The sequence below is a fragment of the Coregonus lavaretus genome (assembly GCF_964263955.1).
Source record: "Coregonus lavaretus genome assembly, chromosome: 34".
Taxonomy (NCBI): Eukaryota; Metazoa; Chordata; class Actinopteri; order Salmoniformes; family Salmonidae; genus Coregonus; species Coregonus lavaretus.
Window position 1 is genome coordinate 22937396 of NC_140021.1, and position 72089 is coordinate 23009484.

At 42.7% G+C, this 72089-nt stretch overlaps 1 protein-coding gene across 1 annotated transcript; it reads right to left on the reverse strand.

The window, feature by feature from the left end:
• Positions 1 to 370: 370 nt before the first annotated feature.
• Positions 371 to 48523, reverse strand: LOC311108904 (serine/threonine-protein kinase H1-like; the record flags this gene model as incomplete). The annotated part of the gene is made up of 5 exons (XM_084151695.1): positions 371 to 408; positions 1772 to 2237; positions 46994 to 47686; positions 47891 to 47990; positions 48240 to 48523. The coding sequence occupies 5 exons, from the start codon at positions 48521 to 48523 to the stop codon at positions 371 to 373; spliced, it is 1581 nt and encodes a 526-aa protein (XP_084007821.1).
• Positions 48524 to 72089: the final 23566 nt, after the last annotated feature.

A 72089-nucleotide genomic window follows, 5' to 3' on the forward strand; every position in this document is an offset into this window, starting at 1 on the left:
ATTCCCTATAGCGTGCACTACTTTTGACCAGGCCCCCTAGCACTATATAGAGAATAGAATGCCATTTGGGACGTAGCCCTATTCCCAGTGTCTGGCTTGCCCTGAGGTGGCTGTAGACACCATGGAGGGTTGGAAGCTACAGTACAGACATATCAGGGCAAGTGTTTCACCAGACTCACACGAATATACAGTACATTAGCTGTATTGTCTCTTCACTGTCTGTGAATTAGGATTGTGGTGGGAGAAATCATTGGGGATCATATGTACTGATAGTGTTCCTCTGTTCCATTACAGTGTGTGAACCAATCTACAAGAGTGCCATCACATCTATTGTCAACCCAATGATAGATGTGTTTAAACCAACTCAAGTCTACTCACTCTCAGACCCTTGAGCCTGTGATGGGAAAGCTAATTCAACACCAAGGGACAATAGAAGGATACACATTAGTTCCTCTCATAATTTCTATTAAGGATGCATTCATTCACCCAGGGTGCTCACCTTGTGGACAAATAATACAGAACATTATATATCATCAAAACATGGTGATGAAAAATGTTCATTTGATTAAACACTTTTGTTGCATTAACTTGTTGGATTAACATACAGTGTATTTCACCTTAGGTCAGAATTGGAGGAAGGGGAGAGGGAGGAGGTGGGGGGCGAGAAAGGATGTAGAAACTACGAAAACAAACATTCAGGTGTCAGGCAGATTAGTTTTAATATTTCCAACCATTCACTGGTGTAAAGTGGTGATGTAGTGAGGCCTTTCCACACAAATAGGCTATATGTTCCATCTGACTCCATCATTGGACCCGCATCAGTGATAAGGACCCATTGTCCTCTATAGGTTTTACTATCACCTCTCCTCTCCAAAGTGGAAACTAGCCAAGTAAGTTGAGTCCCTAATGGCACCCTATTCCCTTTATAGTGCACTGCTTTTGACCAGGGCCTATAAGGGTCTGGTCAAAAGTAGTGCACAATTTAGGGAATAGAGTGCCATTTTGCACGCAGTCAAGTCATCTTCAACTGAGAACATGAATCACCAAGATTAATACAAAACACAAAAAATCATTCATATAATTTGTGATGATGCCAGATGAAATGGAGCAATTATTCTTCCCATCCTATTTGCATTTTAATGCACTTTCAAACTTTGATTAGATTTTTGTTTTCCTCTCCGCATAGGCTACTCCTAGAACGTTTTTGATTTGAAATAAAGTTTTCAGGTACTCAATGTAAATATTGATGATGGTTTATTACACTGTTACAGGGCAGGGTGTTTCAAGAGATAGTGTACCACTGCCTGTCAAGCCTCATCCCCCAGAGTTTCACTCATACTTATTTACTTAACCCTTTTCGTTCCTGAAAGAAAATAGGGCCTGTACTAGAGTTTCACTTATACTACACCTTAAAAACGATCTGATGTTTTGCCTATTCTTTAAGGCAAAGACTGATCATCTCTGTTGGGGTTGGAGATGGTAGACTCTGACCCTCATATCAGTCTGTGTGGTGTGTTTGTGAGTAACCAAGTGTTGAGGGAGCCTGAGAGGGATCAGAGCGTTATAGCTGAGCATGGGTCTGTAACTAAGACATAGTGGCGTGGCAGCAACAGAACAGGTTAAAGTCTCAGCCTGACCCACAGTCACCACTGGTCAAAAGTAGTGCACTAAATAGGGAATAGGGTGTCATTTGGGAGACGCTCTGATGTCTGCAGCCGTAAGACAGCAGGCTTAGCCTGAACAGCTGTTGTGCTGCTGATGTTAGCCTGACTGTGACTGGGTTTTTGGCAGGGCGACCCTGGCTGGGTGGTGGTGGTGGAGCCCGCTGGCTGAACCTGCTCAGGGGGCTTCTGGGGCTTGGTGGGCCTCAGAGACTGGGTCGTGTCCTGGTTCCCTGGCTGTCGTCTCTGGTTCTGGGTGGAGGGTCTCTGGGTCTGCTTCCTCTCCAGCAGCTCTTTCTCCCACTGGTGCGTAGATCGACTGTGGCTGGCCCCGGAGCCTGTGCTGCTGGGGCATCGGGAGGATGACGAGGAGGAGGGTACGGAGGCCCGAGACACCCGTCGCCGGAGGTTCTGGGAGATGGAGCGGTGCAGGTTGGTCATGGAGGAGGAGCTTGCCGACATAGTGACCACCCAGGGGTGGTGGAGGGCCTGGATGGCGGTGAGGCGAGATGAAGGGTCCACCCCTAGGAGGCGCTCGATGAAGTCCTTAGCCAGGTTGGACACAGAGGGCCAGGGCTTTGATGGGAAGAGGAGAGAGAGGTAATCATTCACACTATGTATACAGTAATATGACTTACAGTACAGGCTTAGACCTGTTATACAGGCTAGACGAATAGTTAGCTATCATAATAGTTAGCTATCTGTCTGAATGCTCTTGTAACTGTAAGTAGGACTTACCTCAACTAATTTACTATAAACTCCACTGCTCACATAAATTGATGTAGTTCTGTCCTTGAGCTGTTCTTGTCAATTAATGTTCTATATTATGTAATGCTTCCTGTTTTGTGTGGACCTGAGGAAGAGTAGCTGCTGCTTTCGCAACAGCTAATGGGAATCCCCTTTAAAATACCAGATGGTATATTGTACTGCATTTCTAAAATAGCAGAGTCCATTCTCACTATCCCCTAGATTCCCTTAAAGTCTAACAGCCCCTTGAATCGGTGAATCTAGTATCTAAATACTAGATTGGAAGACGACAGAATATATTCAAAGTCCTGTTCAATCAAAATTGACCCCAACTTCCAGGTATATATCCTAAACTACCCTTATTCCCTTTATAGTGCACTACATATGGGACACACAGACCATTATTTAATTAAATAGGCCTCTAAGACTGTGTTCCCTGACCTCTGCTGCCCAATACCCAGGAAGAAATAGAAAGCACAGCTAAATGTCACTGGCTAAATGGACCGGTCTTCGCTGAATGACTTTGAAACCTGAATATGACAGAACTGGATTTAGGTCTATGTGGGAATGGGTCCTAGGACATTTTTTTAATGTACATTAGCTTCACAAAACAACCCTGCTTCACACCACATCTATGGGGTCTTTCAGTTCATTGTTAATTCAAATATCGAATTATTCCCCTTTGTATTGAATAAAATGACACTCATGAATAGACTGTCATCAACATGCAGTGTCTTTCAATAAATAATGTATAATCCCTTTAATAAATCATAATCCTTTTATTATTCTGTCATAAAGACAATGATCCTCGTAATCAAGTTGTTCTTAACAGTAACCCAAATTGTGCTAAAAAAGCTTGATGTGTACTGTGACTTTGTGACCTTTGTGTCACTTCTCCACATTCACAGGTGCAGCTGGCACTAATGCAATTGTTTTGGTATTAGACCATATAGTATGCTTAGCATCGGCTTGACAACAGTGACAGGTTAAATCAATATTAATAATACATACAGTGAGGGAAAAAAGTATTTGATCCCCTGCTGATTTTGTACATTTGCCCACTTACAAAGAAATGATCAGTGTATAATGTTAATGGTAGGTTTATTTGAACAGTGAGAGACAGAATAACAACAACAAGATCCAGAAAAACGCATGTAACATTTTTTATAAATTGATTTGCATTTTAATGAGGGAAATAAGTATTTGACCCCCTCTCAATCAGAAAGATTTCTGGCTCCCAGGTGTCTTTTATTCAGGTAACGAGCTGAGATTAGGAGCACACTCTTAAAGGGAGTGGTCCTAATCTCAGCTTGTTACCTGTATAAAAGACACCTGTCCACAGAAGCAATCAATCAATCAGATTCCAAACTCTCCACCATGGCCAAGACCAAAGAGCTCTCCAAGGATGTCAGGGCCAAGAGTGTAGACCTACACAAGGCTGGAATGGGCTACAAGACCATCGCCAAGCAGCTTGGTGAGAAGTTGACAACAGTTGGTGCGATTATTTGCAAATGGAAGAAACACAAAATAACTGTCAATCTCCTTCAGCCTGGGGCTCCATGCAAGATCTCACCTCGTGGAGTTGCAATGATCATGAGAACGGTGAGGAATCAGCCCAGAACTACACGGGAGGATCTTGTCAATGATCTCAAGGCAGCTGGGACCATAGTCACCAAGAAAACAATTGGTAACACACTACGCCGTGAAGGACTGAAATCCTGCAGTGCCCGCAAGGTCCCCCTGCTCAAGAAAACACATATACATGCCCGTCTGAAGTTTGCCAATGAACATCTGAATGATTCAGAGGAGAACTGGGTGAAAGTGTTGTGGTCAGATGAGACCAAAATGTAGCTCTTTGGCATCAACTCAACTCGCCGTGTTTGGAGGAGGAGGAATGCTGCCTATGACCCCAAGAACACCATCCCCACCGTCAAACATGGAGGTGGAAACATTATGCTTTGGGGGTGTTTTTCTGCTAAGGGGACAGGACAACTTCACCGCATCAAAGGGACGATGGACGGGGCCATGTACCGTCAAATCTTGGGTGAGAATCTCCTTCCCTCAGCCAGGGCATTGAAAATGGGTCGTGGATGGGTATTCCAGCATGACAACGACCCAAAACACACGGCCAAGGCAACAAAGGAGTGGCTCAAGAAGAAGCACATTAAGGTCCTGGAGTGGCCTAGCCAGTCTCCAGACCTTAATCCCATAGAAAATCTGTGGAGGGAGCTGAAGGTTCGAGTTGCCAAACGTCAGCCTCGAAACCTTAATGACTTGGAGAAGATCTGCAAAGAGGAGTGGGACAAAATCCCTCCTGAGATGTATGCAAACCTGGTGGCCAACTACAAGAAACGTCTGACCTCTGTGATTGCCAACAAGGGTTTTGCCACCAAGTACTAAGTCATGTTTTGCAGAGGGGTCAAATACTTATTTCCCTCATTAAAATGCAAATCAATGTATAACATTTTTGACATGCGTTTTTCTGGATTTTTTTGTTGTTATTCTGTCTCTCACTGTTCAAATAAAATTATACACTGATCATTTCATCAAACGTACAAAATCAGCAGGGGATCAAATACTTTTTTCCCTCAAGTACAAGATCTACCTGTTGCCTTAACAAGCAAGACAGACAAACTCATATCAATGTCATTCAACAAAGAAAATAATGTCATAAACCAAAAAATAAGAACTAATTTACTTCTGATAGATGAATTTGTATTTTTAAGGTAATGACTAAAGGATTTCACCCCAATACTGTATAAATGTGTAAACTGTGTTAGAGTTATAAGAAAATAGAACCACTAACAGGGAAGATGTTAGAAACTGTTGGAGATGAGCATTCCATAGTAAGACTATCCTACCGGTCCTTGACTTCGGCGATGTCATTTACAAAATAGCCTCCAACACTCTACTCAACAAATTGGATGTAGTCTATCACAGTGCCATCCGTTTTGTCTCCAAAGCCCCATACACTACCCACCACTGTGACCTGTACGCTCTTGTTGGCTGGTCCTCATTACATGTTCGTTGTCAAACCCACTGGCTCCAGGCCATCTATAAATCACTGCTAGGCAAATCCCAGTCTTATCTTAGCTCACCGGTCACCATAGCAACACCCACCCGTAGTCTGCGCTCCAGCAGGTATATCTCACTGGTCATCCCCAAAGCCAACACCTCCTTTGGCCGCCATTCCTTCCAGTTCTCTGCTGCCAATGACTGGAACAAACTGCAAAAATCTCTGAAGCTGGAGACTCTTATCTCCATCACTAACTTTAAGCGTCAGTTGTCAGAGCAGCTTACCGATCACTGCACCTGTACACAGCCTTTCTGAAATTAGCCCACCCAACTACCTCATCCCCATATTGTTATTTATTTTGCTAATTTGCACCCCAGTATCTCTATTTGCACATCATTTTTTGCACATCTATCATTCCAGTATTATACAAAATTGTAACTATTTTGCACTATGGCCTATTTATTACCTTACCTCCATAACTTACTACATTCGCACACACTGTATATATATTTTCTGTTGTATTTTTGACTTTATGTTTTGTTTACCCCATATGTAACTCTGTGTTGTTGTTTTTATCGCACTGCTTTGCTTTATCTTGGCCAGGTCGCAGTTGTAAATGAGAACTTGTTCTCAACTGGCTTACCTGGTTAAATAAAGGTGAAATATTTTTTAAAAAAATTAAAAGGGGACCTAGGAACTGCTGAACTAAAACATTCCATACTGTGGAAAGTCACAGGCCGCCTAAAGGTGGGCGGAATAAAGTTCCTTTGTGTGAAGGCATATAAAAAGGATGTGTGTGTTTTTAGCGCCAGAGCGCTCTCTGAATAAAATTGCTGATCCATTGCAGACTGGAGAATTAGTTTAATTCCTAATTAACTAGAGTCTTACAACCTCTGGGAATTATTCAAAGCTTGAGTATTAGAGATAGAAATTCTCGTGACAATTGGTCCTTCGAGCCGGATCTCAATACCCGTTTTCTGTCGTTCCGGGGGACACCGAAAACCATGCACGGACGGATGATACATCCGTATAGACAAAGACCTGGCCTCTGATATTGGGGGTTCTTTACAGGCCGGTGGCAAAACTGTTAGATGACAGAAATGGTGACGAGATCACAAAAATGGATATCCCATCTGCAAGGATAAGGTCAGTAATTTTTATTAAACAGGAAGGGAGATAATTATCATCGTGTGAGATACATTAAACAAGTCAAGGATTATTTGCCGTAACTCTATCCGTTTCATGAAACTGGAGCCTTACAAACTCCGGGTTACCGATAGTGTTAACTAATAATCATTAGGTTGTATACGTGTGTCAAATTTAGCCGCCATAATGGACAAAAGAAGTAGGCGGAGCGATAAAGAAGCAAGGGGCAGTCTCTAAAGAAGGGATATGGCATAAGAATAATTTACCAATATTACCTAAGTGATTGTTTAGAGATGTGGCAATATTGACACATGGGCAGAGCCATGTGTCAACAGGGGGGATGATGGTAGATGGTAGGATTAAAGATAACTAGACGGAGGAGAGGACTAAATATTTAAATAAATAAAAATGTATTTGGATACAGTCTAGAAAGAAAATGCTAATATGAACGGTATGATTTTAATTTTTTTTAATCTTTATTTTAACAGGGAAAAACAGACTGAGACCTGGATCTCTTTTACGGCTGTGCCCTGTGTAAACATGTTGACATGTACAGTTTTAGACATACAGACAAGAACATTTCAAACATACAAAACAAAAACACAATTCAACAGAAACAATCACAGACAACATCATAATGATCCTCAATAACATTTTTTAAATGGGCAAGGGACACCAGAGTGTCTAACTTAAGTTGGATCTGCAGTTTGTTCCATAAATAAGGTGCAAAGGAATTGAAGGCAGTCCTACCCAACTCTGTGGAGACCACAGAAGTCTCTAATGTAATCCACATCTGTGATCTGGTTTTAAAATTAGTATATCTAGTGGGAATTAATGATGATATATATGGAGGTAGTTTTAAAATAAGTGCTTTATAAATAAACAAGAGAGCATGTTGCTCTCGCCTCACAGATAGAGAGGCCCAACCCACATGTTGATATAGGATCCAGTGATGAGTTTTGTAACTATCACCCGTGATAAACCTGAGTGCACAATGGTAAATAGCATCCAGTGGTTTTAATGTGTTTGCCGATGCATGCATATAGATAATATCACCATAATCTAAAACGGACATAAAAGTAGCCTGCACAATTTGTTCTCTATTTACAGAGGACAGACAAGCCCTGTTTCTGTAAAGGAACCCTATCTTGAATTTGAGCTTTTTTACCAATTCAGTAACATGTTTTTTAAAAGAAAGCCTATCATCTAACCATACCCCTAAGTATTTTTATGCAGATACTTGTTTAATTTGAGTACCATCCAAGCTAGTGATTACAAAAGTGTTTCTAATTGAGAGTTTAGACCTAGAAAAAAACATGACATTTGTTTTCTTAGCGTTTAAAACAAGTTTAAGCTGTAAAAGAGACCCCTGTAGTATCCTAAAATCAGACTCCAACTGCATTAAAGCTTGGTCCGCTGTTGGAGCAATAGAGTACATCACTCTGTCATCTGCATATAAATGGAATTTACAATATCTGACATCATCACCAATGTTGTTTATATAAAGTGATAACAATAGTGGGCCAATTACTGAACCCTGAGGGACCCCTTTAGGTAACTGTAAGGGGTCAGACTTGACCCCGTCGACCATGACGGCCTGAGTTCTATCTTTAAGATAGTCATAAAACCATCGACAGGCATCAGTGCCCAGTCCTATAGATGACAGCTTACTCAAAAGGATAGCATGGTCTACAGTGTCAAAAGCTTTTGACAAATCTACAAACAACGCAGCACAGTGCTTTCTATCATCTAAGGCATTTGCAATATCATTTACAACAAGCATAGTGGCCGATGTGGTACTGTGTTTAGATCTAAAACCAGATTGATTGGGGCTAAAAATACTGTTAACAGTAAGAAAAGATTGTAACTGTTTGTTGACTATAGATTCTAGGATCTTTGCCAGACAAGGGAGCCTAGAGATGGGTCGATAGTTATCCAAATCACTACCGTCACCTCCCTTATGTAATGGCAGAACAAAAGCTGCTTTCCACACCTTAGGGATATTTCCTGTGCTTAATGTTAGATTAAAAATGTGTGTCACTGAACCAGCAATGATAGGTGCAGCACACTTAAGTAAGTACGGGTCTAAATTGTCAGCGCCTAAGGATTTCTTAGTATCAATGGCACACAGGGCAGCTAGAACCTCTGCTTCAGTTATTTTCTGGAAACTAAAAACAGAGTTACCATTTTTCAGAGTAACGGTTGAAAAGCAAGACGAAAAATCTACTAACTGGCCAGTACCACAATGGCCACTTTTCTTTTCAAATAAAAAACCAGCAGAGATGAAATGCTTATTAAAAGCATCACAAATATCATTTTTTTCACTTAGAATACAGGAGTCTGAGATAATTTACTTAGGAAGAGAAACAGCAGAATTCCCCCGTTTCAGTGAATTAACGGTTTTCCAGAATTTTGCAGGATCTCCTGCAGAATCTGTCATAGCATTAAGGAAGTAATTTGATTTTGCCTTTTTGACAGCTGCAGTACATTTATTTCTCAATTGCCTAAAAAACAGCCAATCAGCTGGAGAACCTGTTTTCCTCGCCATGGCCCAATTAGAGAGGGGTTAAGGAAAAAATTGGGTACAATGTCTACCGATAGTATTAATGACGATCAGGATAACTCCAGATAAAGAAGGGTTATTGCCATTTGAGAAAGTATTTGGTAGACCATACAGAATGCCCGAGTTAGGAGGACCAGAGCAGGCGGAGATAGAAACTGAGAACATCCTAGTCGAACACATGAGAAGGTTGTTTATTAACCACACCCGTATGTCAAAGGTTTTGTGCCCCACAGGTGAACTAAAGGAGAAGGTGACCCACTCTATCCAACTAGGTGACTGGTGTGGATCCAGTCCCTAAAGAAGAAAGACTGGAAGCAGCCCTGTTGGGAAGGGCCCTATCAGGTTACAGTGGGGGAAAAAAGTATTTAGTCAGCCACCAATTGTGCAAGTTCTCCCACTTAAAAAGATGAGAGAGGCCTGTAATTTTCATCATAGGTACACGTCAACTATGACAGACAAAATGAGAAAAAAAATCCAGAAAATCACATTGTAGGATTTTTAATGAATTTATTTTCAAATTATGGTGGAAAATAAGTATTTGGTCACCTACAAACAAGCAAGATTTCTGGCTCTCACAGACCTGTAACTTCTTCTTTAAGAGGCTCCTCTGTCCTCCACTCGTTACCTGTATGAATGGCACCTGTTTGAACTTGTTATCAGTATAAAAGACACCTGTCCACAACCTCAAACAGTCACACTCCAAACTCCACTATGGCCAAGACCAAAGAGCTGTCAAAGGACACCTGAAACACAATTGTAGACCTGCACCAGGCTGGGAAGACTGAATCTGCAATAGGTAAGCAGCTTGGTTTGAAGAAATCAACTGTGGGAGCAATTATTAGGAAATGGAAGACATACAAGACATCTGGGGCTCCACGCAAGATCTCACCCCGTGGGGTCAAAATGATCACAAGAACGGTGAGCAAAAATCCAAGAACCACACAGGGGGACCTAGTGAATGACCTGCAGAGAGCTGGGACCAAAGTAACAAAGCCTACCATCAGTAACACACTACGCCGCCAGGGACTCAAATCCTGCAGTGCCAGACGTGTTCCCCTGCTTAAGCCAGTACATGTCCAGGCCCGTCTGAAGTTTGCTAGAGTGCATTTGGATGATCCAGAAGAGGATTGGGAGAATGTCATATGGTCAGATGAAACCAAAATATCACTTTTTGGTAAAAACTCAACTCGTCGTGTTTGGAGGACAAAGAATGCTGAGTTGCATCCAAAGAACACCATACCTACTGTGAAGCATGGGGGTGGAAACATCATGCTTTGGGGCTGTTTTTCTGCAAAGGGACCAGGACGACTGATCCGTGTAAAGGAAAGAATGAATGGGGCCATGTATCGTGAGATTTTGAGTGAAAACCTCCTTTCATCAGCAAGGGCATTGAAGATGAAACGTGGCTGGGTCTTTCAGCATGACAATGATCCCAAACACACTGCCTGGGCAACGGAGTGGCTTTGTAAGAAGCATTTCAAGGTCCTGGAGTGGCCTAGCCAGTCTCCAGATCTCAACCCCATAGAAAATCTTTGGAGGGAGTTGAAAGTCTGTGTTGCCCAGCGACAGCCCCAAAACATCACTGCTCTAGAGGAGATCTGCATGGAGGAATGGGCCAAAATACCAGCAACAGTGTGTGAAAACCTTGTGAAGACTTACAGAAAACGTTTGACCTGTGTCATTGCCAACAAAGGGTATATAACAAAGTATTGAGAAACTTTTGTTATTGACCAAATACTTATTTTCCACCATAATTTGCAAATAAATTCATTAAAAATCCTACAATGTGATTTTCTGGAAAAAAAAATCAAATTTTGTCTGTCATAGTTGACGTGTACCTATGATGAAAATTACAGGCCTCTCTCATCTTTTTAAGTGGGAGAACTTGCACAGTTGGTGGCTGACTAAATACTTTTTTCCCCCACTGTATATTGGTCACCGCCTTTGCCATTAGAATAGCAGAAAGAGCAACCTGGGTCCACGTTACCCACTGCAAAAAGGTAAGAACACATACAAGCACCACTGAACAGATGCAGAGTTAGAGAGAAGAACTGGACCAATAGGGTCCGGGGATCACCTCTGATAACGAAGATCTCCTACCCCGACCTATCATCACTTTAGTGTGTTCTTAGGGGTGTGAGTATGGGGTGATACCAAGCAGAAAGACTAAGGGCAGGAGAGGGGTGGTGGTTCTTGGGAAATATGGGGGACCCTGAGCTGCATCATAGTCCTAACAATCTTCCTGATACATCAAGATCCACCAACTCCCGGTACCAATTATACTATGCCCCCACCATTGTTAAGAAGGAAGAGAGAAACGACCCGACATACCAACAGTCAAGGACGAGTGACCTACAAAATAAGAGTCAGAGAAGGGCAGACTGTAGGCATTTTTGCACATTTATCCCTAACAACACCGCACCGGATGGGACGGTCACCAGAGCTCTTGCAGGATTGACTGCAAGATCTTACAGGTTTGATGAAATGTTTGGTAAATGGAAAACCATAGCAGCCACCATCTTGGGGCCTGCCATCACGTGTATAGGTATGCTTGTATTATGTGGTGGTTGTCTTATTCCCTGTGTCCGAGGGTTGGTGAGTAAGGCGGTGGAGAATGCAGTGTCTCAATAGATGGTGCGATATGGAAGGACTCCGGACTCTGACCAGTGGAATGTGAAAAACGATCCTCCAGGCTTGGTGGATAATGAGGAATTTGACCCTGATAACCTGCAATTAGATAAAACTTTGTGTGAAAGTCATAGGGAAAATCTCAAAAAGAAGACCTATGATTGGAAAGTAGTTAATAGAACTAATCTCTGAGGTTAATCATGCTTGTAAATACATTTATCCTGAGGGTGAAAAAATGTAGTCAAAGGGTGGCTTGATAGATGAATTTGTATTTTTAAGGTAATGACTAAAGGATTTCACCCCAATACTGTATAAATGTGTAAACTTTGTTAGAGTTATAAGAAAATAGAACCACTTGTAGACGAGCATTCCATAGTAAGGGGACCTAGGAACTGCTGAACTAAAACATTCCATACTGTGGAAAGTCACAGGCCGCCTAAAGGTGGGCAGAGCAAAGTTCCTTTGTGTGAAGGCATATAAAAAGGCTTTGTGTGTTTTTAGCGCCAGAGCGCTCTCTGAATAAAATTGCTGATCCATTGCAGACTGGAGAATTTGTTTAATTCCTAATTAACTAGAGTCTTACAACCTCTGGGAATTATTCAAAGCTTGAGTACTAAGCTCTCTCTATATATACACTTTTGAGGCTTTGATTATTTGTAATAGTGTAATTATTAGTTCGTTCAGGCTAAGTGCCATTTACCTGTTTTATTACTGTCAATGTATGCAATGCATGATAAGCTTCTCTCACTTTACTGCTAAGTAGAGAATGATACCTTTAATCAAAATATATCAACCATCTCACTTTAAAATGTTCCTCTGTACAATAAGGGCTACAACAACAACCCAAGGAAAACAGTGGATGAATGAATGTTTCTCTCTTATTCTTAATTCAACCTCGCAAAAGCAGCTAAACCTCACTCTTCGGGGAAGGTCTCGCTCCTCTCCATTTTAATCCAGAAATGCATTTCTCCTTTTTTGTCTCTCATCCAGTAATGACAATTAATCAACCATGAAATTGACAATTGCAAAACTGTTGCCAGGGAGATGAATTTAAAGAGAAGCTGGTCTCACTCACAGACACAGTGTACTACCCTAGAGAGAGCTGAAAGAGATGAAGAGAGAGGGAGAAGTCAACTGTCTGTCTGTAGCTGAGCAGAGAGTATTGCACACAAAGCACCATAAACATGCTCCTCACAGACTCCCTTCATTGTGTTATTTCACACCTGAGAAACAGAGCAAAGGAGTCAGTCATACTCACTTTCTCTGGAGGGAGAAGCAGTATTTGATTGAGCTCCACAACTACATACCAGTGTTTGTCTGTCCTTCCCATTCATAATGTTCTGACTGATTATTGCTTACAGTGCCTTCAGAAAGTATTCATACCCCTTGACTTATTACACATTTTGTTGTGTTACAGCCTGAATTCTAAATAGCTTAAATTGCTTTTTTTCTCTCTCACCCATTTACACACAAGTTTTTGCACATTTATTGAAAATGAAACACAGAATTATCTCATTTACATAAGTATTCACACCCCTGAGTCAATCCTTGTAGAAGCACCTTTGGCTGCGATTACAGCTGTGAGTCTTTCTGAGTAAGTCTCTAAGAGCTTTGCACACCTGGATTGTACAACATTTGCCCATTTATTATTTTCAAAATACTTCAAGCTCTGTCATATTAGTTGTTGATCATTGCTAGACAACCATTTTCAGGTAGATTTAAGTCAAAACTTTAACTCTGCCACTCATTCACTGTCTTCTTGGTAAGCAACTCCAGTGTTTATTTGGCCTTGTGTATTAGGTTATTGTCCTGCTGAAAGGTGAATTCATCTCCCAGTGTCTGATGGAAAGCAGACTGAACTAGGTTTTTCTCTAAGATTTTGCCTGTGTTTAACTCCATTCTGTTTATTTTTTATACTGAAAAACTCCCCAGTCCTTAACGATTACAAGCATACCCATAACATGATGCAGCCACCACTATGCTTGAAAATATGGAGAGTGGTACTCAGTAATGTGTTTTATTGGATTTGCCCCAAACATAACACTTTGTATTCAGATCAAAGAGTTAACTGCTTTGCCACATTTTTTGCAGTATAACTTTAGTGCCTTGTTGCAAAAAGGATCCATGTTTTGGAATATTTGTTATTCTGTACAAGCTTCCTTATTTTCATTCTGTCAATTAGGTTAGTATTGTAGAGTAACTACAATGTTGTTGATCCATCCTCAGTTTTCTCCTATCACAGCCATTAAACTCTGTAACTGTTTTAAAGTCACCATTGGCCTCATGGTGAAATCCCTGAGCTGTTTCCTTCCACTCCGGCAACTGATTTAGGAAGGATGCCTGCATCTTTGTAGTGACTGGGTGTATTGATACACCATCCAAAGCGTAATTAATAACTTTGCCATGCTCAAAGGGATATTCAATATCTGCTTATTTTTCTAACCATCTACCAATAGTTGACCTTCTTTCCGAGGCATTGGAAAACCTCCCTGGTCTTATTGTTGAATCTGTGTTTGACATTCATTGCTCTACTGAGGGACCTTACAGATAATTGTATGTGTGGGGTACAGAGATGAGGTAGTCATTCAAAAATCATGTTAAGCACTATTATTGCACACAGAGTGAGTCCATGCAAATTATTATGTTACTTGTTAAGCAAATGTTTACTCTTGAACTTATTTAGGCTTGGCATAACATAGGGGTTGAATACATCTTCACTCAAGACATTTCAGCTTTCCATTTTTTATTAATTTGTAACAATGTCTAAAAACATAATTCCACTTTGACATTATGGGTTATTGTGTGTAGGCCAGTGACATAAAAAAAGCAATTTTAAATTCAGGCTGTAACACAACAAAATGTGGAAAAAGTCAAGGGGTGTGAATACTTCCTGATGGCACTGTATGTATTTTAAATAAATCGAATATATCTTGGTCAAGACTTACCTAGGAGTTATAACCTAAAATGGAGGTGTTATAGCTACATTTATCAGCGCCTACAACCTTAGTAACTCACGCATGGGTTTAAAGCTAAAACAACATGAACCAACTGAATATGAGAGAGCGTCTATACAGTGAGGGAAAAAAGTATTTGATCCCCTGCTGATTTTGTATGTTTGCCCACTGACAAAGACATGATCAGTCTATCATTTTAATGGTAGGTTTATTTAAACAGTGAGAGACAGAATAACAACAAAAAAATCCAGAAAAACGCATGTCAAAAATGTTATAAATTGATTTGCATTTTAATCAGGGAAATAAGTATTTGACCCCTCTGCAAAACATGGCTTAATACTTGGTGGCAAAACCCTTGTTGGCAATCACAGAGGTCAGACGTTTCTTGTAGTTGGCCACCAGGTTTGCACACATCTCAGGAGGGATTTTGTTCCACTCCTCTTTGCAGATCTTCTCCAAGTCATTAAGGTTTCGAGGCTGACATTTGACAACTCGAGCCTTCAGCTCCCTCCACAGATTTTCTATGGGATTAAGGTCTGGAGACTGGCTAGGCCACTCCAGGACCTTAATGTGCTTCTTCTTGAGCCACACCTTTGTTGCCTTGGCCGTGTGTTTTGGGTCATTGTCATGCTGGAATGCCCATCCACGACCCATTTTCAATGCCCTGGCTGAGGGAAGGAGGTTCTCACCCAAGATTTGACGGTACATGGCCCCGTCCATCGTCCCTTTGATGCGGTGAAGTTGTCCTGTCCCCTTAGGAGAAAAACACCCCAAAGCATAATGTTTCCACCTCCATGTTTGACGGAGGGGATGGTGTTCTTGGGGTCATAGGCAGCATTCCTCCTCCTCCAAACACGGCGAGTTGAGTTGATGCCAAAGAGCTCGATTTTGGTCTAATCTGAATCATTCAGATGTTCATTGGCAAACTTCAGACGGCCCTGTATATGTGCTTTCTTGAGCAGGAGGACCTTGCGGGCGCTGCAGGATTTCAGTCCTTCACGTCGTAGTGTGTTACCAATTGTTTTCTTGGTGACTATGGTCCCAGCTGCCTTGAGATCATTGACAAGATCCTCCCGTGTAGTTCTGGGCTGATTCCTCACCGTTCTCATGATCAATGCAACTCCACGAGGTGAGATCTTGCATGGAGCCCCAGGCCGAGGAAGATTGACAGTTATTTTGTGTTTCTTCCATTTGCAAATAATCACAGCAACTGTTGTCACCTTCTCACCAAGCTGCTTGGCGATGGTCTTGGAGCCCATTCCAGCCTTGTGTAGGTCTACAATCTTGTCCCTGACATCCTTGGAGAACTCTTTGGTCTTGGCCATGGTGGAGAGTTTGGAATCTGATTGATTGATTGCTTCTGTGGACAGGTGTCTTTTATACACGTAACAAGCTGAGATTAGGAGCACTCCCTTTAAGAGTGTGCTCCTAATCTCAGCTCGTTACCTGTATAAAAGACACCTGGGAGCCAGAAATCTTTCTGATTGAGAGGGGGTCAAATACTTATTTCCCTCATTAAAATGCAAATCAATTTATAACATTTTTGACATGCGTTTTTCTGGATTTTTTTGTTGTTATTCTGTCTCTCACTGTTCAAATAAACCTACCTTTAAAATTATAGACTGATCATTTCTTTGTCAGTGGGCAAACGTACAAAATCAGCAGGGGATCAAATACTTTTTTCCCTCACTGTATCAGTGGAGGCTGCTGAGAGGAGGACGGCTAATAATAATTGTTGGAATGGAGTGTAATGACTGGAATGGAGAGAATGGAATGGTATCAAACACATGAAAACAAAAAAAATGTGTTTGATACCATTCCATTCAACCTATTCCGGCCATTATTATGAACCGTCCTCCCCCCAGCAGCCTCCACTGGTCTATATACAATAATATGATGGATCTTTATACTTTCCCCAAGTATTCTCCTTCTATATCAATACACTGGAGAAGAGAGAAGAGTTGTGGCAACTCTGTTGTCTTTGGTAGTTCACCGCCACCTGAAGTACAAGTATATTTTCTTGTTTTATTTTGTACATTTTTCACGTCAAAACAACTGTGGCTTTATTAGGTTTGGTGGAAAGGGACAAGAGCCTGAACCATATATCATTGCTGAGGAGAAAGTCAGATTAGGAGAGAAAGGGAAAGGTATTGGGCAGAGGAAGATGGAGAATAACACTACGTCCCAAATGGCACCCTATTCCCTACCTACATAGTGCACTACTTATAGGGCCCTGGTCAGAAGTAGTGCACTATATAGGGAATAGAGTGCCATTTGGGATGCAACCTTAGAAGAGAAAACACTACAGGGCCTGGTTTATTGAGCAACATCTTGTTAGCTGTTAGAGAGCGAGGAAGATGTGAGGCGTCAGTGGCTCACTTCGCTCCGGCTCTGTTAGCGCCAGGATCCATCCTCACCTGACAAACATATAATTACAACAAATAAAGGAAACGCTAGAGGCTAGGATTACAGCTCTAATGTGATCGTGTGGATAATGCACTCTGAATAATGTAAAACTGCACGCAAGCCTCTCAGACAGTCACTGCTAAAGATTTATTAGCTCCTGTTATGGGAAGTGGAACCCAAGCAAGGATTTTCTATAGCAACAAAGACAACCTTATATAACACTAGTACATACAGTATATACCAGCTTAATAGCACAGCTATTAAGGCCAATGGAAGAATGTAGCCTGGTGTTTTAAATCAACCAAATAACTGGCCTGCATGTATACTGCAATACCAAACATAAATGACCATTAAAAATCGAAATATCAAATCCAGGTGGCAAACAAATTTAAATGTCATGGGAGATAGTTTTTCTATATGGACTGCTGAGTTAATTCACAGTCCCCTCACTAGGTGGCAGACTGGGCTAGCTATTAGAATCATGCATAGCTCTTGCTGTAAATCTACCATGCAGATGCTTAGGTCAATATTGTGTGGCTTTTGTAATGCGTTGTTCAAATGCAGAAAAATCACCATGCTAAGGCAACTGCAAGTTCACAATGAACTCATGCGGGCGGTGAACAGGTTGAGCGATAAGGCGCAAAAAGCCCAGTGGCAACTTCCTCCCCATCCCGCTATCCCTAACCCCCATCCCCCTCTACAGTTCAGTAGGATAAAAAGCACATGAGTTTCTACAACACAGCCTAAGGCCAGGGTTTTGACACCTATAGAGCTGTACTGCAGTGGGGGAAGGAGAGGTTGTGTGTGTGTGTGTGTGTGTGTGTGTGTGTGTGTGGCATCATGCCCATAGGGGGCACAGGGGCACATGCCCCTCAGATTTGTCCTGTTAAAACATTTTTGTTACATTTTTTGTTGTTGTTTCTCTGTAATACTACTATCCACCTAGCAATTTTATAAAGTTGGCTTTAGCTAGCCCAGATAGATTCTCAATCTCCAAACCTCATAACTAGCTACCAAGAAGCCATTTCAGGCTATCAATCAAGCTAGAGTAGCTAGCTTGTCTAATTATCTTAGCTGGCATGCCTGCTGGCAAGGTAGACTTTAGAAAAGCAAACAATTACTAAATGTACTGAACAAGACTCACATTCCTTTAAATCCTTTACCCAGATTTAGCAGAGATGCAGAGAAGCATATTTAGTTAGTTTAACAAAATAACCACCAGTCAGGAGGATACAGACAGCTCAAGAGGTATGATTAGATATGCAGAAAAATAAACATATTTTGACATAGAATTAAGCATAATGAGTATGGCTCTAGATCAGGGGTGTAGGCCCACCCAATCAGATTGAGCAAAAAATTCTCTATTTGTCAATGTTCCAAACAGGACCCTATTTGTCTTTTTACCTAAACACAGTACTTGACCAGAACTGAGTACCGGCACCTCAAATTTTCTTCTGCTTGAGTTCTTGAACCTCCCATAGAAAACTAGCTCCAAAGTATTGAGAAATCCTTGCAACTAAATATGAAAGGTACCGGCACCCAAAATGAGTACCGGCACATATTTCAGTCCAAGTAAAGCACTGGCCTAAACTTGCATACACCATCAGATAGAATTCATAGCAAGCAGTAGGGAGGGGGTGGGAAAGGGATATACACTGAGTGTACAAAACATGCTCTTTCCATGACATAGACTGACCAGGTGAATCCAGATGAAAGCTATAATCCCATATTGATGTCACTTGTTAAATCCACTTTAATCCGTGTAGATGAAGGGGAGGAGACAGGTTAAAGAAGGATTTTTAAGCCTTGAGACAATTGAGACGTGGATTGTGTATGTGTGCAATTCAGAGGGTGAATGGACAAGAAAAAATATTGAAGTGCCTTTGAACGGGGTATGGTAGTAGGTGCCAGGCGCACTGGTTTGAATGTGTCAAGAACTGCAATGCTGCTGGGTTTTTCACGCTCCTGTGTCCACCTGTGTGCAATCTAAGTGTCACATGATCTGTCACATGATCTCAGTATATATACACCTGTTCTGAAAGGCCCCAGAGTCTGCAACACCACTGAGCAAGGGGCACCACCAAGCAAGCAGCACCATGAAGACCAAGGAGCTCTCCAAACAGGTCAGGGACAAAGTTGTGGAGAAGTACAGATCAGGGTTGGGTTATAAAAAAAATATCAGAAACTTTGAACATCCCACGGAGCACCATTAAATCTATTATTAAAAAATGGAAAGAATATGGCACCACAACAAACCTGCCAAGAGAGGAACGCCCACCAAAACTCACAGACCAGGCAAGGAGGGCATTAATCAGAGAGGCAACAAAGAGACCAAATATAACCCTGAAGGAGCTGCAAAGCTCCACAGCGGAGATTGGAGTATCTGTCCATAGGATCACTTTAAGCCGTACAATCCACAGAGCTGGGCTTTATGGAAGAGTGGCCAGAAAAAATCCATTGCTTAAAGAAAAAAATAAGCAAACACGTTTGGTTTGGCATTGGGAGACTCCCCAAACATATGAAAGCAGGTACTCTGGTCAGATGAGACTAAAATTGAGCTTTTTGGCCATAAAGGAAAACACTGTCTGGCGCAAACCCAACACCTCTCATCACCCCGAGAACACCATCCCCAAGCATGGTGGTGGCAGCATCATGCTGTGGGGATGTTTTTCATCGGCAGGGACTGGGAAACTGGTCAGAATTGAAGGAATGATGGATGGCGCTAAATACAGGGAAATTATTGAGGGAAACCTTTTTCAGTCTTCCAGAGATTTGAGACTGGGACGGAGGTTTACCTTCCAGCAGGACATTGACCCTAAGTATACTGCTAAAGCAACACTCAAGTGGTTTAAGGGGAAACATTTAAATGTCTTGGAATGGCCTAGTCAAAGCCCAGACCTCAATCCAATTGAGAATCTGTGGTATGACTTAAAGATTGCTGTACACTAGCGGAAGCCATCCAACTTGAAGGAGCTGGAGCAGTTTTGCCTTGAAGAAAGGGCAAAAATCCCAGTGGCTAGATGTGCCAAGCTTATAGAGACATACCCCAAGAGACTTGCAGCTGTAATTGCTGCAAAAGGTGGCTCTACAAAGTATTGACTTTGGGGGGGTGAATAGTTATGCACGCTCATGTTTTCTGTTTTTTTTTGTCTTATTTCTTGTTTGTACCACAAGAAAAAATATTTTGCATCTTCAAAGTGGTAGGCATGTTGTGTAAATCAAATGATACAAACCCCCCAAAATCATTTTAATTCCAGGTTGTAAGGCAACAAAATAGGAAAAATGCCAAGGGGGGTGAAGCCACTGTAGAAGAGGATGTTGGAGCATTTGCCAAGTTATTTGATATCAGTGATTTCGCCATGAAGGGCCTCCAGTCCCCCTCTATGTCAATCATTGCATCGATCTAATCAATTTCAGTACATTCAGAGACAATTCTAAAGGTGATTTCGATATAATCATTAAGCTTACATATGATTTGATGGTTATGACTTTAAAAAATGTAATTCTAAAAGTAAATTGGTTGAGTTAATATGAAGCTCTCGGCTCTCCTTGTGGTCGCCTAGCCTAGCCTACTATCTCCTGGTAGCTAAGCCAGTGATCTGAGAGGTTGCCAAGCCCATTGTGATTATTACTGTCATAACAGGGCATTCTGTTCTAGTCTCCTATGGTTTATTATGTTTAGGTCTATGTGAGTCTCATGTTAAATGCAAGAGTCATGCATTTACGTAGGCCTACAAGACTATTTGGTCTGTATTGTGAAGTCACATGTTAGATGGTTTGTTGTGTGTGATCGATTACAGTTGGGTATAGGGTGGTCTATGCTTTTATGATAATTTAATGATGATTTGAGTGCCTCAATTCTGGCCCACCTAAATTTTTGCTAGCCCTGTCATCAACAAAATTCTGCCTACGCCACTGCTCTAGATTGCAGGAAAAAGCTTTTTCAGGTGTTTGAAAAATGCTACATTCTCCAACTTCTGGATGGGGGGGGGCTAGCCACACTCCGGACCATCCCCCCTGCCATTCTAACATACTTTGTGCCGCCTCAGATTTTTAGGGTTAGCCAGGTGCCTGTAGGCTGTTTACACAGACCCAGCAGGTCTCACCTCTCACTCACTGTTGGATGACACCTGGGCTATCATTCCTCTGCCATTTCCTCCCCCGCTCTTTCGCTCTCCTCTCTGTCACCCTCCTTCTCTCTCTTTCTTTCTCTCTTTTTCTCTCGCTCTGTCTCTCTCCCATTCTCTTTCTCGCTCTGCCTCCATTTCTTTCTCTCTTTCACTGTCTCGCTCTCTATCTTCCCTTCTCTCTCCCTCTCTCTCTCTCCATCTCTGGCTGTCTCCTCACAATTTACTGTACTGTAGGGCTCCTTAAATGCTTTGAGTGGAGTGTGTAAGCCTAATATTTAGGGCCTCACTGTATGTGCCAAATACCCGCCAATCACCAAATGCTTTTGGGAACTTGGCCAGAAAAAGTTAACGCCGATCTACTGTGGCAAAAAGGACAATGTCGAAGTTGAATTCAATAAGAGAAAAGCTGTCAAATGGAGAGTTGAAAATAAAGAGAAGGGAGGGCCAAAAAAGTAATGTTTTGGAACGATTTTGTGAAGTGGTAAAAGAGGATGATAGCAGTGTGATTATACACATTCGAGAGTCACAAGACGGGGACTTCAAATATGGCAAGTCAAGGGAACTGTAGCCTACTGTTCAGAAGGGTTAAATGGAATAGTAGCCTAACTGAAATCTGGACACTGAGTGTAAGCCTATAACCTCTCACATAACCAATATAATACGAACTCCTGCAGAATTAAGTATTTCTTGCAGTAAAATGATACACCAAATGTACATTTTGACTTGGGAACAGGAGTGGAGAAATATAATTTCTTTCTTTCAGCATCTTGAGAGAATGAATGCGTGGTTAGGGACCATCTGTAAAGGTTCTATCTCTATCAGCATCATAAAGGCTAATAGTATTTCAACCATATAAAATATACATCCAAGCCTAACTGAAATCTTATCAGAAACATGTTGGGTAGTTTCCACTGCTTTTAATTTCCTTAAAACCAGTTCTTTTTTGTTATTGCATTTTCTCCCCGGTCCCTAAACGTCTGCTGAGCGAGAGAAGCAGAGATGAAAGAGAACTTTACTGATGTCAACTATACTGAACAAAAATATAAACGCAATATGCAACAATTTCAAAGATTCTACTTTAATTGTAATTTTTTTCATTCATTTTATTTTGTATTTATTTTGTATTTTTTAGGGTGTAGATCAGCTTTAATATTGCAGATAGATTGGAACTTCCATCAATGTAATAGTCTGCATCACTTCCAATCCCCAATATGTTTTTTTCCCCTCACAAATATATATATATATATATACAGTGGGGAGAACAAGTATTTGATACACTGCCGATTTTGCAGGTTTTCCTACTTACAAAGCATGTAGAGGTCTGCAATTTTTATCATAGGTACACTTCAACTGTGAGAGACGGAATCTAAAACAAAAATCCAGAAAATCACATTGTATGATTTTTAAGTAATTAATTTGCATTTTATTGCATGACATAAGTATTTGATCACCTACCAACCAGTAAGAATTCCGGCTCTCACAGACCTGTTAGTTTTTCTTTAAGAAGCCCTCCTGTTCTCCACTCATTACCTGTATTAACTGCACCTGTTTGAACTCGTTACCTGTATAAAAGACACCTGTCCACACATTCAATCAAACAGACTCCAATCTCTCCACAATGGCCAAGACCAGAGAGCTGTGTAAGGACATCAGGGATAAAATTGTAGACCTGCACAAGGCTGGGATGGGCTACAGGACAATAGGCAATCAGCTTGGTAAGAAGGTAACAACTGTTGGCGCAATTATTAGAAAATGGAAGAAGTTCAAGATGACGGTCAATCACACTCGGTCTGGGGCTCCATGCAAGATCTCACCTCGTGGGGCATCAATGATCATGAGGAAGGTGAGGGATCAGCCCAGAACTACACGGCAGGACCTGGTCAATGACCTGAAGAGAGCTGGGACCACAGTCTCAAAGAAAACCATTAGTAACACACTACGCCGTCATGGATTAAAATCCTGCAGCGCACGCAAGGTCCCCCTGCTCAAGCCAGCGCATGTCCAGGCCTGTCTGAAGTTTGCCAATGACCATCTGGATGATCCAGAGGAGGAATGGGAGAAGGTCATGTGGCCTGATGAGACAATAATAGAGCTTTTTGGTCTAAACTCCACTCGTCGTGTTTGGAGGAAGAAGAAGGATGACTACAACCCCAAGAACACCATCCTAACCGTGAAGCATGGAGGTGGAAACATCATTCTTTGGGGATGCTTTTCTGCAAAGGGGACAGGACGACTGCACCGTATTGAGGGGAGGATGGATGGGGCCATGTATCGCAAGATCTTGGCCAACAACCTCCTTCCCTCAGTAAGAGCATTGAAGATGGGTCGTGGCTGGGTCTTTCAGCATGACAACGACCCGAAACACACAGCCAGGGCAACTAAGGAGTGGCTCTGTAAGAAGCATCTCAAGGTCCTGGAGTGGCCTAGCCAGTCTCCAGACCTGAACCCAATAGAAAATCTTTGGAGGGAGCTGAAAGTCTGTATAGCCCAGCGACAGCCCCGAAACCTGAAGGATCTGGAGAAGATCTGTATGGAGGAGTGGGCCAAAATCCCTGCTGCAGTGTGTGCAAACCTGGTCAAGACCTACAGGAAACGTATGATCTCTGTAATTGCAAACAAAGGTTTCTGTACCAAATATTAAGTTCTGCTTTTCTGATGGATCAAATACTTATGTCATGCAATAAAATGCAAATGAATTACTTAAAAATCATACAATGTGATTTTCTGGATTTTTGTTTTAGATTCCGTCTCTCACAGTTGAAGTGTACCTATGATAAAAATTACAGACCTCTACATGCTTTGTAAGTAGGAAAACCTGCAAAATCGGCAGTGTATCAAATACTTGTTCTCCCCACTGTATATACATACATACACATACATATATATATATATATATATATACAGTGGGGAAAAAAAGTATTTAGTCAGCCACCAATTGTGCAAGTTCTCCCACTTAAAAAGATGAGAGAGGCCTGTAATTTTCATCATAGGTACACGTCAACTATGACAGACAAATTGAGGAAAAAAAATCCAGAAAATCACATTGTAGGATTTTTAATGAATGTATTTGCAAATTATGGTGGAAAATAAGTATTTGGTCACCTACAAACAAGCAAGATTTCTGGCTCTCACAGACCTGTAACTTCTTCTTTAAGAGGCTCCTCTGTCCTCCACTCGTTACCTGTATTAATGGCACCTGTTTGAACTTGTTATCAGTATAAAAGACACCTGTCCACAACCTCAAACAGTCACACTCCAAACTCCACTATGGCCAAGACCAAAGAGCTGTCAAAGGACACCAGAAACAAAATTGTAGACCTGCACCAGGCTGGGAAGACTTAATCTGCAATAGGTAAGCAGCTTGGTTTTAAGAAATCAACTGTGGGAGCAATTATTAGGAAATGGAAGACATACAAGACCACTGATAATCTCCCTCGATCTGGGGCTCCACGCAAGATGTCACCCCGTGGGGTCAAAATGATCACAAGAACGGTGAGCAAAAATCCCAGAACCACACGGGGGGACCTAGTGAATGACCTGCAGAGAGCTGGGACCAAAGTAACAAAGCCTACCATCAGTAACACACTACGCCGCCAGGGACTCAAATCCTGCAGTGCCAGACGTGTCCCCCTGCTTAAGCCTGTACATGTCCAGGCCCGTCTGAAGTTTGCTAGAGTGCATTTGGATGATCCAGAAGAGGATTGGGAGAATGTCATATGGTCATATGAAACCAAAATATAACTTTTTGGTAAAAACTAAACTCGTCGTGTTTGGAGGACAAAGAATGCTGAGTTGCATCCAAAGAACACCATGCCTACTGTGAAGCATGGGGGTGGAAACATCATGCTTTGGGGCTATTTTTCTGCAAAGGGACCAGGACGACTGATCCGTGTAAAGGAAAGAATGAATGGGGCCATGTATCGTGAGATTTTGAGTGAAAACCTCCTTCCATCAGCAAGGGCATTGAAGATGAAACGTGGCTGGGTCTTTCAGCATGACAATGATCCCAAACACACCGTCCGGGCAACGAAGGAGTGGCTTCGTAAGAAGCATTTCAAGGTCCTGCAGTGGCCTAGCCAGTCTCCAGATCTCAACCCCATAGAAAATCTTTGGAGGGAGTTGAAAGTCTGTGTTGCCCAGCAACAGCCCCAAAACATCACTGCTCTAGAGGAGATCTGCATGGAGGAATGGGCCAAAATACCAGCAACAGTGTGTGAAAATCTTGTGAAAACTTACAGAAAACGTTTGACCTGTGTCATTGCCAACAAAGGGTATATAACAAAGTATTGAGAAACTTTTGTTATTGACCAAATACTTATTTTCCACCATAATTTGCAAATAAATTCATAAAAAATCCTACAATGTGATTTTCTGCATTTTTTTTCTCATTTTGTCTGTCATAGTTGACGTGTACCTATGATGAAAATTACAGGCCTCTCTCATCTTTTTAAGTGGGAGAACTTGCACAATTGGTGGCTGACTAAATACTTTTTCCCCCACTGTATATATATACATACATACACATACAGTTGAAGTCGGAAGTTTACATACACCTTAGCCAAATACATTTAAACTCAGTTTTTCTCAATTCCTGACATTTAATCCTAGTAAAAATTCCCTGTCTTAGGTCAGTTAGGATCACCACTTTATTTTAAGAATGTGAAATGTCAGAATAATAGTAGAGAGAATGATTTATTTCAGCTTTTATTTCTTTCATCACATTCCTGTGGGTCAGAAGTTTACATACACTCAATTAGTATTAGGTAGCATTGCCTTTAAATTGTTTAACTTGGGTCAAATGTTTCGGGTAGCCTTCCACAAGCTTCCCACAATAATTTGGGTGAATTTTGGCCCATTCCTCCTGACAGAGCAGGTGTAACTGAGTCAGATTTGTAGGCCTCCTTGCTCGCACACACTTTTTCAGTTCTGCCCACAAATGTTCTATAGGATTGAGGTCAAGGCTTTGTGATGGCCACTCCAATACCTTAACTTTGTTGTCCTTAAGGCATTTTGCCACAACTTTGGAAGTATGCTTGGGGTCATTGTCCATTTGGAAGACCCATTTGCGACCAAGCTTTAACTTCTTGACTGATGTCTTGAGATGTTGCTTCAATATATCCACATAATTTTCCTTCCTTATGATGCCATCTATTTTGTGAAGTGCACCAGTCCCTCCTGCAGCAAAGCACACCCACAGCATGATGCTGCCAACCCCGTGCTTCACGGTTGGGATGGTGTTCTTCGGCTTGCAAGCAACACCCTTTTTCCTCCAAACATAACGATGGTCATTATGGCCAAACAGTTCTATTTTTGTTTCATCAGACCAGAGGACATTTCTCCAAAAAGTAAGATCTTTGTCCCCATGTGCAGTTGCAAACCGTAGTCTGGCTTTTTTATGGCGGTTTTGGAGCAGTGGCTTATTCCTTGCTGAGCGGCCTTTCAGGTTATGTCGATATAGGACTCGTTTTACTGTGTATATAGATACTTTTGTACCTGTTTCCTCCAGCATCTTCACAAGGTACTTTGCTGTTGTTCTGGGATTGATTTGCACTTTTCGCACCAAAGTACATTCATCTCTAGGAGACAGAACGTGTCTCCTTCTTGAGTGGTATGACGGCTGCGTGGTCCCATGGTGTTTATACTTGCGTACTATTGTTTGTACAGATGAAGGTGGTACCTTCAGGCATTTGGAAATTGCTCCCAAGGATGAACCAGACTTGTGGAGGTCTACAAAAAAAATTCTGAGGTCTTGGCTGATTTCTTTTGATTTTCCCATGATGTCAAGCAAAGAGGCACTGAGTTTGAAGGTAGGCCTTGAAATACATCCACAGGTACACCTCAAATTGACTCAAATGATGTCAATTAGCCTACCAGAAGCTTCTAAAGCAATGACATCATTTTCTGGAATTTTCCAAGCTGTTTAAAGGCACAGTCAACTTAGTGTATTTAAACTTCTGACCCACTGGAATTGTGATACAGTGAATTCTAAGTGAAATAATCTGTCTGTAAACAATTGTTGGAAAAATTACTTGTGTCATGCACAAAGTAGCTGTCCTAACCGACTTGCCAAAACTATAGTTTGTTAACAAGAAATTTGTGGAGTGGTTGAAAAACGAGTTTTAATGACTCCAACCTAAGTGTATGTAAACTTCTGACTTCAACTGTATATACATATAAATAAATATACACACATACAGTGGGGAGAACAAGTATTTGATACACTGCCGATTTTGCAGATTTTCCTACTTACAAAGCATGTAGAGGTCTGTAATTTTTATCATAGGTACACTTCGACTGTGAGAGACGGAATCTAAAACAAAAATCCAGAAAATCACATTGTATGATTTTTAAGTAATTGATTTTCATTTTATTGCATGACATAAGTATTTGATACATCAGAAAAGCAGAACTTAATATTTGGTACAGAAACCTTTGTTTGCAATTACAGAGATCATACGTTTCCTGTAGGTCTTGACCAGGTTTGCACACACTGCAGCAGGGAATTTGGCCCACTCCTCCATACAGACCTTCTCCAGAACCTTCAGGTTTCGGGGCTGTCGCTGGGCAATACGGACTTTCAGCTCCCTCCAAAGATTTTTGATAGATTAATTTGTATTTTAAGAATAATGACTAAAGGATTTCACCCCAAATACAGTATAAATGTGTGAACGGTGTTAGAGTTATAATGTAGTGTGAACCCACTAACAGAGGGGGAGGAGTTAGAAACTGCTGAGAAAGCATTCCAGGGTGAAGGGGACTGAGAAGCTGTGTAAAGGTGGGCGGAGCAAAGTGCCTTGGTGTGTCAGGGGGTATAAAGGCTGTGTATGTATTTTTTGGCGCCAGAGCTCTCCATGATTAAAAATACAGATCATTCTTGCTGGTTGTGGACCTTGAATCAATTATGATTAAAACCAGAGCCTTACAACCCCTGGTAATGATTCAAGCTTAGGTTGAATTAGAGATAGAAATTCTCATGACAATTTTCTATTGGGTTCAGGTCTGGAGACTGGCTAGGCCACTCCAGGACCTTGAGATGCTTCTCACGGAGCCACTCCTTAGTTGCCCTGGCTGTGTGTTTCGGGTCGTTGTCATGCTGGAAGACCCAGCCACGACCCATCTTCAATGCTCTTACTGAGGGAAGGAGGTTGTTGGCCAAGATCTCGCGATACATGGCCCCATCCATCCTCCCCTCAATACGGTGCAGTCGTCCTGTCCTCTTTGCAGAAAAGCATCCCCAAAGAATGATGTTTCCACCTTCATGCTTCACGGTTGGGATGGTGTTCTTGGGGTTGTACTCATCCTTCTTCTTCCTCCAAACACGCGAGTGGAGTTTAGACCAAAAAGCTCTATTTTTGTCTCATCAGACCACATGATATTCTCCCATTCCTCCTCTGGATCATCCAGATGGTCATTGGCAAACTTCAGACGGGCCTGGACATGCGCTGGCTTGAGCAGGGGGACCTTGCGTGCGCTGCAGGATTTTAATCCATGACGGCGTAGTGTGTTACTAATGGTTTTCTTTGAGACTGTGGTCCCAGCTCTCTTCAGGTCATTGACCAGGTCCTGCCGTGTAGTTCTGGGCTGATCCCTCACCTTCCTCATGATCATTGATGCCCCACGAGGTGAGATCTTGCATGGAGCCCCAGACCGAGGGTGATTGACCGTCATCTTGAACTTCTTCCATTTTCTAATAATTGCGCCAACAGTTGTTGCCTTCTCACCAAGCTGCTTGCCTAATGTCCTGTAGCCCATCCCAGCCTTGTGCAGGTCTACAATTTTATCCCTGATGTCCTTACACAGCTCTCTGGTCTTGGCCATTGTGGAGAGGTTGGAGTCTGTTTGATTGAGTGTGTGGACAGGTGTCTTTTATAGAGGTAACGAGTTCAAACAGGTGCAGTTAATACAGGTAATGAGTGGAGAACAGGAGGGCTTCTTAAAGAAAAACTAACAGGTCTGTGAGAGCCGGAATTCTTACTGGTTGGTAGGTGATCAAATACTTATGTCATGCAATAAAATGCAAATTAATTACTTAAAAATCATACAATGTGATTTTCTGGATTTTTGTTTTAGATTCGATCTCTCACAGTTGAAGTGTACCTATGATAAAAAATTACAGACCTCTACATGCTTTGTAAGTAGGAAAACCTGCAAAATCGGCTGTGTATCAAATACTAGTTCTCCCCACTGTATATATACATATCCTTTAAAAAATATATTTTTCCCTTTATTACTTTCCAACCCCACCACCCCTTCCCTAATTGGAGTAAACTAGTGAAGAACAATGCTTAGGCCTCTACTTCCATCTTATAACTACTATATACATTGTATGGACACAGTCAATTTGACAATAATTATATTTTGTTTGTTTTTACTCATGAACTTCCTCTTCCCTTAACATCTCCGATCATTTTCATGATGTCCATCCGGTTTGCTTCTATATGCCATATTTTTCTAACTGTGCTCTTTCACAAAAGCTCTCAACTTATAACCTATATACTTATTATGGACACAGTATGCTTTACATTAGTTATCTTGTTGTTATTAGTTGTTGTTAGTTGTTATTAGTCCCATCCTTCAACTCCATTCAACACCACCCATCTATCTCTTAACACCATCCATATTGGATTTCTATTTGCCATATATTTTTTAACTGTACTGTGATGTTTTAGAAAAGTTCTGAACCCTTCTATTCTCATTGTTTCTACAGATTGTAAATTGAAAATAAACATTTTTGCTAAAAGTATTATTATATTATTGATCGATTGACTATGACTTTTCTGATCACCCAGTAGTGCTATCTGCAGGGTTCGCTCCAGGTAAATATTGCAATCCTTTAGCCATTCCTGGACCTGTGTCCAAAAACAAGCTACAAATGGACAGTACCAAAACAAATGATCTAATGATTCTGTCTCTTGGCAGTAAAATCTGCAGAGCTGGGAAGATTGTACAGTGCCCTCAACAATTATTGGCACCCCTGTTTAAGATGTGGTCGAGGACTTCCAAAAATTCTCCTTTTTTTTTAAACAACATAGATACCAAATGCAAAAAAAGAGAAAAATCCAACCTTTTATTTAAGTACATTACTTTGGTGTAAAAAAAAAGAAAATCACACATTTAGAAAAAAAAAAAATTGAAATCATGTGTCCCACAATTATTGGCACCCCTGATGTTAATACTTTGTACAACCCCCTTTTGCCAACAAGACAGCACTTAATCTCCTCCTATAACATTTCACAAGATTGGAGAACACAGAGAGAGGGATCTTTGACCATTCTTCTTTGCACAATCTTTCTAGATCATCCAGTGTCCTGGGTCCTCTCTTATGCACTCTCCTCTTTAGCTCGCGCCACAGGTTTTCGATTGGGTTGAGGTCTGGGGACTGAGATGGCCATGGGAGGACCTTGAGTTTGTGACTAATGAACCATTTTTGTGTAGATTTTGCCACATGTTTTGGATCATTATCCTGCTGAAAGACCCAATGACGACCCATCTTCAGCTTTCTGGCAGAGGCAATCAGGTTTTTATTTAAAATGTCCTGGTAGTTCAAAGCGTTCATAATGCCATGCACCCTAACAAGGTTCCCAGGGCCTTTGGAAGAGAAACAGGCCCACAGCATCACAGATCCTCCACCATACTTCACGGTGGGCATGAGGTGCTTTTCGGCATACTCATCTTTTGTTTTACGCCAGACCCACTTAGAGTGTTTGTTGCCAAAAAGCTCAATCTTAGTCTCATCTGACCAAAGCACACAATCCCAGTTGAAGTCCCAGTGCCGCTTAGCAAACTCCAGACGTTTATGTTTTTGAGTGTTAGTGAGAAAAGGCTTTTTCCTTGCATGCCTCCCAAACAGCTTGTTGGCATGTAGAGAGCGTCTGATGGTTGTTTTGGAGACTTGCCACTCTTTGATGCAATTCTGTGACAGTGAGCTTAGGACTTTTTTTTACTTCTCTTACCATCCTCCTCACTGTGCGTTGTGACAAGATAAACTTGGGACCTCTTCCAGCCTTGTTTGTCACTGTTCCAGTTGTTTTAAACTTCTTAATGATTCCTCTGACTGTAGATACGGGCAAGTTAAGGCGAGTGGCTATTTTCTTGTAGTCATTGCCTGACTTATGAAGGTCGACACAAATCTGCCTTACTTGAATGGTGTGTTCTCTTGTCTTTGCCATACGTTGACAAATGGGTAAGAGAATTAGGCCTCTGTGTCACGTCATATTTATACCCCAGGGAAACAGGAAGTCATGAATTACTAATTAAAAGTTCCTAGATACCCTGACCAACTTTAGCAACTACAGAAAAATATATTTTTTAAAAAATCAATTAAAATTTTCAGCGGAATTGTTAGGGGTGCCAATAGTTGTGGGACACATGATTTCAAGTTGTTGTTTTTCTAAATGTGTGATTTTTTTTTTACCACCAAAGTAATGTACTTAAATAAAAGGTTGGATTTTTTTATTTTTTTGCATTTGGGTTCTATGTTGTTTAAAAAAAAAAGAGAATTTTTGGAAGTCCTCGACCACATCTTAAACAGGGGTGCCAATAATAGTGGAGGGCACTGTATATGGGGGATATAAATAACATTCTATTGGTAGCAAGAATTTTATATAATAATTAAAATTAAAAAATCTAAGTTCTGAATCCGGCGTTGTTTTGCGCATCAGTTCATAAACACTATGCCATGGAATCTGTACGTCAAAAATCTCTTCCCAACTATTTTGCAATCTATATGGGATGGCTGTCAATCGTTTGGTCCTTAAATGAAACTGGTATACTTTTGTCTTTATCACAATTTTTTTCTTTAACCAATTGTGTTCTTTAATGCAGGGCCGACAGACAAGTTCCTTACTTTTTCCCCCTTCCACTTTCCTCTTCCATTTTTGCGGTAATGCTTCAATTATTTGGTTGTAATTTTGGGTAGAGCAGACATTTCCATATGTTTTTGTTAGCGGCATGTGCGACATAACTCCACCAGTCCTACCTATGATATCATTTACGAAGATTATACCTTTTTAATTTTCTTTCTCCAATTTTTTTATTTTTTTTAAATCAATTAGTATATTTGAGTTTAACCACAATATTTGTTGCATTATTTGTTCTGTCATTTCTGGAGGATTACATTGAAATTGCAACCAACTTTCTATGGCTTGTTTTAGAAATAGTGATATTTGGGAGATTATATCCTTTTCAAACAACTGAAAGTGAGAGGTTGTAATCTGAATAAAGGGAAAAAGGCCATTCTTGAACATTGGGTGAGACAATCTTACTAATTTGCTAGAGAACCAGTTCGGATTTAAGTATAACTTTTGTATGACTGAAGCTTTTAGTGATAGGCATATCCAAGATGGCGTAGCAGTGCGGTCGTGTATTCTGTAGTGTGCGCGTGTAAATAGCTGTCACGACTTCCGCCGAGGCTGCCTCCCCTCCTTGTTTGGGCAGGCTTCGGCATTCGTCGTCACCGGCTAACTAGCCACTGCCGCTCCATATATCATAATTCCATTTGTCTTGTCTTATTAATTACACACACCTGGTTCTTATCCCCTCATTAGTCTGTGTATAAGTGTTCCCTCTGCCCCCCTTGTCCTTGTGGGTGATTGTTATTTGTGAGAGTAGTGTAGCTCGGTGGAGCTACTAGCACTTTGTATTGCCGGGGTAGATATTTCCCCTGTGCCTGTATATTGTTGGAGTATCCTGTACCGTGTATTGCCAGGGTAGATAGTTTCCCCTGTGCCTGTTTTCGTGTGTCGCTATCCAGCACAATTGTGTACGACGGAATAAACTCTGTATTCGGTGATTTACCCTCCTGCGCCTGACTCCTTCTATCACACTCATCACAATAGCCTGTCTTTTTCATATATATTTCTCAATCTCACTTTTCATCCTTCAACTAAATATACTTTCCTGCAACCCGCCTCACCCAATGTGGAACGGATTCTATTATTTCTTATACCTTTTTATCTAGAACCGGCTGAAACTAGCCAGCTAGCCAGCTAACTAGCTACTTGCTAGCTACTCGCTATTAGCCACCGTTAGCGGTTTTCACCATTGTCCGTGGCCTGCACTACCTACCAGCCAGCTCTAGCCTGGACAATTATCGGCCAGTCTGCACAGCGCGGTATCGACCCAGAACATATCGGATTTAGCAAAGGCTAGCTTTTTCAAACAGAAATTTGCATCCTGTAGCACTAACTACAAAACGTTTTGGGACACTGTAAAGTCCATGGAGAATAAGAGCACCTCCTCCCAGCTGCCCACTGTACTGAGGCTAGGAAACACTGTCACCACCGATAAATCTACGATAATCGAGAATTTCAATAAGCATTTTGCTACGGCTGGCCATGCTTTCCACCTGGCTAACCCTACCCCGGCCACCAGCTCTGCACCCTCCGCTGCAACTTGCCCATGCCCCCCCCCCCCTGCTTCTCCTTCACCCAAATTCAGATAGCTGATGTTCTGAAAGAGCTGCAAATTCTGGACCCCTACAAATCAGCTGGGCTAGACAATCTGGACCCTTTATTTTTAAAATTAGCAGCCGAAATTGTAGCAACCCCTGTTACTAGCCTGTTCAACCTCTCTTTCGTATCATCTGAGATCCCCAGAGATTGGAAAGCTGTCGCGGTCATCCCCCTCTTCAAAGTGGGTGACACTTTAGATCCAAACTGTTACAGACCTATATCCATCCTGCCATGCCTTTCAAAAGTATTTGAAAGCTAAGTTAACAAACAGATCACCGACCATTTCGAATCCCACCGTACCTTCTCCGCTATGCAATCTGTTTTCCGAGCTGGTCATGGGTGCACCTCAGCCACGCTCAAGGTCCTAAACGATATTATAACCGTGATCGATAAAAGACAGTACTGTGCACCCTTCTTCATTGACCTGGCCAAGGCTTTCAACTCTGTCAATCACCGCATTCTTATTGGCAGACTAAATAGACTTGGTTTCTCAAATGACTGCCTCGCCTGGTTCACCAACTACTTCAGATAGAGTTCAATGTGTCAAATCGGACAGCCTGTTGTCTGGACCTCTGGCAGTCTCTATGGGGGTGCCACAGGGTTCAATTCTCGGGCCGACTCTATTCTCTGTGTATATCAATGATGTCGCTCTTGCTGCTGGTGACTCTCAGAACCACCTCTACGCAGACGACACCATTTTGTATACATCTGGCCCTTCATTGGACACTGTGTTAACAAACCTCCAAACGAGCGTCAATGCCATACAACACTCCTTCTGTAGCCTCCAACTGCTCTTAAACGCTAGTAAAACTAAATGCATGCTCTTCAATCGAACGCTGCATGCACCCGCCCACCCGACTAGAATCACTACTCTCGGCAGGTCTGACTTAGAATATGTGGACAACTACAAATTCCTAGGTGTCTGGTTAGACCGTAAACTCTCGTTCCAGACTCACATAAAGCATCTCCAATCCAAAGTTAAATCTAGAATCTGCTTCCTATTTCGCAACAAAGCCTCCTTCACTCCTGCTGCCAAACATGCCCTCGTAAAACTGACTATCCTACCGATCCTTGACTTCGGTGATGTCATTTACAAAATAGCCTCCAACACTATACTCAGCAAATTGGATGTAGTCTATCACAGTGCCATCCGTTTTGTCACCAAAGCCCCATATACTATCCACCATTGTGACCTGTACGCTCTCGTTGGCTGGCCCTCACTACATATTTGTCTCCAATCCCACTGGCTCCAGGTCATCTATAAATCTCTGCTAGGCAAATCCCCGCCTTATCTTAGCTCATTGGTCACCATAGCAACACCCACCCGTAGTATGCGTTCCAGCAGGTATATCTCACTGGTCATCCCCAAAGCCAACACCTCCTTTGGCCGCCATTCCTTCCAGTTCTCTGCTGCTAATGACTGGAACGAACTGCAAAAATCTCTGAAGCTCTTATCTCCCTCACTAACTTTAAGCATCAGTTGTCATGTCACGCCCTGGCTCTGGGGACACTTGTATGTTGAGCCAGGGTGTGCATTTCATTTGTTTATCTAGTATGTGTATTTCTATGTTGGCCTGAGTGGCTCCCAATCAGAGGCAACGAGTGTCAGCTGTCGTTGGTTGTCTCTGATTGGGAGCCATATTTAAACTGTCTGTTTCCCATTTGTGTTTGTGGGATCTTGTTTCTAGTCTGTTTATGGTAGTCCGTGAACTGTCACGTATCGTTTGTTGTTTTGATCGTGTCTCGTAATAAAGAGTATGTTTGCCTGCAACGCTGCGCCTTGGTCCTCATCTGTTCCCGACGAGCGTGACAGAAAATCCCACCACAACTGGACCAAGCAGCGAGTCGAGGAGCCATCGCCAGGGAAATCCCTAGCAGATCTCCGTGGCAGCCTCGACTGGGTCAAGCCGAGTGAAGAGCAGAGAGAGTGGACTTGGGAACAATGGAGGAAGAGCTTCGACTGGGTCAAGCCAATTGAGGAGCTGAATAGCGGGAGTTGGAGGCAGAAGAGCGAGAGTTAGGCGAGAACTATAGAGGCCTGGCCCACGGGGAGGAGAGACCCCCAGAAATGTTTTAGGGGGGGGCTCACGACGTCGGGGCAGCAGGAGGCCGCGATAGAGCGGTCCAGCGGGTTGGCAGAGGAGGCCGCCAGGTTACGGGGGCCACTGGTAGAAGAGGGGATGGAAGGAATAGAGGCACGGCGAGAGGTACTGGGGTGTGTTACCAGTCCGGTCCGGCCCGTTCCAGATCCCGGTGTAGGGCCAGTGGTGTGTGTCCCCAGTACGGTCCGGTCTGTTCCTGCTCCCCGCACCAAGTCAGTGGTGCGCTTCGTCAGCCCGGCTCGGCCCGTTCCTGCTCCCCACACCAAGTCAGTGGTGCGCTTCGTCAGCCCGGCTCGGCCCGTTCCTGCTCCCCGCACCAAGTCAGTGGTGCGCTTCGTCAGCCCGGCTCGGCCCGTTCCTGCTCCCCGCACCAAGTCAGTGGTGCGCTTCGTCAGCCCGGCTCGGCCCTTTTTAATTCTATGCGATATAAATTTTGCTAGAATTTTTGCATCACAACACTTAAGTGTAAGGGGCCTCCAATTTTTTTAATGGACTGGATCTTTATATTTTCCACTTGTATGCTGTTTCAGTAATATGAAATCAGACCTTCTTCTTGAGTGTCTGATAATCTACCATTTACATAGGAGTGGTTAAAACATGCTAATAACGGTCCTATGAGTATATCAAAAAAGGTTTGGTATACCTCGACTGGTGTGCCATCCAACCCTGGAGTTTTCCCGGACTTAAAATCTTTAATTGCATCCATAAGCTTCAGTTAGAGGAGTTGGAGGCGACTGAAACGAAAACATATGCTTAAAGTACTTTGTTTCCTCCTTCAAAATATTATTTGGTGAATCATGGGTGACTCTGTCATTTGTAACCAGTTTCAGTACATTATTTTTGGTAGCATTTCTATGTTGAAGATTAAAAAATAATTTGGTGCATTTTTCCCCATATTCCATCCAGTTTGCTTTATTTTTTATAATATATTATACTTTATCTTTCTTGAATAAGTTTCTCAATTTATTTTTGTTTTTCCTCTAATTTATTCTGAGCCTCTATGTTACAGTTTTTATTGCTATCTATCTGTTCTGTTAGACCTTCTATTTCCTTTGCTAGTATGGTACAATAAGGGGATTTCCTATACCTATATTATGTCGGAAAAGATCAGTTATAAATTCCTCTGTCCTAGTTAAAAACAAGTTATAATCCAATAGGCTTTGATTAAATTTCCAATATCCTCGTCCACGTGGAAATTCAGTATGAGTAATGTATATGCCAATTATATGATGGTCCGACTGCATTCTGTCCCCTATCAACACTTTTTCAACTTTTGGTGCCAACGAGAATGACATAAGAAAGAAGTCAAGACGACTAGTTTGATTGTGTCTCCGCCATGTATATCTCACGAGATCAGGATATTTAAGCCTCCATATATCTAGTAGTTCTAATGTATCCATGACATTCACTATTTCCTTAAGAGCATGAGGGTGATAGTTTGTAGTGTGATTTCCTTTACGATCCATTGAGCTATTTAAAACGGTATTATAATCTCCCACCATAGTAATAGAGTCTTGTATTGCTTGCAGGGTTGATCATTTATTATATATATTGTCAAAGAAGTGTGGATCATCATTATTTGGTCCGTAAAGGTTAATGAGCCATATCTTTTTATGGTCCAATAACATATTTAAAATAATCCATCTACCTTGCGTATCTGTTTGGACAATTTGCACATTCGGATCGAAATTACTGTTAATTAATATCATCACCCCTTTTGAGTTTCTTTGCCCATGGGAGAAGTATATTTCGCCCCCCCCCCCCCCCCCCCCTTTACTTTTTCCACGCAACGTCATCTAGAATTGTTGAATGAGTTTCCTGTAAACAATAGAGATTATATTCCTTCTCTTTGAGCCATGTAAATATTGTTCTTCTTTTGTTATTATCTGTTAAGCTATTACAATTATAACTGGCTATACTTATTTCACCACATACCATAATGAGATACAAGTTCCAAATCTATTTATCATAATATATGTTTGTAAATTTACCAATAAAAAATACCATAGTGATTGAGTGTCCATATAGCTGTACCATGATATTTGCATTGCTACTAAGTAACCCTCCAATTGTTCTCCACTAATTTCCCCGCTAAAGCCCCTCCCCATCCCAAGTTGGGTCGTCATCCCAGTGATCGGCATACCACCCCCCGTCCCCCCGGATCCCTAGGCCCCCGAGAGGCCAGGACCTATCCATCGAAAACAGCACACAGTGCCACCCACAAAACAGAAGCAGGTCAACCGCCAAAAGCATTTCCAATGCTCTCATCCTCAATATATATATTTAGCTATTTAAAAATATATATCTATTCAAATATCTTGCATATCTTAATTTCCATCATTATCAATTAATATGCGTAATAATGTCGGCAGTTCATGCGTAGGATTGTTACCTATAACCCTGATTGCCATTGTATTACATTACATTTTTGTCAAGCAATTATTATTTTAGCAAACAATTATTGTGGTTCATCCTATATTCTCCCTAACATCCTTACCCCCTTGCAACAGATGTGGGATAAACACACACACACACGCACATACTCTAACACACTCCACCCCTTTCCTCCACCAACAACCATAAGATCAGATGCTCAACAGTTGTTACATCCCAGAGCCCAACTCAAGAAAGGACCTGATTTACGAATGCATATACATTTACATTTACATTTACGTCATTTAGCAGACGCTCTTATCCAGAGCGACTTACAAATAGGTGCATTCGCCTTATAGCCAGTGGGATCACCACTTTACAATGTTTTTTTTTGTTTTTGGGTTGGGGTTTAGGTTGGGGTAAGGGGGGGGGTAGAAGGATTACTTTATCCTATCCCAGGTATTCCTTAAAGAGGTGGGGTTTCAAATGTCTCCGGAAGGTGGTGAGTGACTCCGCTGTCCTGGCGTCGTGAGGGAGCTTGTTCCACCATTGGGGTGCCAGAGCAGCGAACAGTTTTGACTGGGCTGAGCGGGAACTATGCTTCCGCAGAGGTAGGGGAGCCAGCAGGCCAGAGGTGGATGAACGAAATGCCCTCGTTTGGGTGTAGGGACTGATCAGAGCCTGAAGGTACGGAGGTGCCGTTCCCCTCACAGCTCCGTAGGCAAGCACCATGGTCTTGTAGCAGATGCGAGCTTCAACTGGAAGCCAGTGGAGTGTGCATAGGAGCGGGGTGACGTGAGAGAACTTGGGAAGGTTGAACACCAGACGGGCTGCAGCATTCTGGATTAGTTGTAGGGGTTGTAGGGGTTTAATACATATACAGTTACAGATGTTTGAGAAAGCATGCAAGATTGAGAAAAATTGACAACAATGTGAGATTTGATTAATCTATGTCAAGTCCTAGGTGATGGAGATCAGATCCACCCTCTTCCCCTGAGACACAAACACTCTGGTCCCCCGTTGTAACCATTTTCCCCAAGCATCTCTGTGCAGTCAGACCTTTGACTATTTTGTGCCACCAGGGCCACAATAATATTCCCCCTCTCTGATTGTCCGAGTGTGACCCCCTCCCCATGGGATATTCTACTTAGTTACAGTTCATATAAGGAAATCAGTCAATTGAAATAAATTAATTAGGTCCTAATCTATGGATTTCACATGACTGGGAATACAGATATGCATCTGTTGATCACAGATACCTTAAAAAAGAAAAATGCAGGGGTGTGGATCAGAAAACCAGTCAGTAACTTGTGTGACCACCATTTGCCTCATGCAGTGCGACACATCTCCTTGGCATAGAGTTGATCAGGCTGTTGATTGTGGCCTGTGGAATATTGTCCCACTCCTCTTCAATGACTGTGCAAAGTTGCTGGATATTAGGGGGAACTGGAAAACACTGTCGTACATGTCAATCTAGAGCATCCCAAACATGCTCAATGGGTGACATGTCTGGTGAGTATGCAAGCCATGGAAGAACTGGGACATTTTCAGCTTCCAGCAATTGTGTACAGATCCTTGCGACATGGGGCTGTGCATTATCATGGTGAAACATGAGGTGATGGCGGAGGATTAATGGCACGACAATAGGCCTCAGGATGTAGTCACAGTATCTCTGTGCATTCAAATTGGCATCGATAAAATGCAATTGTGTTTGTTGTCCGTAGCTTATGCCTGCCCATACCATAACCCCACCGCCACCATGGGGCACTCTGTTCACAACATTGACATCAGCAAACCGCTCACCCCCATTCCCCATACACATGACATGGTCTGCGGTTGTGAGGCCGGTTAGACTTACTGGCAAATTCTCTAAAACGACGTTGGAGGTGGCTTATGTTACAGAAATGAACAATACATTCTCTTGCAACAGCTCTGATGGACTTTCCTGCAGTCAGCATGCCAATTGCACACTCCTGCAAAACTTGAAACATCTGTGGCATTGTGTTGTGTGACAAAACTGCACATTTTAGAGTGGCCTTTTATTGTCAACCAACACAAAGTGCACCTGTGTAATGATCAGCTTCTTGATATTCCACACCTGTCAGGTGGATGGATTATCTTGGCAAAGGAGAAATGCTCAATAACAGGGATGTAAACAAATTTGTGCACAACATTTGAGAGAAATAAGCTTTTTGTGCGTATGGAACATTTCTGCGATCTTTTATTTCAGCTCACGAAACATGGGAACTACACATGTTGCATTTATATTTTTGTTCAGTGTAGATTGTAGCATTCATCGATTTATGACAATATTCTGGTGAGCAAGGGTTTATTCAGTCTTCTAGGGCAGTAATGGCAGAAGAGAAGCTGCATTATAAAGAAGTTGACTAACAAACAGCCTACCAAAATGTCGGAAATTATAAGCAGAAACATATCTAAATTATGCTTTAAAAAGAAATCCTGCACCACCTGTCAAAAAATAGTTCCGCTGTCTCTGACTGTATAGCACATTTGCTATCGGCCTATTTGCGAGTTAGGATCGTGTGCGGAGCTCAAATTTTCACTTTATCACAGATGTGTTATTAGCAATTGCAGGCAGGTGTGGGTGAACAAACAGCTGACCGACACATCACTAGTGTGGGCGCGTTCATGGACGTATGTGTGTGTGGATGGTATGAGCGACAGACAGTCTGGTTGCACACTACAGTGAACGGGTGTAAACCACACGCCTGTCAACATGTGATGTTGGGCTTCTACAGCTGTTTAATGCAACATATACAGTATATATTTTCCCTAATTTCATAAATATGTGAAATAAAACTTGGATTATGATATGGGAGGAAGGTTAATGTTAGGACATAGACAAACACACTACCATGATACATTTCCACACTCAATCCCCAGGTAACAGCAGCAACCGGGTATAGATGCCAAGCTTTTATTTGCAGACAGGTGCTACCAATTAAGGTGATTCGTCAGTCAGTGTCCCAGCTGGCAGAACCGTGAGGGCTGCTGGTTTTGTTTTTGTCTTTAGTTTGGGTATGCCTTTTTCTATTTAGATCAAATTTATGTTTTTTCACCATCTGAACAAATAATAATCTGCTTGGACTGGCCGATCAAGAGGTCAAGGAACTGGCCCTGAACCTAAATTAAGGTAGCTGTATCCTGCGTACATACATGTAACTGCCACAATAAAGGAAACACCCACATAAAGTGTCTTAATAGGGCGTTGGGCCACCACGAGCCAGAACAGCTTCAATGCACCTTGGCATAGATTCTACAAGTTCCTGGAACTCTATTGGAGTAATGCAATACCATTATTCCACAAGAAATTCCATCATTTGGTGTTTTGTTGATGGTGGTGGAAAATGCTGTCTCAGGCGCCACTCTAGAATCTCCCTTAAGTGTTCAATTGGGTTGAGATCTGGTGACTGAGTCGGCCATGGCATATGGTTTACATCGTTTTCATGCTCATCAAACCATTCAGCGACCACTCGTGCCCTGTCAGAGTATGTGAGCGGAGTGGAGCTGGAGCGGAGCGAGGAGTGGAGCGCGCCCAATTTGACTGGAGCGTGGAGCGAGTTTCCCAAAGGCTGGAGTGTCGGTCTTCTCGCCCACTCCAATTTTGTTCCAGTAGCGCTCACTTCACGAGCTCAGGGCATGCCCGGCCCAGCATGCATTTGTAGTCTACTTGTGTGCTGCTATAGCCCCTTGCTTTAGCTACTGTCATCTAGTTTGCTAAATTGATAAAAACAGACGGGTGAAAAATCAAGGTAACTTACAAAGATGAGGAGGACCAAGAGCAAGAGAGGGAGTGCGGTGATGTAGTGTCCACAACTAAAGAATCTGAAAAGACAGGTATCCCGAAAGCATGATGGTGTACTTACTACGTGCACATGCTAACAGAAAGGAACGAGGTGGGTAAACTAAAAATCAGATCTCTTAAAAGTTTTGTTCATTTTCGTTCTATTATCTATACAATAGGCCATCATTGATTTTGTCCCAATAGGCCTGGCATATTACCTCTTTCAAGGAGCTTCCTGTTTTGATAGGGTTATTTTACCTAAAATCCTTTAGGCCTACCTACAAAAGAAATACAAAAAAATACACATCCCTGCCCAGCCTGGCAAGAGTGGCCCGAAGGGTGTTTAGCATCCCCAGTGGCTATGCAAGCGCTGAGAGGGTATTCTCCTTTGCTGGCCTGCTCTTCAGGCACCATCGCACGAGCCTGAAGCCACAGACTCTGGCCAAACTCATGTTTCTAAAAATGAATTCAAAGGCACTGTTGATGGAGCTTAAAAAGTCACAGCCTGTATGTGCAATTTATTGACTATAATGATTTAATACAACAAAATGTTGTTTAAATGCTGAGTGGTTAATGTCCCTGCCAGCCTAGTGTATCGCATTCGCAAATGCTTCATAATTGTGTTATTTGTAGGCTAAGCCTTGACATAATTGAAATAATATAGCCTAAATAATTACCTACCTGTCTTGCTCCTGACCTATTCAGAGTGTTTATATGATGTTTAATACAACATGTAGCCTATTTAAAATGATGAGTGCTTCTTACAGTCATCTTCTCCTGTTGTTTATTAAAATACTTTTCATTCAAATCATATGGGTTGGTTTCAATGCTTCAAAACCAAATGGTAGGTCCAGATAGTCACAAAAATAGATGGGTGTGTCACGATCGTCAGGGAGAGACCAATGCGCAGCGTGATGAATGAACATGTTACTTTATTATATTAAAGCACGAACAAAAACAATAAACGACTCGTGAAGTCCACGGTGACAATGACCGAACACGGAACAAAAACCCACCAACCCAAAGTGAAACACAGACAGTTAAATATGGCTCCCAATCAGAGACAACCAGCAACCAGCTGACACTCGTTGCCTCTGATTGGGAGTCACTCAGTCAAACATAGAAAATGAACAACCTAGAACACCCAACATAGAAACAGAACACATAGAATGAACACACCCTGGCTCAACATAATGAGTCCCAGAGCCAGGGTGTGACAGTACCCCCCCCTAAAGGCGCGGACTGCGACCGCGCCTCAGCTAAACAAAACAGGGGAGGGCTGGGCGGGCATACCTCCTCGGCGGCGGCTCCGGCTCCGGTCTTGCCCACCACCCTCCAACAAACCCCCCATAGCGCCCCTGGTCCGGTCTGGCCCCGCTGGCTGGAGCTGGACTGGACGTAGCAGGAGCGGTAGGCTTCAGCTCCTTAGTGGAGCAGTAGAGCGGTACCTGAATTGGCACCGATGACCCAGGCACGGGTTGTGCCGGACTGACGACTCGCACCCCTGGCTTGGTGCGAGTGGCAGGAACGGGCCGGGCCGGGCTGGCGACGCGCACCGTAGACTTGGTGCGAGTGGCAGGAACAGGCCGGACCGGGCTGGCGACGCGCACCGTAGACTTGGTGCGTGGAGCAGGGACAGGCCTGGCCGGGCTGGCGACGCACCCCGTAGGCTTGGTGCGTGGAGCAGGGACAGGCCGGGCTGGGCTGACGACGCACACCGTAGGCTTGGTGCGTGGAGCAGGGACAGGCCGGACAGGGCTGGCGACGCACCCCGTAGGCTTGGTGCGTGGAGCAGGGACAGGCCGGGCTGGGCTGACGACGCACACCGTAGGCTTGGTGCGTGGAGCAGGGACAGGCCGGACAGGGCTGGCGACGCACACCGTAGGCTTGGTGCGTGGAGCAGGGACAGGCCGGACAGGGCTGGCGACGCACACCGTAGGCTTGGTGCGTGGAGCAGGAACAGGCCGGGCTGGGCTGGCGACGCACACCGTAGGCTTGGTGCGTGGAGCAGGGACAGGCCGGGCTGGGCTGGCGACGCACACCGTAGGCTTGGTGCGTGGAGCAGGGACAGGCCGGGCTGGGCTGTCGACGCACACCGTAGGCTTGGTGCGTGGAGCAGGGACAGGCCGGACTGGGCTGGCGACGCACACCGTAGGCTTGGTGCGTGGAGCAGGAACAGGCCGGGCTGGGCTGTCGAAGCACACCGTAGGCTTGGTGCGTGGAGCAGGGACAGGCCGGGCTGGGCTGTCGACGCACACCGTAGGCTTGGTGCGTGGAGCAGGGACAGGCCGGACTGGGCTGGCGACGCACACCGTAGGCTTGGTGCGTGGAGCAGGGACAGGCCGAACCGGGCTGTGGAGACGGATAGGGGGCCTGGAGTGAAGAGCGGCCACAACCCGTCCTGGCTGAATGCCTACCCTCACACACTCTGTGTGAGGCATCCGCACAGGACGTACAGGGCGGTGTACCCCTGGCCTGGTGGCCTCCTGGATCCGCCCCATCTTTGCCTCCGTCAGCCCCGTCGTCCATGCCGTGTGCCCCCCCCTAAAAAATTTCTTGGGGTTGCCTCTCGACCGTCCGACGATGATACTGCTGACGCCGCTGCTCCTCTCTCGCCAGGGCCTTAATCCTTGCCCATGGCCCTTTGCCCCCGAGCATGTCCTCCCAGGACCACGATTTGCCCACCTGGGCCATCGCCAGCCTCTCCATCTCCTTTCCTGGCGCTTCCTCCCATGTCCAGTCTGCCTGCTCCTGGACACGCTGCTTGGTCCTTGTATGGTGGGTTTTTCTGTCACGATCGTCAGGGAGAGACCAATGCGCAGCGTGATGAATGAACATGTTACTTTATTATATTAAAGCACGAACAAAAACAATAAACGACTCGTGAAGTCCACGGTGACAATGACCGAACACGGAACAAAAACCCACCAACCCAAAGTGAAACACAGACAGTTAAATATGGCTCCCAATCAGAGACAACCAGCAACCAGCTGACACTCGTTGCCTCTGATTGGGAGCCATATTTAAACTGTATGTTTTCCCTTGGGTGTTGTGGGTTTTTGTTCCGTGTCGGTATTTGTTTACCGTGGACTTCACGAGTCGTGTTTTGTTTGGTATACTTTAACTAATTAAAGTCATGTTTGTTTCACACGCTGCGCCTTGGTCTACTCACTCATACGACGATCGTGACAGGGTGTTGGTTAAATTGTGATTTTAATGAATGGAGCGAATTTGGAGCAGCAGTTTTTTTGCCTTTAAGCAAAGAAGCGGTTTTTAGCGGAGCGGTTGGAAAGGACGTGGAGCGCCGGAGCAGTGCGCAAGCACCACTCCATAAGCGATGAGCGGTATTTCCGACCGCTCAACTCTGCTCACATACTCTGTGCCCTGTAGATGGGGGCACTGTCATCCTATGGCGGCATAGCCATGGTAGCCAAAATAATGGCCTGCCCAGCATTTTTATACATGACCCTAAGCATGGGATGTTAATTGCTTAATTAACTCAGGAACCACACTTGTGTGGAAGCACCTGCTTTCAATATACTTTGTTTCCCTCATTTACTCAAGTGTTTCCTTTACTTTGGCAGTTACGTGTATATTCAACACCTAGTCGCACACGCTTACTTCTTACATTTATGCACACATCAAATCAGGTTACATACCATGTAGCTAGGCCTAAGACCCCTAGACATAACGAGTGCAGCAAAATCAGTAGGCTAGTTATTAGTTTCGTAGCAGTTGCAGACAAGGTTATTATACAGCTGCAACACAAATAGATTTTCTCCATGTTATAGAATAAATATTTATATAAATCCATAAATATGTGAAATACGTTTTTTGTAAATCCCACCCAGGGTTTCAGCCATATCCATTATTCCTTTGGTGGTCTGTCTGGTCAGTGTAGCAGCAGTAAACATTGGAATAATAGAGCGGACTGAAATGTCAAGCCGCTGCATACAACAGAATGGGGCCATGCTTTAAAGCCCACTGAATAATCCCAGACTGGGGTGTAATCAGCGTGAAAGAACAGACCCAAACCTCCCCACAAACACACCACCACAGAGACTGAGCTTGTGTTTGTGTGTGTGTGTGTGTGTGTGTGTGTGTGTGTGTGTGTGTGTGTGTGTGTGTGTGAGAGAGAGAGAGAGAGAGAGAGAGAGAGAGAGAGAGAGAGAGAGAGAGAGAGAGAGAGAGAGAGAGAGAGAGAGAGAGAGAGAGAGAGAGAGAGAGAGAGAGAGAGAGAGAGAGAGAGAGAGAGAGAGAGAGAGAGAGAGAGAGAGAGAGAGAGAGAGCACTCAGTTCAGTTACAGCACGGAGCAGAAAGGAGCAGAGAGGACATGAACAACAAGGCCCTATTTACCCTCTAAGCGTTTTCAAAGAGCTAAATCAAATGGAGACACCACAACAAACATACGTATCCATTCAAGTGTGTTACCATGCTGATCTGCTGAAGGGGATCAATGGAGAAACACTTCACATGATGGTTCTGAGATGTTCAGTGAGACATTCAGTTCAGTGATTGACTATTACAACTGATCTGGTGAAATAATGACGAGGATATGATGTGTGTAACTGTGTGTGTGTGTGTTTGTGTTTTGTTGTTGAGAGAAATTGTGTGACAGTGTGTGTGTGTGTCTTCTGCATGAGTGAAAGACAGTGTGTGAAAGTGAGTGTATGCGTGGCAGGCAGTGGATGGATGTGGAAGGACTTCACTCAGATCATTGGCCTGATGTGCGCAGTAGGACTACATAGCCAACCAAACAAACAACCAAAAAGACAGATGAAGCATTCAAAGTAAACAACATTTAAAGAAGGCAATCTAGGATTTTGATCTCACGGATGGTCAGTCCTTGCACAGATAGCTCAGTCTATGAATTGAGAGTGGTTACATTGCTCCAGTCCCATCCCTCTGCTGTTTACCAAAAAAGCGATGGTTAGTTGACAGCTTTGTTGTTGTTTGAATCCCAGATTGCCCCTTTAAGAAATGCATGATGGAACTCAACAACAACTCACCTCTCCGTGGAAGCTGTACCTTCCCCTGAGGATATCTCTGTAGAGTCTGGGCCGGCTGTCGTCCTCGAAGGGCATGGAGCCGCTGAGTAGGATGTAGGCTATGACCCCCAGGGCCCACATGTCCACCTGGCAGGAGTAGGGCCTCCTCAAGACCACCTCTGGGGCCATGTACTCTGGCGTCCCACACGTGGTCCTCATGGACCAGTCTCTTCTACCGCCACCTCCTCCATCCCTTCCAACTCCACTATCTCCAACTCCACCGCCGCCATCTCCACTTCCACCATCTCCATTTCCACCGCCCACTCCATCTCCACCTCCACCCTCACCCCCTCCAGGATCCCTATTCCCAAAGCTGGCCAGCCCAAAGTCAGTCACCAGCAGGCGTGAGTCGGCTCCAGGGTGGTAGTACAACAGATTCTCAGGTTTCAGGTCCCTGTGTGTGATGCCCAGAGAGTGAAGATACCCCACCCCGGCTAACGTCATCTGCAGGGCTCTGGTGGCATCGCGTTCGGTGAAGTGGCCCTTAGCGATGACACGGTCGAACAGCTCCCCGCCCGTGGCCAGTTCCAGAACCATGTAGACCCTCTGGGGTGACTGGAACACCTCCACCAGCTGCACCACGTTGAGGTGGCTGACCCTGCGTAGCACCCCCAGCTCAGAGTCACACACCTCTCGCCCCTCCCTGGCCTCCACCTGCAACAGGTGTTGAATTTCATTTTATATAATGACACACAATCCTGAATAGTTTGACAACTGATATTACTGCACTTTTAATTTGTTGGTGTAAATGCCCTTACTAATGTTGCACACTTCCTTCTCCTTCTGTTTCTCCCCTCATGAACATTCCCTGCCCCCATACCTCTTCCCTAGGTCTACTGGAAGTGATAGGTTACAGACCTCCATCATCTTGATGGCGAAGGGTTGGCGGGTGGCTCGGTGCTCGACACGTACCACCCGGCTGAAACTCCCCCTACCGATCAGGGCTTTGATATCATACCTGGACAGAGAGGGCAGGAGGGAGAAGAAGAGAATAGTGTTCTGTTCTACTGTATTCTAATCTAGTGAGGTGAGGTCTTCTATGGTAGATAAACATGAAATATGATAGAATATGGAGTCCTCATCATCACTATCATCATCATCAACAACAACATCAGCAAATTAATTAGTCTAAGTACCCACAATGAATTGGCACTGATTTATATAGCTACTACTGATCTTCAAATGTTAACGATTTTTATACAGTTACCTTGCTGTGACTCTGGGATCAAACTTTGCCTTGTACTTGGCCACTTTGTTGTGCCCCTGCCCATCCTGGCCTGTCGGCAGTTGAATGCTTGACGGCGCCTGTGTACCCGTACATCCACTGCTCTGAACAACACTCCAAAGGTCTTTCTGCTTCCCTTTACACTTCTGTAGCTCATTATCTAACTCTTTTCTTTTGTGACTGTAGCAAACTACCGACTTCACGAAGCTCACATAACCGTTTTTAACCGAGGGCTCTGGCAGCACCTTGCTGCTTCCGCAGCCCATTACTAAAGCGCAACTAAAGAAGGAATCGCTGCCGCTTTCAAGAGAAAAGTGACAGTTGTTGCTTGCGTAATTGCGTGCGCTAACAAAAACGTTCACAACCTTACCAGACTCGGTCAGCAGCAACGTCAACTTTAGCCTATACTATAGTACACATAAATGGCTACATTGGTGAAGGCAAGACAGACGGGTGACTGATGCTTTGAATGTGTGAATGGATGGATTCACTGAAAGGGATTTTCTCGCCTTTCTGTCACGCAGGTGCATAAGGTGAGGATGCTCTTCTACATCAGTCAGGTGCCAAAGATAACACGTCAGTATGAGTTGTTTTGAAGCTTTTGACATTCTTTCACTGAGCTCGTTAAAGAATAATCATCTCCGTTTGTCGAAAGAGTGAAATCAGATAGAACTAGGCTATTTCTGGTAGTATTGCCACCCACCCTGGCGCATGATGCTTGTTGATGACAGAGTCACCTAGCGTAGGCCTATTATAGCTTTCATCTTCAATAGTTTTCAGTGTGTGGTGTCTGTCTGCAGTAGCGGTGCGTGGGTAAAATCACTGGAGAAGCCAAACCAGAAAAAATGCCATATTACAACCTACTGTATGTGTTGTGATAATTGCGTTGTTTGCTCTATAACCTGTTCGTTCATATGCCTTGCGACCCTGATATATACCTAAGGCCGAGACAATAAGAAGGTACAGTGGCAGAATAAAGAACAGAGCACTATTCTACCACACCTTTGTTTCATCACAAAACCGGAGAGCAACCTCTGTCTGGTGAAGTCCATAAAGCATAGGCCTTATTGCATGTAACGGTTACATGACCTACAGCATGGTCTAGCAAGTTAATGTTTCTGACATTTTCGGACTACTAAACAACTATTGATTTAGAACCACAGAGAGTAACTGCAAGTCGCAAAGAAAACAGGAGCTGCCTCCACTATTCCAGCACCATTACAACTTAAACATTTCAACATCATCAAATCACCTATGCTAAGTCTAATACAGTGACAACTAAAAGATACCGAAAACAATTTAGTCATTTAGCAGAAGCTCTTATCCAGAGCAACTTACAGTTAGTGGATGCATACATGTATTTTTTGTATTTTTATACATGCTGATTCACCCTAGAAATGCCAACGTCATCCTCCTCTCTTTCATGTTGACAAATTGTATATGACTCTGTCATACAGTACATGCTTTTATTTTTTCTTGTCCTAGGCTACCTGGCTAAAATGTTTGCTAGCTAGCCTAACTTCCTATCATGGGCAATGTTAGCTAGTTAACCTTCTACATCTAGCTACATATTGAACTTCCATCCTCTCATTCCATGGGCACAATGTATTTTATGGTTGGATCAGTATCGCCATTATAATCATTGGCCAGTAAGGAGAATTAAGTAAAACCACAAGTCCAAATCCCTATCTCCATCCATGGCTAATTTAGGAAAGGGCCAATTTTAGCTACCTAGCTAGCCACCACAGGGCAACAACACAATGAGATGCAACAATTCAAGTTGTTTCTGTCAATATCATATTTCTCTGTGATAGGAGTGAAGCAAAATCCAAACTGACTTCCCTTGACACTTTGTTTTGGTGCACCAGCACCATTCACAGTTGGGCTCGCTCAGTTTAGCTGAACGCTGATTGGCTATTATTTAATACTTTTTTTATCAAGGTAGGCCAAATGCTCGCTGGCATCCCTTGCATTCAATGCTACAGGCAGCAACAATGTCATACTCTTTATGACCAGACAGCATCAGATAGATGGCCTACACATACAGAGACAGAGGGCGCTGTTTCGGTGAGATACAGCACATTCAGCCTCTTGCGAAGTGATGGAAAAAATATACATTATTTTATATGTTTTTTTCTATTTTCTTGGTCAATTTTTCATCCATGAATACACGCCGCTGTCTGTCTGTCTGGCACGTCCATAGCACATAGACCAGGGATCATCAACTAGATTCAGCTGCGGGACAATTTTTTTTTTGAGCGGATGGTCAGGGGGCCGGAACAGAATTACAAATAATTTATAGACTGCAAATAAACCGCAAGAAGCCCAAACAGATGAATAAAACATTATCACTTCAAACCTTGCTTACAATCACATATTTACATTTTAGTCATTTAGCAGACGCTCTTATCCAGAGCGACTTACAGTTAGTGAGTGCATACATTTCTTCTTTTTTTTTTCCATACTGGCCCCCCGTGGGAATCGATCCCACAACCCTGGCGTTGCAAGCGCCATGCTCTACCAACTGAGCTACACGGGGCCTACATATATCGCTTTATTATGCATGGTAATACTTTGGAACAGATTTCCAAAATTAAAGTCACTTGGAGCTGATTTGCTGGTGTTTTTGCAATCTTATGACAATTCGAATGTTTTTGATCAGAAAAATTTAACGAATAAAATCACAGCGGGCAAATTTGGGCCGCGGGCCCCCAGTTGGGGAACCCTTACATAGACAGATATGACTGCAACGTCGTCACCATTTCTGTTTCCACATTCAGACACCAGGGTGTGATGTTATTCCTTGTGTGATCGTTCCTTCCTCCAACCTGCTGTTTCAGACCCATTCAGTCAGTCTAAGTTCTGAATAATAATAACAACTGAGTAATTAATTGAGTAGTAGTGATTATTGAGTTGGAATTAATGTATTCCCTCATTCTAGGGTCACTCGTGTCAAGATTTATGACAGGTTCTTTAGCTAGTATAGTATACCAATTCAACTGCCTTCAGATGCACAGCTGATGATCAACCCCATTTATGCCATTCTCTTCACTCTCTTTTTCAGATAAAAATTGTCACAACCTGAAGACAGATATGGCAACATCTGTAAATCTACTACGACTGCTGCTGTACATGGCATTGGAACCTTAGAGGAGGTGACAACAATGGAGGTTTGTTTCAGTGTTTCCTCTGTGTCACACGCTCGCATACACACACACACACAGATTATAGTCTCAACCCAACAGAGGATATACATCAGATCAGCAGCGAGGCGGTAAATCGTCCTTCAGAAGGCCTCCTCAGGGAGTCAGCAGTTCAGTCTTATCGAACCACTATCTGATTACTAAAAGGCTGTCCCCTGTTACAGATTAACCACAATGTGTGTGTGTGGTGTTGTTAATGCAGTTGGCTGTATGTGTGTGTTGGTAATGCTGTTCGCTGCCTGCCGTATGCCGTTGAGTCCTTGGGAAAGTAACGTCATTATAGAGTAGATGGGATGGGAAACACACACACCCACGTACACACACATACACATGCACATATTATGGACTGGTGGGATGGGAATCATTAGTGGAGAGGAGTAGTGGTCAGAGCACTTTTGTTCTGCCTTCAGTTCAGTCAGTCACTTAATTGCTCTTATTATGGTTGGATGATGTAGAATTGAATAGCAATTTGTTTGTCCATCTTGTAAAGGAAATTCGTTTTTTGCTCAGCTCTCAGTAGCAATCACTCTCAGAATGCACAGTAATAGACACAACACACCTTCTGGAAAGAGCACAGAGTTTATTTTGTGACAATAGGGAATTGAAGTGCCCACAGGACCCTTTTGTGAATGTATTCAAAATCATGACGGATGTGATTTTTGCTTTGAAAATGAAATACGTTCAGTTTGACATTGATTGAAAAGTAAGTAAGCTTGATGTATAACTACACGCCCTGGACAGGATGCTACAGTACATTGATTGAAGCTTGAGGCAATCCAAGCTATTGACATACATGGCAATATTTTCGTTTAGAAATGTGTTCTCCAAATTGTTGGGGCTGTTAGAGTAGATACCACTTTCAACTGACCAAAATAAATCATACAAACTTCCAGAGTGTGAATTTCACAAAGAAAACAAAAAGTATAGAATAAAGTCAAAAGATGCCCTGGTTTGTGATAAGAAGTTAATGGTATTTCATATCAGTATGTACAGTGTCCACATTGCACTCCCTGCGACTGCAGAACCCGCATTCAGAGCCCGCTGTTGTGCCCTTGTGACACCACACACACACACACACACACTCTTTTTCAGTCTTTTTCTACTCCCTAAACACAGTAGCCTCCTGTTCACATTAGATAAGAGGTATTTTCCGAGAGGGCCACACTTGGGCAGATCAAATAAATTGTATTTATCAATCTCTTAGATTTGTTCTACCATCCATGGTGTGTCAAGTCCCTCATAACCCCCTTCATCAATAACTAACCATTTACAGTTGAGTTGTATTATCTCGCTGATTAATTAAACCTGTCCTTGATTAATCACTGGAACACCACTCTGTAATTGTTGTTTTGCAGCAAAGAAATTAGCGGCGAGAGAGCATGGAAGTATACACGGTGCATGTTTGCTTATTATGAGCTGTTCAGAGCAGTGAAGGAAGAGAGGTAGAGATCAATGTTTTGGATAACACTTATTTTTCACATTAGTGAAACTTGACCCAAAGCCTTTAATACAATCCTTGGGAATGGTGTAATGGTAACGTTATACTTCTTCCATCACCATCCAGAAGCTATGCAGGGAGCAATAAAAAAGGTGCTGTGGAGAAACACAATGGAAGTGTCCCAAATGACACCCTATTCCCTTTATAGTGCACTACTTTTCACCAAAGCCAATAGGGCTCAGGTCAAAAGTATTGCACTATATAGGGAATATGGTGCCATTGGGATGCAAACAATAGCAGAGAAACAAAACTAATTACATTGACTAGTGAGGCGAGCGCTGGGTTTGTCAGAGGCAGAGAGCGGAGGAGGATCCCAAATGGCACCCTATTCCCTATATAGTACACTATGAGTCCTGGTCAAAAGTAGTGCACTATATAGGGAATAGGGTTCCATTTGGGACACATTTTGTGTCTTCTAAAGGCAGGATCCTAAGGGACGGTTGACGGATACTCCAATTTTCTTTAGACTAGTGCTGCCACACGCACACGCACACACACACACACACACACACACACACACACACACACACACACACACACACACACACACACACACACATGCACGCGTACACATACCGCCCGCTGCTACTACTGTCCCAGCCAAAGAGCAGTAGGAAGGACAGCAAACAAATTGGCCGTGACGACTTGATTGAACAAGTTGGCAAAACACTGTGCAAGTTGGCAAAATTGGATGCTGGTGACGGATTCTGTTGTTGGTTCGCCATGGTGTGTTACTAATGGTCTATAGACTCACATAATGAACATGGTTTCTTAATTGCTTTTACATGAGGCTAGAGTTAAAAAGCAAGTGATGGAGTAAGGTCATTAATCAGAGTTTATAATTACTCAGATTTTGTATTTGAACTGTATGTGAAGACATCATTACTCTATTCCTGGTAAAACAATGTTGGACTGGAGTCGCAAGACAAGTGTGAGTTGTTTATAATGTACTTCTGGTCAGGGATAACACTAGCTCTGGTCCAGGGCGTTAGGTGCAGCTTGCTGTTGAAGAAGGCTCAGCATCAGTAAACCACACGTAAACTCCGGACCAGAGCTAGGATAATACCTGACTCTGAAAGGCCTCCCAAAATTAATCACCCCTGAAAACATTTCCCCCTCAAAAGAGCCATCCATGTGAATAATTTGATGTTCCCTCATTGTTCTGCCATTAAACTGCTCTGTTTATAACATGACCTTTAATGTGTGGGCTCAGATGGAAATATCAGACAAAACTCTACCATTACAACAGTGCAAAACATGCACAGCTGCTAAAAAAAAACGTTGGTCACATTTCCCTGCTATTTTCTCTGCAAATGATAAGTTATCTTCTTATATGTTACCTGCACAATTACAGTGCTCACACTGAAAACACAAGATGTCTAATTGTTTAAAAAAGACAAGTGAAACAACTTTTGAAATTGTCCACATTCATTCCCATAGCCCAACAACATGTACTGTAGAGCCATGCTCCAAATAATCGAAACATTATCAAGACGTTGCAAAGTAAATCAAGGAAGGAGGCTGACATTGCTCGAACTCTGTCTTCCAATTCTATGGCACAAAATAGTCTGCTGAGAATATTCAATTTGAATACAGTAAGTGATAGCGCGCCTGGTGATTGAACTCCTGCTAATCTAATGTCTGTATCACACATCCATCAAGCCAGGGACAAACTTATTTAAAGTGTGGGGTTTTCTTCTGAAAGATCAGGACATTTCACTTCTTAAAAAGACCATGTTTAATTGGAAAATGGGGTCTGTTGAACTACTCATTAAGTTGCTGTGCCATGAATCATCTCTAAATGACAGATAAAATGATAATGGTGGCCATATTTATGGGACATGTTGTGAAAAGAGGACTTGATGTCTCTAGCTAGTGTCAACATGGCTTGTTGGTTCTTTTTTTTTTTTAATTGAGCACTTAGCAGAATGGACAGGTTTGATTTAATCATAACAAATGAACACCTTTTACCGGTGCCTTTTGAAATATACTGGCATATATTTTTTATATTATGATGTTGGTTATTACATACAGAGAGTGGTAGTAGGGTTACTATACCAACCATGGAAACAAGATAGGGTCAATTCCATGGTAGCAGAATTGCGCTGAGACTAAAATGTTTCCAAACAAAAACCATTTGATTTCAAATTTTAACAAGCCATACAACTCAATGCACAAGGACTACTTTTAACAATGTACACTGAACATTTTACAAAAACACATTTACTGGAAGAACTGTGCAGATGCAAAGTTTAGTAACATTATTTCCCAAAAATTATATTAAATATCTGCTCCGAATTAAGATTCAAGATGTCTACAGAAAGAATGGGGTGTCAGCCTTGAGTTTAAAAACATATATTTTGGTTATTGAACCACAGTAAGTGAAGTAGATTTACACCTGGTAATAAAATTGCGGTAACGGAATTTCACCATGGGTATCTGATCTGTACAACACAGAAATACATCATTATGGATATGAGTCCGGTCCTGACCAACCAAATTTGGTCTTGTTTAGTGGAGGAGCTCATTAAAATAATAGCCAGTGTGTAGAATAATACCCAAATATACAAAGCAGGATATTGCATATTTCTACCTTTGTGTACCTATTTAGGATACATCCCCATGAAGAGAATGACATTCATATCCATAATTGTGCATTTCTGTGTAGAACATATCAGGGACCCGTGATGAACGTCTATGTTTCAAGTTTGGACATCAAAGTACAGCACATTGGAGCTCAGTAGAGTACAGCAGAGTTCAGTACAGTACATTATAGTAAGGTAGAGTATAGTTCAGTACAGTACAGTAAAGCAGAGTATAGTTCAGTACAGTACATTATAGTGTACTCTACTGTGCACTGTACTGAACTCTATTATTTTCTACTGTACTGTACTGTGCTCTACTGTATTGCAATGTACTGTACTGCACTGTGCTGTTCAAATTTGTGAAACATAGACGTCTATGACTGGTTCAGATTTGGTCCGAACCAATCATGGATATCTATGTTTGGGCCAAATGAAGGCCGGTCCAGATGTCTGTGGACGTTGAAATCAAGGCTGGTCCGGACCGAACCAAAACATGATGTCTGTGGAAGTTGAAATCAAGGCCAGGGCGGACTGATCAAATGTCAACTACTTTTCAACGTCTATGGACGTCTGGTGTCGGTCAGTGCTCAGTGGGTGAGGGTGCTTGTTACAGTAAATGGAAAGAGAGGGGGCTCATGGGTAGGTGTCAGTAAGAGCTGGGAGAAGTGACATTAATTGGAAAGAGAGAGGGAGAGGGAAGGGTTGTCCAGACTGTTCACACTCTTGCTTTGACCATCAGCTGAACATAACAGTATGCCAGTGGAAAGGAGGACTGTAGCAGGTGTCCCAGCTGTGGTTTGTGACTACTAGGATTTCCTGTTGTAGCCAATTCCATTGCAGAAATTCCATTACAGATTTTTCAGAAATTCTGTTACCGATTTGGTAACAGACCCGGACGACGCTGGGCCAATTGTGCGCCACCCTATGGGACTCCTGGTCACGGCCGGTTGTGACACAGCCTGGGATCGAACCCGGGTCTGTAGCGATGCAGTGCCTTAGACTGCTGCGCCACTCGGGAGGCGGTTTTGATGTATTTCTAATACCTTTTAAGACTTTTTCTGGTAGATGTTTTCTAAGACCCCTTTTCCACCTGTTTGACAAGAAATCAAAGCCTTTGCTTATTCCACATTTTTAGGATGGAAAATGGTATTAGAAAATGTATATATGCCTCAATAAAAAATTAATAAATAGACTCTTAGCTTTCATTTGACACCCAATTTGACATGTTCCTATGATCTTCACATGTTGGTGATCATGGGTTCTTTTACATGGAAATGACCATAGCAAGATCGTCAGTTTCTCGTGATGCTAAATGCAATACAATCTTGGAGAGTCATGCTTCCAGGAAGGGATTAGGACCCCGCACACACAAATGCGGGATGCACACATCGGGAGGCACAAATAATATATTACACGAACAAATAACTACAAACACCACATAGAGGGAGGATATTTCACTGTTGCAGGTCGTATCATCACAGAACATCTCTTCCATAAGAAATATACCTACAGTACGTCTTCCAAGAAATATACTTGTCTACTGCTGCCATTGAGTTTCATTTTCAATTGGAACCCATTCCTATTGACTCAATGGGTGAGGTGTGTGAGTTCTTAATGCATATACTGTCTCAGTTCCAAATGGCACCCGGTTCCTTACATAGTGCACTACTTTTGACCAAAGCCCTATGGGCCCTGATCAAAAGTAGTGCATTATATAGGGAATAAGGTACCATTTGGGATGCAGTTAGCGTCAAGGATAATCAGTCCAGGGGGAATATGATGATACGGTGGCACTGAGACATGACTATGGAGACTGGGGTGGTGGATGGCTCCCTCTCTGTCTCTGTTAGTGTTAGTGTTCATGGGATCATTATAATACATCACCCTGTAGCCTGGGGTTGCTCAGCTACTCTCTTCTATTCATGTGTTATTCAGTCTGACTAAGATACCGTTACTGAGGTTTACTGTGCATGTATCCACACTGTCAAACAGAAAGCCAGCCACACATCTTGTTAGACACTTCCATTCAATACTTGACTAATTTATAGATAATTAATTGGCACTTGTTTAATCAATCCATGATTGAGTTTGTCAAGTTAATGGAGTGATTACTATAGTCTTTTTTCTGACATCACAGCTGACATTGATATTCAGGGTAGACGACAGGAGATTGACATGACAGACAGATTTAAAAAAAATTCTGAGTCTATAGAAACACACACACACACACACACACACACACACACACACACACACACACACACACACACACACACACATACACACACACACACACACACACACACACACACACACACACACACACACACACACACACCCTTCCCACACACACAACTCCCCTCGCCCCCTCTCACACAATAATATCCCCTTTGCACTGCACCAACAGAGGCCGAGACCTTTCTAAAGCCACAGCAAAATTCATTTGATCTGTGGTTCCATGTGTCAAAGTGTGAATGCTAACCTTTCACAATGACAGGACCATAGGGGGAATCATGACATAGATAGAGGATAATCTCTTGACGTGGCCTCGGGTTAGAGCCAGAGACAATGGCTGTGTCCCATATTGCGCCCTATGGCACACAGAGGCCTATGGGCCCTGGTCAAAAGTAGTGCGCTATATAGGGAATAGGGAGCCATTTGGGGCATGCCCAACAGGGCTAGCCAACTCATCCCTACAGGCTGCAACAGAGAATATTGTGGGAATTTATCTTTTTGGGTCAACATCAATCTACCCTGTGGTTTTGAATAAATGGATGGATGCTGCAGTGCTGAACTATCAAGGGTTACTACTATCAACAGGGAACATATGATGACAGAATTTTATTGTATGTGCACAATATGCAGACCTTTAGAACATCTACATTTTAAAAAGTCTAATAAATCCATGTAATATTAGTCTACACCTTCACAATAAATCCCTTATTTATTTTAGACAGGTCTAAAGAAACATTATATGAAGAAAATGTAGTGTATTTCAGAAGAACAGAATAGCATACTCTGAGTTGTCATTATGTTTGGTCCTGATATGGCTATGCCATATGGGTGTGGACTACACTAGTTAATTTAGCAGACAAGATTTGCTTAGAATTCCGTGGCATTATTTTATAGTATTTTATAGTATGAAGAATACAATTGAACAAAGCTGAATAAAATAGAAAGGATATTTTCTCCAAACGATTTGAGGGAGTGCACACATGCGGCTATTCTGTGTTAACAAAGAAACAGGTACTCCTATATGCTTAATTTGGAGATATTTATGTAACTTTATTTGTGATACAAACGTTGGGCTATATGTTTAGATTTTTTATACATTCTAAGGCTGCATGATCAAATAAAATCAAATTGTATTGGTCAAATACACATATTTAGCAGATGTTATTGCGGGTGTAGCAAAATGCTTGTGCTCCTAGCTCCAACAGTGCAGTAGTATCTAACAATTCACAACAATACACACAAATCTAAAAGTAAAAGTAAAAGAAATATATAAATATTAGATCGAGCAATGTCGGAGTGGCATTGACTAAAATACAAAAATACAGTAGAATAGAATACAGTATATACATATGAGATGAGTAAAGCAGTATATAAACATTATTAAAGTGACTAGTGTTCCATTATTAAAGTGGCCAGTGATTCCAAGTCTATGTATATAGGGCATCAGCCTCTAAGGTGCAGGGTTACGTAACCGGGTGGTAGCCGGCTAGTAACTATTTAACAGTCTGATGGTCTTGAGATGGAAGCTGTTTTTCAGTCTGTCAGGTCCCAGCTTTGATGCACCTGTACTGACCTCGTCTTCTGGATGATAGCGGGGTGAACAGGCAGTGGCTCGGGTGGTTGATGTCCTTGATTATCTTTTTGGCCTTCCTGTGACATCGGGTGCTGTCCTGGAGGGCAGGTAGTTTGCCCCCGGTGATCCGTTGGGCAGATCGCACCAACCTCTGGAGAGCCCTGCGGTTGCGGGCGGTGCAGTTGCCATACCAGGCGATGATACAGCCCGACAGGATGCTCTCAATTGTGCATCTGTAAAAGTTTGTGAGGGTTTTAGGTGACAGGCCAAATTTTTTCAGCCTCCTGAGGTTGAAGAGGCGCTGTTGCGCCTTCTTCACCACACTGTCTGTGTGGGTGGACCATTTCAGATCGTCATGGATGTGTACGCCGAGGAACTTGAAGCTTTCCACCTTCTCCGCTGCGGTCCCGTCGATGTGGATAGGGGCGTGCTCGCTCTGCTGTTTCCTGCAGTCCACGATCAGCTCCTTTGTTTTGTTGATGTTGAGTGAGAGGTTATTTTCCTGGCACCACACTCCCAGGGCCCTCACCTCCTCCCTGTAGGCTGTCTCGTCATTGTTGGTAATCAGGCCTACTACTGTTGTGTCGTCTGCAAACTTGATGATTGAGTTGGAGGCCACGCAGTCATGGTTGAACAGAGAGTACAGGATGGGGCTGAGTACCCACCCCTGTGTTGAGGATCAGCAAAGTGGAGGTGTTGTTTCCTACCTTCACCACCTGGGGGCAGCACGTCACGAAGTCCAGGACCCAGTTGCACAGGGCGGGGTTCAGACCCAGGGCCCCAAGCTTAATGATGAGCTTGGATGGTACTATGGTGTTGAATGTTGATCTATAGTCAATGAACAGCATTCTTACATAGGTATTCCTCTTGTCCAGATGGGATAGAGTAGTGTGCAGTGTGATGGCGATTGCATCGTCTGTGGATCTATTGGGGCGGTAAGCAAATTGAAGTGGGTCTAGGGTGTCAGGTAAGGTAGAGGTGATATGATCTTAACTAGCCTCTCAAAGCACTTCATGATGACAGAAGTGAGTGCTACGGGGCGATAGGCATTTAATTCAGTTACCTTTGCTTTCTTGGGTACAGGAACAATGGTGGACATCATGAAGCAAGTGGGGACAGCAGACTGGGATAGGGAGGGATTGAATATGTCCGTAAACACTCCAGCCAGCTGGTCTGCGCATGCTCTGAGGATGCAGCTAGGAATGCTGTCTGGGCTGGCAGCCTTTGCGAGGGTTAACACGCTTAAATGTCTTACTCACGTCGGCCACGGAGAAGGAGAGCCCACAGTCCTTGGTAGCGGGCCGCGTCGGTGGCACTGTGATATGATTTGAAAAAAGTTGCATGAAAGGAATGAGCTCTGCTTAGTTTTTCGTGCAGGCTGTACACACTTCATCAGTCTCTCATTCATAATTTGACAAGCACTTGATAATGCCTCGAATTTCCTGGCGGCATCCCCTTTGTGTGGCCGTAATGCCCCCTAAAGAATCCATGCCTTTTGCAGCCAGTGGCCGTTGTGCCCTTTGGCTGAATATAATAATTTTAAATCCCTTCTCCCTGCATGCTGTATGCTCCGAAGCACCTCTCACTTACATGTGATTATGCATGTAATGCTTTTATTATAAAGGTGCATTTTTATGGTGAAAATTATCTTCCCCAAACTTGAAACTCACGAGCTGCGTATGTATGCCAGTTAGGCTCTACACCCATTTTAATCCGTAAAGCGGATTAATGTGCTTAATGTTAAGACGTTATTTGGCCACTTTAGTTGTGATACAAACCTTATCAAAACATATATGTCTATGGGCTAGGCTATATGAATTGTGGGACTATGATTTGAAAAAGCCGCAAAAAAAAGCTACGCATTGTTTCTTGCCTTACGCTCGGCATCATTCACAAGTGATAATATATAAGTGATAGGCTAATATTGTCAGCCATCAGATTATTCTTGATTTCATCTTGTCTTTACATATACTAAATAATATGTGTGAAGTTTGTTTTGATTTAGAATGGACCATTGTCATGCACCTGTCTCGAAACAGGAGAAGGGGTAAAAAAGACATGTAATCTATGCACTTAAATAGCGAATGGAGGATGCTTTTCCTGTGGTTCATTTTCATGCCAGCCAGGTAGGCTATACTCCTGTTGTAAAGAGAAGCAATGTGCTTAATATTAGGAAAGTTGAGAAATAAATATAGTACGCCTAGCCTATAGAAAGCTGATGGGATCCTCCTCTTTTTAATAGAGGCCATCACTCTGTTTTCTCACGCAATTGCATGGTCTATAGAAATGTTGTGCAACATGAGCTCATGGGCTCTCATGAAGTGTTTGATTAGATTTTCGGTACATTTGCATTAATGTCAGAGTAATTAGAGGGACCATAGAGTGCTGAGTACCAGGAAGTTAGCAAGTTTGGTAGGCTACTAATGACCGTCAGCAGCATCAGAGCTTAGAGAAACCTAATTACCGTGACTAAATGGTCACATGGAATTTGACTGCCTCCATGACTCGTGACCGCCAGTTTGGCGGTAATATGTCACCGTAACAGCCTATGCACAACATGCTTTTGGCCACAAGAGATACGTAAGCAAAATGACGTTGAAAAGACGTCTAAAAGATTTTAGGTTCTGAATGAAAGGTTAAAAGGAGTATTTTCCAGACTTTGAGATCAGGTTCATTTTCGGTTCTGAATGAAAGTTGAAAATACATATTTTCTAGACTTTGAAAATAAGTATTTTCTGGATGTTGAAATTAGGTAAATGTTTTGTTCTGAATGAAAGTTGAAAAGATGTCATTTACAGACGTTGAAAATACAGATGTTGAAAATCTTTTTGGGTCGTTGACTCTATGGCCAAATTTCAACTGCACATACATTCTCAATGAAGTAAACATTATATCACAATATATATATTTTTTAATTAATTTCATATAGGAAAGAGGAGCCAACTGAAGATTGCAACATAGAATATTTGTTATTGCTCGCATCTGTCACATGCACTTATGTTAGCTTTTTCAAAAGCTTTAAAACTGGCAGCGATGATGTTCAAAGTAGTCCAACCTACCGAATAAACCAACAGCCCACTTCACCTACATTAACATCCTCAGTAACGGTTACAAAAAAAAATATTCTTGCTTTGACTGTGATATGTTGTTGTTTATCTACCTTTGTTGAATGCACTATAAGTTGCTCTGGATGTGTCTGCTGATTGACCAAAATGTAAATATAAAAACAAACACTTGCAAAGCATGCTGGGTATTATTCGAATGAGCTTCGCCACCAAACAAGTACATGTTTGGTCGGTCCGGACCAGACCAAATCTGAACAAATCATAGACGTCTAGGCTATGTTTCACAAGTTTGAACTGCACAGTACGGACAGTTCAGTACTGTAGAGCACAATAGAGTACAGTAGAGTAAAATACAGTACAGGACAGTACAGGGGGGGCACCGTGTAGCTCAGTTGGTAGAGCATGGCGCTTGCAACGCCAGGGTTGTGGGTTCGATTCCCACGGGGAGCCAGTATGAATTTTTTAAAATAATGTATGCACTCACTAACTGTAAGTCGCTCTGGATAAGAGCATCTGCTAAATGACTAAAATGTACGGTATGGTACAGGACACTAGAGTTTTATTCAGTAGAGTACAGTACAGTTTAATTTAGTAGAGTATAGAACAGTACAGTAGTTTAATTCAGTAGAGTACAGTACAGTTTAGTTCCATAGAGTAGAGTAGATAATAGTAAAGTAGGGTACAATACAGTACATTATACTGTACTATACTCTACTGTGCTGTGCTATACTGTACTTTTCTTTACTGTTCTGTACTGTAATGTACTCTGCTGTGCTCTACTATACTGTACCGTGCTGTCCAAACTTGTGAAACATAGATATCTATGTTTGGGCCAAATCAAGGCCAATCCATACTGGACCAAATCTGAACCAAACATAGACATCTATATTTGGGCCAAATCAAGGCCGGTCCGGATCGGACCAAAAATCTATTTCCGTGGATGTTGAAATCAAGGCCAGTCCGGACCGCACCAAAAAAATACGAAAAAAAAGACGTCCAAAATACGTTGCCGTCGGTCCGTGCTTAGTGGGATGGTTAGGCACTTGTCATCTCCCGTCTGGACTACTGCAACTCGCTGTTGGATGGGCTCCCCACTTGTGCCATCAAACCTCTGCAACTTATCCAGAATGCTGCAGCCTGCCTGGTGTTCAACCTTCCCAAATTCTCCCATGTCACCCCGCTCATCTGCACACTGGCTTCCAGTCGAAGCTCGCATCCACTACAAGACCATAGTACTTGCCTACGGAGCAGCAAGAGGAACTGCCCCCCCCCCCTACCTTCAGGCTCTGCTCAAACCCTACACCCCAACCCGAGTACTCTGTTCTGCCACCTCTGGTCTCTTGGGCCTCCCCCCACATACGGGAGGGCAGCTCCTGCTCAGCCCAGTCCAAGCTCTTCTCTGTACTGGCACCCCAATGGTGGAACCAGCTTCCCCCTGAATCTAGGACAGCAGAGTCCCTGCCCATCTTCCGAAAACATCTGAAACCCTACTTCTTCAAAGAGTATATACAGCGAGGGAAAAAAGTATTTGATCCCCTGCTGATTTTGTACGTTTGCCCACTGACAAAGAAATGATCAGTCTATAATTTTAATGGTAGGTTTATTTGAACAGTGAGAGACAGAATAACAACAAAAAAATCCAGAAAAACGCATGTCAAAAATGTTATAAATTGATTTGCATTTTAATGAGGGAAATAAGTATTTGACCCCCTCTCAATCAGAAAGATTTCTGGCTCCCAGGTGTCTTTTATACAGGTAACGAGCTGAGATTAGGAGCACACTCTTAAAGGGAGTGCTCCTAATCTCAGCTTGTTACCTGTATAAAAGACACCTGTCCACAGAAGCAATCAATCAATCAGATTCCAAACTCTCCACCATGGCCAAGACCAAAGAGCTCTCCAAGGATGTCAGGGACAAGATTGTAGACCTACACAAGGCTGGAATGGGCTACAAGACCATCGCCAAGCAGCTTGGTGAGAAAGTGACAACAGTTGGTGCGATTATTCGCAAATGGAAGAAACACAAAATAACTGTCAATCTCCCTCGGCCTGGGGCTCCATGCAAGATCTCACCTCGTGGAGTTGCAATGATCATGAGAATGGTGAGGAATCAGCCCAGAACTACACGGGAGGATCTTGTCAATGATCTCAAGGCAGCTGGGACCATAGTCACCAAGAAAACAATTGGTAACACACTACGCCGTGAAGGACTGAAATCCTGCAGCGCCCGCAAGGTCCCCCTGCTCAAGAAAGCACATATACAGGCCCGTCTGAAGTTTGCCAATGAACATCTGAATGATTCAGAGGAGAACTGGGTGAAAGTGTTGTGGTCAGATGAGACCAAAATGGAGCTCTTTGGCATCAACTCAACTCGCCATGTTTGGAGGAGGAGGATTGCTGCCTATGACCCCAAGAACACCATCCTCACCGTCAAACATGGAGGTGGAAATATTATGCTTTGGGGGTGTTTTTCTGCTAAGGGGACAGGACAACTTCACCGCATCAAAGGGACGATGGATGGCGCCATGTACTGTCAAATCTTGGGTGAGAACCTCCTTCCCTCAGCCAGGGCATTGAAAATGTGTCATGGATGGGTATTCCAGCATGACAATGACCCAAAACACACGGCCAACGCAACAAAGGAGTGGCTCAAGAAGAAGCACATTAAGTTCCTGGAGTGGCCTAGCCAGTCTCCAGACCTTAATCCCATAGAAAATCTGTGGAGGGAGCTGAAGGTTCGAGTTGCCAAATGTCAGCCTCGAAAACTTAATGACTTGGAGAAGATCTGCAAAGAGGAGTGGGACAAAATCCCTCCTGAGATGTGTGCAAACCTGGTGGCCAACTACAAGAAACGTCTGACCTCTGTGATTGCCAACAAGGGTTTTGCCACCAAGTACTAAGTCATGTTTTGCAGAGGGGTCAAATACTTATTTCCCTCATTAAAATGCAAATCAATGTATAAACATTTTTACATGCGTTTTTCTGGATTTTGTTGTTGTTATTCTGTCTCTCACTGTTCAAATAAACCTACCATTAAAATTATAGACTGATCATGTCTTTGTCAGTGGGCAAACGTACAAAATCAGCAGGAGATCAAATACTGTTTTCCCTCCCTGTATACAGTATAATCACCCCCCCCACACACACACACACACTTGACTCTTTTCCCTCTTACTAGCGCTGCCTTTGCTGATAGCTACTTAATTGAGGACTATAAGTCGCTCTGGACAATGTTAAATGTAATTTCATTTTTCAGTATTAGGATTTAGTAGTCTCAGATGAGAATGATACTACTGCTGCTCATGTTTAAGTAACATTTTTTGAAAATGCAGACGCCAGTGAGAAATGGTGTAGTGTTCACATTTTGTGCAAGGTCTTTATTGATTTGTGTTAAGCCCTTTCGAGACAGTTCTCTCGTTGTGCATTGTCTCACGCTCCTAATGCCCTCAGCGCCGCCAGACAATCTACTCAAAGACTGTCTCAAATGGCTCCCTATATATAGTGAATAGGGTGCAATATTGGACAAAGTATTTTTGTTGTTGTTGTGATACCTTGCACTATGTATTATGTACAATACCTGCTATGGGAATTGCAATCCGGTGTGTCTAATGTCTTCAATTGAAGATTATTTAGTTATCTAGATATCTAGTAACATTGGATATGGATACTGTAGCTAGCAAACACCCACATATTCCTCATTCAACCGATCAATTGTACTATTTCCAATTAAGATACTGTTCCCAATTCTTTCACAACCAGTGGTGCACGGATTAAAAACAAGATTAAGAAGAAGGGATGTGAGTGACTCAACTACAGATTTTGATGCCATGATACAAGTTGTTGTGATTGATTACATTTGATGTAGAGCAATTAACAGAAATTAACTATTTGCATTTTAATAACATTATTATCATCTGTTAAATGAATGCATTAGTCTTGATTAGTTTGGTATCAGTATGACAAGTGCGGCTCAATAGAGTGTGATTACACTAATAGAAGTGGAAGAGAAGGGAGCTTCAGCGCTGTGACAGATAGCAGGGAGAGATATGGAGGAGAGAGAGGGGGGAGAGAGGGAGAAGAGAGAAAGAGTGAGAGAATGTGGCTGGGGGCTCTAGTCTACATAGGAGGAGTTAGACAGAGCTAGGCACCGCAGGAACAGACTGCAAACTAGCCTACATGGAAATGCCATGTCGCATCCTCAAACTGTTTCCTATACACATACATCAATTAAAAAGGCAGCTGGGCTTTGGGTCAGCTGAGCAATGAGCATGATCTACCTATAGGTCAGGAGCCTACACAGTTCAAATAAATAAAACCAGTGGGTGATTGTTGACACTAAAGGCCAATAGAATCCACCTTGCTGGAGAGAAAAACTAATTTACAGACTACCCGATAGAGGACCCAATGCACCTGCAGTCTTTTGCTTTCCTACAGCACCTCTACTATCCCCTCTCCCTCTCCCTCGTCCTCTCCCTCTCCCTCGTCCTCTCCCTCTCCCTCTCCCTCGTCCTCTCCCTCTCCCTCTCCCTCGCCCTCTCCCTCTCCCCCTACACACACACACACACACACACACACACACACACACACACACACACACACACACACACACACACTCACTCACACTTGGGTTAAGACACATATTTAAAACTAAGAGTGTACATATTTAATTAAGGTACCTCCCCAAGTGCCTGAGCTTAGGTAATTAATTATGTCAAAAGGGAGGCACACACTAATTCTCCATACTGATTACCATCAATTAATTAATGGTTTACATGGGGAGATAAGACAACTGGAGCCTTGGATTTGCATAGAAGGGGTCTTACATCTAGTCAGGCAATGCCCTGGACAGCTAAAAAAAATGACATTTTTATCCCAGGGAACTGAATAGACATTTCTCTGACCTTGGCTAAGTGGGAGGAGTAAGTTTATCTTATTACACCACTGAGATTTCTGTGTCCCAAATGGCACCCTATTCTCTATATAGTGCACTATTTTTGACCAGGACCCAGTGCACTATATAGGGAATAGGGTGTTATTTGAGACACATACAGTGTCTACTTCTTGGTTTAGTTTGATCCAACAGCATTAATCGATTAATAATTCATGGCTGCACAGTCCTCCCACTGTCATTTGCACCTCAAATAATTATAGAAAATAATCGTTGACAAACGTTGCAGGTATTTATGCTCCTAATGTATGATCTGCTATTCAACCATTCATTATGATCCATAGAAAGTGTTTACCCTTTAGTTTGACATTACTGTTCATGTTTTCATGGGAAATAATGGTGACATTTTGATGCATGTGAGTATATTCTTACAGTTGGTGATTGAACGTGTGTCTCATAGAATTAAATAGAGAACTAGGGATTTATAGGATCTCTGTGGTGTCTATTAATGTCTGTACATGTCTTTATAAGGATATGAGACAATGAGCTACAGTGCCTTCAGAAAGTATTCACACCCCTTGACTTTTTCTACATTTTATTGTGTTACAGCCTGAATTTAAAATGGATTAAGTGTTGATTTTGTGTCACTGGCCTACACACAATACCCCATCATGTCAAAGTGGAATTATGTTTAGAAAAATTATTTTTTATAAATTACATAAAAATGAAAAGCTGAAATGTCTTGAGTCAATAAGTATTTAACCCCTTTGTTATGGCAAGCCTAAATAAGTTCAGGAGTAAAAATATGCTTAACAAGTCACATAATAAGTTGCATGGACTCACTCTATTTGCAGTAAAAGTGTTTATTCCTTAAGAGTCCATTGACGCACTGGTGCGTCAATCTAAGTAACATAATAAAAAAATCCCCATCAAAATCCGTCAATTTAAGTTAGAGATACAGTATCAGCATCTCAATCCACCGCATCTGACTGTGGCGGCCTTCCGCATCGGCGGTGGAAGGTGGCCGAGCTACAGCGGTGTTTGTCAAACCATAAGACATCCCGAAAATCTGTCTTTTCATGAAAACGTCAGTAGCATCCGAATGTTTGGCCTACAAACTATTATGACCACGGGTCTCGTCTGAAGGTAACCCATACAAACAAATCGAAGTATGGAGGTAGTTTTGCGCCCCCAAAAATAAGGGGTTACATATGTGTAAAATTATATATACAGTACCAGTCAAAAGTTTGGACACACCTACTCATTCAAGGGTTTTTCTTTATTTTTACTATTTTCTACATTGTACCATACACAAATAAATGTATGCACGCATGACTGTAAGTCGCTTTGGATAAAAGCGTCTGCTAAATGGCATATTATTATTATTATAGTGAAGACATCAAAACTATGAAATGACACATATGGAATCATGTAGTAACCAAAAAAGTGTTGAGATTCTTCAAATAGCCACCCTTTGCCTTGATGACAGCTTTGCACACTCTTGTCATTCTCTCAACCAGCTTCACCAGGAATGCTTTTCCAACAGTCTTGAAGGAGTTCCCACATATGCTGAGCACTTGTTGGCTGCTTTTCCTTCACTCTGCGGTCCGACTCATCCCAAACCATCTCAATTGGGTTGAGGTCGGGGGATTGTGGAGGCCAGGTCATCTGATGCAGCACTCCATCACTCTCTGTCTTGGTAAAATAGCCCTTACACAGCCTGGAGGTGTGTTGGGTCATTGTCCTGTTGAAAAACAAATGATAGTCCCACTAAGCCCAAACCAGATGGGATGGCGTATTGCTGCAGAATGCTGTGGTAGCCATGCTGGTTAAGTGTGCCTTGAATTCTAAATAAATCACAGACAGTGTCACCAGCAAAGCAACCCCACACCATAACACCTCCTCCTCCATGCTTCACGGTGGGAAATACACATGCGGAGATCATCCGTTCACCCACACCGCATCTCACAAAGCCACGGCGGTTGGAACCAAAAATCTCCAATTTGGACTCCAGCCCAAAGGACAAATTTCCACCGGTCTAATGTCCATTGCTCATGTTTCTTGGCCCAAGCAAGTCTCTTCTTATTATTGGTGTCCTTTAGTAGTGGTTTCTTTGCAGCAATTCGACCATGAAGGCCTGATTCACACAGTCTCCTCTGAACAGTTGATGTTGAGATGTGTCTGTTACTTGAACTCTGTGAAGCATTTATTTGGGTTGCAATTTCTGAGGCTGGTAACTCTAATTAACTTATCCTCTGCAGCAGTGGTAACTCTGGGTCTTCCATTCCTGTGGCGGTCCTCATGAGAGCCAGTTTCATCATAGCACTTGATGGTTTTTACGTCAAGCGAAGAAGAAACGTTCAAAGTTTTTGACATTTTCCGTATTGACTGACCTTCATGTCTTAAAGTAATGATGGACTGTCGTTTCTCTTTGCTTATTTGAGCTTTTCTTGCCATAATGTGGACTTGGTCTTTTACCAAATAGGGCTATCTTCTGTGTACCCCCACTACCTTGACATAACACAACTGATTGGCTCAAACGCATTAAGAAGGAAAGAAATTCCACCAAATAACTTTTAAGAAGGCACACCTGTTAATTGAAATGCATTCTAGGTGACTACCTCATAAAGCTGGTTGAGAGAATGCCAAGAGTGTGCAAAGCTGTCATCAAGGCAAAGGGTGGCTATTTGAAGAATCTCAAATCTAAAATATATTTTGATTTGTTTAACACTTGTTTGGTTGCTACATGATTCCATATGTGTTATGCCATAGTTTTGATATCTTCACTATTATTCTACAATGTAGAAAATAGTAAAAATCAAGAAAAACCCTGAATGAGTAGGTGTGTCCAAACTTTTGACTAGTACTGTATATATACAGTATTTCCTGAGCTTTCTTATTTCTCATAGATATAGGACAGACACTTCAAAACCTTATTCCTTATGATACATTTTTCCAATTTATTTTTTTGCCATTAATGAATGTGTTATTCAATGAGTTTCTATGGGATATAGTAGTAATGGCCATATTCAATATTTTATCAAATAATTTGTAAATAAAATACAAATTATACCTAAAGAGGTCCTACAATTCAAAATGATCCATGGTATGACCATCTTAAAACAATTCCATATATCTCCTAGATATAGGACAGACACTTCAAAACCTTATTCCTTATGATACATTTTTCTACTGTCTTTTTTTGCCATTAATAAAATAAATAAATAAAAATTATTATTATTCAATGCGTTTCTATGGGCTATAGTAGTAAAGGCCAAATTAGACTTTTAGAGGTTAACATGATTTTTTTGAATGACTACCTCATCTCTGTACCCCACACATACAATTATCTGTAAGGTAAGGTCCCTCAGTGGAGCAGTGAATTACAAACACAGATTCAACCACAAAGACAAGGGAGGTTTTCCAATGACTCGCAAAGAAGGGCACCTATTGGTAGATGGGTAAAAATAAAATAAAATGCAGAAATTGAATATCCCTTTGAGCATGGTTAAGTTATTAATTACCCTTTGGGTGGTGTATCAATACACCCAGTCACTACAAAGATATAGGTGTCCTTCCTAACTCAGTTGCCATAGAGGAAGGAAACCGCTTAGGGATTTCACCATGAGGCCAATGGTGACTTTAAAACAGTTACAGAGTTTAATGGTTGTGTTAGGAGAAAACATTGTAGTTACGCCAAAATACTAACCTATATGAAAGAGTGAAAAGAAGGAAGTCTGTACAGAATAAAAATATTCCAAAACATGCATCTTGTTTGCAATAAGGCACTAAAGTAAAACTGCAAAAAATGTGGCAAAGATGCATCGCAGTGCTAGAGGCGTCACTACAGATACGGGTTCGATCCCGGGCTGTGTCGCAGCCGGCCTCGACCGGGAGACCCATGAGGCAGCGCACAACTGGCCCAGCGTCGTCCAGGTTAGGGGAGGGTTTTTGCCGGCTGGGATGTCCTTGTCCCATCGCACTCTAGCGACTCCTTGTGGCGGCCGGGCGCATGCACACTGACTTCTGTCGCCAGCTGTACGGTGTTTCCTCTGACACATTGGTGCGGCTGGCTTCCGGGTTAAGCAATCAGTGTGTCAAGAAGCAGGGGTCGATTTCGGAGGACGCATGGCTCTCGACCTTCACCTCTCCCGAGTCTGTACGAGAGTTGCAGCAATGGGACAAGACTGTAACTACCAATTGGATATCACGTAATTGGGGAGAAAAAGGGGTAAAGAAATAAAATAAAAAATAAAAAAATGTGGGAAAGAAATCAACTTTATGTCCTGAATACAAAGTGTTATGTTTTGGGCAAATCCAACACAACACATGACTGAGTACCACTCTTCATATTTTCAAGCATTGTGGTGGCTGCATCATGTTATAGGTATGCTTGTCAAAGGCAAGGACTAGGGAGTTTTTAAAGATAAAAATAAACGGAATAGAGCTACAGTAAGTACAGGCAAAATCCTAGAGGAAAACCTGGTTCAGTCTGCTTTCCAACAGACTCTGGGAGACAAATTCACCTTTCAGCAGGTCAATAACCTAAAACACAAGGCCAAATATACACTGGAGTTGCTTACCAAGACGACATTGAATGTTCCTGAGTGGCCTAATTACAGTTTTGACTTACACTACCAGTCAAAAGTTGGTTGAGAGAATGCCAAGAGTGTGCAAAGCTGTCATCAAGGCAAAGGGTGACTATTTGAAGAATCTCAAATATAAAATATGTTTTGATTTGTTTAACACTTTTTTGGTTACTACATGATTCCATATGTGTTATTTC